Raw genomic sequence first — 56,306 nt, forward strand, 5'->3', positions numbered from 1 at the left:
AAATTTTCAATATTGTAAATTTAAATATTGTTAATACTCATGTCCTACTTTGGGGCGACAACGCAAACAGTGTCAGCGAAAACAAACATTTATTTTCTCTAGTTTATCGTTATATCAAAGGTACAAAAAGATTTATATATTTGTACACCATTGAAAATTTATATATAACTGTCATATGATCTGTTGACCTTACATGTAGTGCATACATTATTTTTACTGTATTATATACTTGTATTGGGAGAGGGCGGTCGAAGTTTTTGAACTTGTGCCCAATCCCTGTTGTAATTTTTGTACAATAAATATGTTCAAATCATAAGAACACTGTTGAAAATTACCAAAAACAACTTGATAAAATTTAAGCTTTGGTGAACTAAACATGTTTGAATGTTCTTCCTGTTATTCTTTGTTTTAAACTTGACAGAAAAGTAAACCCTAAATTGTTAATAATTGAAAAAAATGCTTGTTGTCCATGAATTTGTATGAACTGTTGCTTTATAGATTGTGAACACCGGCGTATTTTTAGAGGTAATAATATAGTTCCAAAACTTTATACTTGAAACATGTATTCTTATACCTAGTCTACCTAGTTCTGCTCTGCAAGCTAGGGGCATTAGTAGTTCTACTGTGTATACACCTAAAACCTTAATGATTTTCTTGTGAAATTGCTCTACAACAGAATTTTCATCAATTTTAGTAAATAAACCCCGTATCTCACTACAATATGCATGCCAAAATCTAGTTCAATGTCTTTTCCTTAATAGAGTTGGTCTCAGAGCTCCATATATTTTTGTCGTAGTCTAAATGTGGTTTAATTGAATTTTAACTGATTTTAATCAACAAAATGTGGAGAGATGACCCACTATACTTTAAAAATATCATTTAATAGCTCAACAGTTCAACGTTTTAGAAAAATAATACAAGTCCGTATATTCGTGGCCAACGTCTCATAAAGCATTTAAACAACGCACTTTGTTGTGAATGAAATGGCTCAGTGGTTAGAGCACCAGACATTAGGTAACAATTCATAGAACACAGGTTTTTAGGTTGTAGGTTCGATACCACCAAATCTTTAGAGGTTAATTATTGTTTCTTATCGTTTTTTAAAATATTTCAAACTTACGAAAGCCCATTGTGCTCATTTCCGTAGGTAAAAAAAATATTTTTTTCGCGAATAAACGCGTAACTTTCGCGAATAAACGCGAAACTTTCGCAAATAAACGCGTTAGTTTCGCAAATAAACGCGTTATTTTCGCGAATAAACGCGAAATTTTCGCGATATAACGCGAAACTTTTGCAAATAAACGCGTTAGTTTCGCAAATAAACGCGTTATTTTCGCGAATAAAAATAACGCGAAACTTTCGCGATTAAACGCGAAACTTTCGCGATTTAACGCGAAACTTTGGTGATTAAACGCGAAACTTAAATAAAAATTTGTTATTTCATAGAAGAACCCCTATGAAGAATAATTCCTGAAAACAAATATATCAACTTAAATAAAACAAAATAATATTAGATGAAGATGTAAATGAACCAGATTTAACCTTATACAAATTAACATAAATTCAAACGTAGGAAATCTTTAAAATCTTAGTACTGATTTTCGAAGTACATATTGCATCGCGCTTCTCACATTCTAATGGGCACTGTATTATTGAAAATGAGGCAGCAACATATTTTAATTATAACAATTTTATTCGAATTAAACGTTTTATTAAGTATCATTTTAGAATTTGAAGGATATCATTGTTTAAAACGTTATTATATATGTTATATCGCTGCGACATAACTTAACGTCTAGTTTAATAGCAGAAAGATAAGTCAAGCTGTGAATTGAAATTTTCAATTTTTTGTTCAAATCTAGATGACGTAAATTTGTCCTCCAAATTTATCACATATGTCATTTGAAAATAAATACTAAGATTTTAAAGGTTTCCGACGGTTGAATTTATATCAATTTTATAAGAAAAAGATCATCAATGAATGCCTCTTCGAACACAGGGTCGGTGAGCAACTGAAAATCGTAATATGATGCCCAAAATTATTATCTACGTTGGACATATAACATATAAAAATGTTATAAAGTTTAATCAGATTTATTAAAACCTATATGCAAAAAAATTAATTTTGTCTTCATAAACCAACCTAACACGGATATTATAATAATAATAAATAATAAGTATTTTATGATATAAAACTTTAAGCGTGTTTGTTTTCAATCGTTTTTCTTCATAAGGGTTCTGTATGAAATGACAATTTTTATATAATGGTGACGCGTTTAATCGCGAAACTTTCGCGTTTATTCGCGAAAAAAAATATTTTTTCTACCTACGAGAATGAGCACAATGGGCTTTCGTACAAACTGAATATACATGTAGTTAGAAATTACCCTTTTGTAAACTTGTATTATAACATATCAAATATATTTAATTGAAAAAAAAAATGTTAAATTTGAAATTGCATTTTACGACTAAACCTAATGGGCAGTTGCGCCATCTTATTCCCCCATCTTCTTTGAATAATTATAAAAAAAAAACCTTAATGCCAATTTCAATCAGAGTTTTAAGTCTTCCAAGATGACCACAAATGTTATTATATCTAAAAAAAACTTTTATTTTTTCGCATTAATATTATTAACAAGTTTTGCAAAAGCTTCGCGGTAAATTGCGAAACTGCTCCTTTTTTGCTAGAAGGGCAGGCGCTAAGGAGTGCGTTTACATTGCGTTCATTTGCGTACATGTATATCAGAAAAAAAATTCTCGTCTATTATAGCTACATGTATTCGCAAAATTTCTATTATTTTTTAGCTACAAAAATTGAACTGATTTTAAAGGCTGAAGATTGTATACAATATAAAATATGGGCAAGTTTGTGCTTCTGTGGTGTCTTGTTGTTAATACGTTTTTTTTTCCTTCTAAATGCATTTTATGATATTTGCCGGAATAAATATCGCTGACCTGGACCGGTTTTGATATTATCTTAAAAATGGCGACCCCGGATCGGAGGCCGCGGAATTTAAATAGATTAATGTTATCTTCTCCAAGAAAGTATCACCCATATTCCAAGGTAAATTAAACTAAAGTGAAAAGAAGGAAAAAATAATCGATCACTTATAATACTTTCTCGCTTATTTTCATTTGGGACTGCACGCGGTCATTTTTATTTAGAAATGTCAGACGTGGTCAAATGAAAACAAATGATTTTTTGCAGTCCTTGCAATTATGTGTCCATTTATTGTGTTGTTTAAGTTGTATACATATCAAAATCGATATTGTTCATCAATTTTGTATTATCATCAATTGTGCAAATACATACGAATACTGTCTGACTGAAGCAATTATAGCTACTGTAAACAACAAGCTGAACAAGTTCCATATGGTACATGATAATAAAATAATTAATGCAAGTTTTTCTGGTCCATCCAGCAAATTCGTAAAGGTGCTAACGAGGCGTTTGACAGAATATATGCCTGTGTATACGGACATTGTGCAGGGGATGCCATTGGACTGTTGACTGAGACATTGTCTAAGTCGGATGCCAGAAAGGTTTACTATAACATATTCATATTTCTATCTGTTGGTCAATATTCTGCTGTTTTGTCCATTTTTAGCTGCTAAAAAAAATTAACAGTTTGATGTATGTTCAGTTTCGTTAATATTGACCAAGTGTATGTGGTAGAATATATTTGTGAACAAACAAATGTTTTCATCGATTGGGAAAAAGCCTCCTCCTTCTTAATTTAATTGCCCTTGAGCTGTGCAGGCCTACATTAAACACTGTTAAAAATAACTTTATTTACTGCATATATTGGATATCATAAAATGATAGACTTGAAACATATGATATCAGATTTTAACAAGAATAGAACTTGTATTACAGCGATACAGGGAGGTGTATAAGAATCTTGAGTACATCCACAAAAAAATTGTCTCTGATATACACAGACGGAAATGGCTCATTGGGGAATGGACGGACGAGTCCGACATGATGATTCTCATTCTCCGGACCATCATCATGAACAAAGGAGAGGTAATTCAAAGAAAATTCACTCAAAATGAAATGTATCATTTTCCACTCTCTTCCTAGTTTTGAAGATGGAATTTAGGAATTGAACATTTTTGTCAATGACTGTAACTGCCTGTTTTGAAGTGAAATAGATGTAGAAAAAATTATTTGAATATAAAAATGATCCTACCATTAATGGATACGGAGTAGTCCCACTGTTAAATATACATTTTTGTTTGTGCAGGTGAAACCTCATTATTTTGCTCGTTGTCTCATGGAATGGTCAGAGAAGGGATTTCCTGAGTTGGATGATGTGTGTGGTAATGGAATCTGTCCACAGATTAAGGCTGTCATTTCTCACTCACAATTCTCAGAGGAACCAGAAAAGGTGAACTACTACAGAGCCAGTAAGACAGACAGTCAATATTATACCAGCTGCTACAATCCATAACTATTAATTGTATAATCAGATTAATATAAGCTTTTACTGGTAACCAATTTCAGAAGAAGAAGGGCACTTTGTTATTGTACATGTAATAACTATACATTTAAGAAAAATTGTTCTCTGTCCTCTGCATTTTTTTTCAGAGGGGGAGGGGGGTGAGGTAAAAACTATCAATGGTACAGCAATGACCTGTGGTCATTATAAAATCAATTAACTTAAGCACTCAATCTTCATAAATTTATGGATGTTGTGCATCCTTATTTACCTGGCTAGTTAATATCTTACATTAATGTCATTGTTAATGGATTTTAAGGCGGCTGAAATACTGTGGCGAGACTCTGGCAAACTGACGGCCACAAACAGTGCTCTGTCTAGGACGGCCATATTGGGAACTCTTCACTACAACGCCATAGGAACTGTGATAAAGAACACGCTGGATATCTGTAATATCACCCATCCAGATCCAAGGTGGGTTTGTTGGTTTGAAGACAGCAGAGTGAACAGACTATCATCATTTGAATGGATATGGATATACCTGTTGTATCCCATCACTTTAGTGTGGCATAGTCTAATGGCAAAGTCAGGCATACTTGCAAAAACTAGATAGGATGCATTATTTGCCAGAAAGAAGTAAACAGTTGTATGATATATTGACAATTTGACACTAAAAAACAAATATATTGTACTTTAATATAAGAGTTGAAGTCCAAACCTATTTGCTTGTATATCTAACATAATTTTTGCATTTTTAAAATGCAGACTGCTATACCTTGTTTCAAGTGCACTCATTCTTCCCAATGCGGCTGTTTTATGTTATACAAATACATGTAAATGTTTCTGAGTTAGATATGTTGTATTGTTTGTACCATATTTTATCAATCTAATGAAATTTGCAGATGCCAAGCCTCATGTGTTGCATTAACAACAACAATAGCTCTACTCGTTCAGAAGAATGAGCGACAGATCAAGAAGAGTGGGAGTTACGACGTAGAGGCTGTAGTGGACGAGTCATTTACTTACGCATCCAAAATCCTCGTCACCTACGCAGAGGTATGGTAATTTCCTAAGTAAGGATGAAGAATTTATATCCATTTAAACTCATAAGAAGCATCTCTTATGGATTTTAAAATTTCGCTTTTATTTTTACGACAGCTCTAATACATGAAATTACAACATAATTTCTGTGCTCACAATTTTATATTCTCACGTTTTGATAGAAAATATTGCAATTTCAGAATTAAGAATTCTAGTTGATAAGAAATCTATAGTATTGTCATAAAAAAAAATGACGACTAGCAAGGTTAGGTCTCAGCAAAGTCTATATGAAAACTATCAAAAATATATAGTATAATGTATCTTAAACACATATACATGCAATTAAGAAACAGATAAATGTGATAGATTTGCCTGGTAGCTGATTAAAAACCTAATTTTCCCTTGTTGGTGTTATTATCTGTATTTACATCTTTGAATACATGTATTTGTAACAACCCATTGATTCAGTTCTAATGTTGTCCCATTGGTGGTTATGTGTGTATTGTATAATGGATGACCTTATGCATATATTAAGTTCAATTGTTGTGTACAGGTGAAAGAATTGAAGCGAGCTATGCATCCATCCAGTCTAAAAGAACTGAAGTTAGATGAGCCAGGAAAAGCGAATTACACGTACAAAACCCTGGGAGCAGGCTTCTGGGCATTACGACAGAAAGACTTCCGTGAGGCGATTCAAGATGTTGTTTTAGAGGTAAATTTATATTTGATACTGGTGCTTTAAAAGAATTGTTTTGATGTTCCCAAATGAAAAAAGTTTTTCTTAAATTAATAGTTTAGTTTTTCCAATTACCGGTATCTCCTGATTAAAATGGAGAAGAAATATGAATGCATTTTCTACAATAATCAGTACCGCTATATATTTATAATTTTATTTTATTTTGTATTACATTGTTAAGCTCTATAAAATTTGATAATCTGCAGCTCCATTAAGTATCATGGAAAAGATAAAAAATTAATTGCTATGAAAACAAAACTATTACAAGAAAAGTTTCATGCCTGGTGTTTTATGACAGGGAGGAGACTCGGATGCCAATGCGGCTGTGGCGGGGGCTCTCCTGGGCTGTAAGCTAGGACTGGGGGCCATCCCCAGGTCATGGAGGGAAAACCTGGCCCACAAAGAGTGGCTTGATACTCTGATGGACAGGTGAGCCATGAAACTCAGAAAAATTTATACACAATAAGAGTTTTCATTGTTATACAGAATTTTAAATTTTAGAGTCTGTGAATCTGATACTAAAAGTTGTTCTTGTAATATTTGCCTTCAAGTTTCTATGCCGCACCAGGTCTTGGCAGTGGCATATTGTGTTTGTCTTCTGTCCTTCAATCCTTTTTCCATTTCCCTAGCATGCACACATTGTGTTTAGCTGAGAGTAAAGTCAAGTTTTCATGACTAGTTTTGCAAATAAAAATGTTGGTAATACAGAATGATTTACCTCCATTGTTGCCCATTTGGTGATCAATCATGAAAAAGTGGAGATAAACAATATATTACTATTAAAGGATCAAACCAGTGAAAAGGTTTGTTTATAAACTGCCAATGTAAATCGTAAAACAATGCATTGATAAATGCCCTCTGGACAGAAAGTTAAAGTTTTGAGTTCTATAGAGCATAAATGATATCTATTTTACCCTGCAGTGTTGAACTGACCACCTGCTGATAATGTTTTGTAGGTATTTTGACATTCATGAAGGAAGACACCTGAAGAGAGAAACAACCCTGTGATGCAGATTATTCTATTCCAGTGTGATATTATTGTTATTATACATTGTACATGTATTTATGATATTGTGTAAAGTATATACATTTTATTGGTGCAATTGATTACTAGTACCTAAAATTTTATTTTATCTTTCCAATTTTAAAAATTCTGTATCTTCCATTTTTTTATTACTGTTTGAAACTGCATTTTATATTCAAGAAAAAAAATTATGCTTTTATTTGGGTTTCATTTTGTTAATTCAGAAAACAATATTGTCTTTGTATAATTCTTGATTTTAACATGACATCTTTTTGTTTTCTGATGTACAATTCATTCCTACTTTTTAGGAGTGATTTGTCTGATCAAAAGTTGTCACTTCTCCTTGTAAATTAACGGCTGAACATTTTACAAACTTTTTAACTTTTTTGACCTGTACAAACTTCAAAACGATGCTGCCTATCCATCAAGTTTTAAGCTTTCACACCTTTATAAGATAAGCCCTGCCATCACCTGAGATTTACCACCCGGTAAAAATGTTCGGCCTTTATGGTGATACAGAGAACCATATGATAGGAGGTGTCTGCTGGTTTTAAACAGACTGAGTTTTCATTTGTTTTTACAAAGTTTTGGTTGTGCAAGTCTTCAGGTCAGTGCTTTGACACAAGGCTTGCAAGCTTGTGGAGACTGCCTACCAATGTATTGTATGAACACCCAAAAAGGTTGTTGATGTTGATAGTTGTTGTTGACAGTTTATATGCTACTGGTACTTATGTACATTGTTGAATTGGAGAGAGAGAGAGAGAGAATGAATGAATGAGAGAAAACATTCCATTTAATGTGCTATACACATTAAACATGACAGTATTTTTATAAAGCTATTCTTATACATGCTAATTGGAAACCAAATTACTTTGATAGTATTGATATATTGAATACTATATTTTTGTACATATATTACCTGGTACATTAATGATAGAATAAACTGGATAGCTATACCAAATTTTCACAAACATAAACTCGACTGAACTGATTCAACTTAGGTTAAAATGTTTGCTAATATTAAATAAATAGCATTCATTACACTCCTACATGTAGGTCACAAATTCACATCTGATCAGTGCTGCATATTAGATTTTGCTGTACATTCACTGTGTTTTTGATTTAATTCATGTATATTCATCAATATAAAGCATTCCTGTGAATTGTACTTATTGTTAAATGCTTATATTTGGCACTCAAAAATTATTATTGCCTGTGTTAAAGCCTGCATTAAAAATCTTAACTGATTATTGAGTAACAAGCAATTGATTGATTTTTAACATTAAAAATTAAAAGAAGCACTATGCAAGCATGGATTCAGGATTTCTTCCTGGTGCCAGGGGTAAACCCACCCCCATCCCTGTCAATTTTTATTTCTCAACTTCAACTCCCTATAGATTTATGCATGACTAGGAATGCATTAAAAATTATACTGTGATGTGAATTGTCAGGTTAAATTTTACTAGTAGCATTTTCAAATGGTACTGATATATTTCCCCTGACTTGGCCCAAAGTCAATTTTTTCAAGCTGAAAAAAAATATATCATTGGCCAGGCCTAGTTTTGTTTTACATTATTCAGGGTCTGGTTCTATCCATCAGTCATTTAAAGCATGCTAAATTCAGTGCATTAGGAAATGATGTGTACGGTACCTTTGTTGAAATATTTCAATAATGTACAAATCAAGAGTGGAGTCCATGCATTATTACGTCATGTACTAACTCTAGGAGTGGGGGTTAGGTTTAGGTGGAGATAGTTCTGAACCTGTAACATGAGTCCATCATTCAGTCGTGTTTATTGTTACTGTGTTAGTAGTTGAAGATACTCCCTTTGGTTTCATGATGTTTTTAAAAAATAGTTGATGCTCTTACCGGAATTATTAATTCCGTATTTAGATAAGTGACCAGTTTTAAAATTACACTACTATTCTGAATTTCCTCATCTATCCCCGGCTCCGACCTTGTTTCAGTTACTGAAGTGAAGAAAATTCCCCAACAATGGGGGGTTCTGGCAGTACACGACGGATCGAATTTGAGCAGGATCCAAACAACCAAATTATGGTTTGCATTTTAATTCATTTAATTACAATGTTAACGCGATAGTTGTGGATGCAGACACGTCTCGAATTTTCTCAGTGAACGTTAGCCTAATAATTATAAAAGATGATTGTATAACCTGTATATTACTTTATTTGTAAAAACGACATAGAACCAGTTTTTTTATCCTAGTATGGTTAAAGTTAAACTTGAGGGTTTAGGAAGATTATCCTAAAGTATCGGTATGTCCTTGGCAAACAAAAAATGGCCATCACAATAATATTTCGTCTTGCAAACAAATAGTAATGACATCAGATCGAGAAAAAATGTAAACAATAACACATTATGATACCAAAATCTTGATTAGCAACCTCAAGTATGTGTAGAATGATAGCTCTCTGGTCTAATGTTTAATGTCCACTGCCAAAGAGTAATTATTCTCTTTTGAGAAGTTGACAGGCATAGCCTACATCCACATGGATTTTGTCACATCCAGTATACGAATGTATCAGTAGTAGGCAGTTTGAGTCATAGCAAACTGATTAAGCTTTGCATTGATACCTTCCCTCAATTTACACATAATTTATCAAAAAGGTTACTGAGGATTTTGCCAAAAGAATTGGAAGCCAGGGAAATAGAACAGGAAGACCTTGTAAGTATAGAAATGTTTTTTAATTTTGTTTTGAATTATTTAATCTTATTTGTACTTATTTACTCTGCAAATTCTAGAATATTTAATTTGTACAATTACAATGACTTTTAATTAATTATATAGGTGCTGCATGCATGTAGTAGGAAATTATATTTACTCATGTAATGTAAAAGGGGAAAAGAGAGTTTACAATAAAAAAAAGTGCATCTATAAATTCTGATTATTTTATTTTCAGCAAGAAGAAAAATGGTCAGTAGCTGTCAATACCACAGATCTCTCTTGAATCACATTGTGATGTTGTGGTGTTTCCTTTTCATATTCAAACAGTTTGATTATTTTATATTTTAAAAGTGTACCGTACTTTGATATGCAGAGATCTGTATGATGAATTATAAATGTAAACAACCCCCCCCCCCCCCAAAAAAAAAAATAACATTCAATCTCTGAAAAAGATTTCATCTGTAATATTGTGTTTGACATTTTATCACAATCTGTCATCTGTCATCAAACGTAATCAATAAAACCATTCATATTTATTTTGAATTTCAAATCAACAGGAGAGTGAAGAGGAATTTACAGATTCTTACAACCAGAAACTTAAAGAACTTGAAGAGAAGGTTGGTAAATTTTGCTACATCATTCATCCATAAATGTATTGCAGGGAACTGGCTATTCTTTGAAAATACAAATATGTAATGATTATAACTTTATGGTACTATGCCATACAAGAGAAAGAATCTTGTTAGTGAAACAATGTTCTTAGTACTAGCATTCTTAAATACCGGAAAAACAATCAACTCTAGGTACATGCATTCTGTTGAACCAATATGCAATAGAACTCATAGTTTTGTTGGGTTTTTTTTCAGAATGCACAGTTGCTAAATGCCAGAGTGGATGAGTTTGCACAAGCTGTTCAGGAGGTTGAAAAGAAATTCATGTAAGTGCACAAGAATGCATTACTTTACAGCAGATTTAAAGTGGCTATTCAGTAATTGGAAGGTATATTTTGGTATAGTGTACAGTCCGATTCAATATATTCAGTTGATATAATTCTTCTGACAAATGGACTATTTGTATTTAATTTACCTTAATTCAAAAATATCACTTTTGTATAAGCATGCATATCTTTGCCATGACAGTATCAATTTATTGTGTCTATCTTTATTATAACGTGTCTCTGTGACTTGGCAGTATCAGTTTGTGCGTGTGTCTATTGTTGACAGGAACACCACAGGATCCCCGGTCTGTCAAGACCTCCAGGACAAAGTATTCCGCTGCTACACAGATAACCACAAGAAGACGCTGCTGTGTTCGGCAGACGTCCGAGCGTTCTTCGAGTGTGTGGAGAGGGCCAGAGCTGTAAGAGTTGTCCTTCTTTAATGCAACAAGCATTTACCACTAATAAGTTATTTATGAACTTAAAGACTGATAAATTGAATGAATTTTATTCATGAATAAGAAAAGGATTAGAACTTAGAAGCAAGCTTTTTAACAACTTTAAAATTCTTCTTCTTCACAGATGGCAACCACATCACATTGTGAACAGTATTTTTGGAATTTGTGTCATGCCCTATATTATGTTTAATAAGATATCCTATATTTTGACAGCTGTGGTCTCGGCTGTTTATATAAGCCAATACCTACCCTTTTATCAATGACTCATGTGTAAGCCTGCAGATAAAAATATCCAAAGTTAATGAGTAACATTTTTAAAGCCGATATTGCTTTTTCCATTTCAGAATGCGTTGATGAGGAAAGGATGAGGAGACATTTTGTAGATATTTCCAAGATACATTCAGCAAAGTGACATTACAGAATCACTATTTGATAGTGGGACATTTTTTGTGATTATTCAGCAATGCAAAAATAAAATGTGTTGCATATTAGGTGATCTTATATTTTTATCTTTACAAATGTTCGAGGGGATATAGAGTAAATTCAGTCTACATGTATGTTTTGTTCTGAATACATTGTGTATTGTGTAAACAAAACTGATGTAGAGGCGGCTAATGGATCAAGGCATATGGTAAGATTCAACTGTATTGAAGAGTCTCAAAAGTTTTTATTCAGATTGAGTAAACTAAAACTTAAAATAAAATCAACTCCCTAAAATGATATAAATTCTTTACAAATATCAGAATTTCAAAATAAGGACCATTTTACTGAATTTTTTTTACGAACCAAATGATATAAAAATGCTTATCCAATTTATATCGAATTAGAGCAAATTGTTTCATAAACAAAATCAATGTATCCATGTACAGTTATTAAAAAGTGATCATTTATATGCTAATGAAATTACATGTAATAATAAGGCCAGTTAAACTTTTTTGTATCAATTTGTTTCACAACATCATTTCTTTATATGGGTAAAATCTCAAGACATTAAAAAAAAAAAAAAAAAAAAACAACTTAAAACTCCAAGATGTATCATGAGCACCATATATTTATTTCAATTAATTAGAACAGCCATTATGCTTTTGCAACAGAAGAAAACAAACAAATCAGTAAATAAATTATGTAGAATAAGGAATGGATTTCTTTATCTGATCTCCATGGTAACATGAACAAGAGGCCCATGGGCCACATCGCTCACCTGAGGAACAATAGGTATGATAAAATCAGCTTAATGGAGTCATAATACAAACTATCTGGACAATGTACAATAATACATGTAGATCCTGTATAAATAAAATCCATTTTCCCCTGGATATTCTTATGTTTATAATCATTAGTCCCTTTTCTAACAAGATGATTTTATAGTCTTATCATATGTTGAGTATTGCAGTTCTCAAAATGATCCTTAACAATAGTTTATATATTAGATATAAACGTACATCAAACTATGAACCTTCTCGGGAGGCCAAAGAATTGTCCTGGGGCCAAAGTCTTAACAATTATAAAGAAACATCTGGCTGATTAGTTTCTGAGAAGATTTTTAAAGATTTACCCTATATATTCCTTTGTTAAATTTTGACCCCCCCCCCCCCCCATTGTGGCCCCACCCTACCCCTGGGGATCATGATTTTCACAACCATGAATCTACACTACCTGAGGATGCTTTCACACACGTTTCAGCTTTCCTGGCTGATTAGTTTCTGAGAAGAAGATTTTTAAAGATTTACTCTGTTTATTCCTATCTAAAACATCGACCTCCCATTGTGGCCCAAACCTACCCCCAGGGTTATGATTTTCACAACTTTGAATCTACACTACCTGAGGATGCTTCCACACAAGTTTCAGCTTTCCTGGCTAATTAGTTTCTGAGAAGAAGATTTTTAAAGATTTACTCTATTTAATCATATGTTAAACTTCGACCCCCCATTGTGGCCCCATTCTACCCCCAGGGGTTATTATTTTCACAACTTTGAATCAACACTACCTGAGGATGCTTCCAAAGAAGTTTCAGCATTGCCGGCTGATTAGTTTCTGAGAAGAAGATTTTTAAAGATTTACTCTATATATTCCTATGTTTAACTTCGATCCCCCATTGTGGCCCCACCCTTCCCCCGGGGGTCATGATTTTCACAACTATGAATTTACACTACCTGAGGATGCATCCACAAAAGTGTCAGCTTTCCTGGCTGATTAGTTTCTAAGAAGAAGATTTTTAAAGATTTATTCTATATATTCCTATTTTTAACTTCGATCCCCCATTGTGGCCCCACCCTACCCCCGGGGGCCATGATTTTCACAACTATGAATCTACACTACCTGAGGATGCTTTCACACAAGTTTCAGCTTTCCTGGCTGATTAGTTTCTGAGAAAAAGATTTTTAAAGATTTACTCTATATATTCCTATGTTAAACTTCGATCCCCCATTGTGGCCTCACCGTACCCCGGGGGTCATGATTTTCACAACTTTGAATCTACACTACCTGAGGATCCTTCCACACAAGTGTCAGCTTTCCTGGCCGATTAGTTTCTGAGAAGAAGATTTTTAAAGATTTATTCTATATATTCCTATGTAAAACTTCGATCCTTCATTGTGGCCCAACCCTACCTCCGGGGATCATGATTTTCACAAATGTGTATCTACAATACCTGATGATGCTTTCACACAAGTTTCAGCTTTCCTGGCTGATTAGTTTCTGAGGAGAAGATTTTTAAAGATTTACTCTATATATTCATTTGTTAAACTTCGACCCCCCATTGTGGCCCCACCCTCAGGTGAGCTAAAAAGGTTAAGTTTACAATACAATAAGTTGTTAAAGTTGGTTTCTGGAAGAACAGACTTTGAAAATTTTCTTAATAAATATTGACAAATATTTTACTTTTTTAAGCTTTAGTTTTTAAGATCTGTGTACAAACATAGAATTGTGAGCAAATCGCTGTATCTTGCTTATAATTCGAAGCTTAACACTCAAATATGGTTAGTAAATAGAAATTGTAAACAATTAAACACAAGAAACATGCACTACATGTATAACAAATAAAGAACACAATTTATTTTTTCGAAATGAATCATATATATATACATGTATATACCTACATATTTCCGTCAGCGATATCAAACTCTATTTAAACTGAATAAACTCGAAAAAATGCCGAGCATCTCAACAAAACCTATTGCATTAATCTACATGTACCATTACGCAAAATATAATGCCGAATTACCGATAGAATGAATTGTATTTCAGTACCCGTCCCCTACATCCGATTTTGCTTAATTTGCGCAGGTAAACAGTTAATTGTTTGATTTACCGAAGTCTCTGTTTGATTTGATACGTAAAAATCACGAAATACAGACGATAGTTTCCAGGTTACAAAGCATAATGAGAACGAAACGAAAATCAGAACAAGCTAACACCAACGTCATGTGTGAAAACTGTCAACGCATTGAAATATTTAGCCTCAATTTACTTCACAAAATCGGCACCAATATATTTTGTATGTTTCAAAATTTCCCTTCATACGCGAACTGTTGCACAACAAGCAAATTCATCATAGTCAGATCGACCCTTTTTCGTATAATGTCATGGCTGCTTTAAACAAAGAACCTCGTTTTAGAAGTATGGAATCATTTTACCGGATGCCGAACCCGAAGCTATTAAACTGATTGAAACACGCATTTCCTTTATTATTATTTTCGTAATAACTCAGATTTGAAACAAAATTTCCACTTAATTTTTGCAATTTATATTTTCCTTCCCATAAGGATAATTTATGCTAAACTATGTTGAATTTGCCTCGGTAGTTCTTGAGAAGAAGATTTTTAAAAATGCACCCCCCTTTTTCTACAGTTTCAAGGTTTTCTCCGCTTTGAATACAGATCAAACTTTTATTTCTGCAATTTATATTCGCCCTCCCATAAGGATGATTTGTGCCAAATTTGGTTGAAATTGGATAAGCGGTTTTAGAGAAGAAGTTCAAAATGTAAAAAGTTTACAGACGGACAGACGGACAGACGGACGGACAGACGGACGACGGACAAAATGTGATCAGAATAGCTCACTTGAGCTTTCAGCTCAGGTGAGCTAAAAATGTCTCAAACATTTTCCAGACCTAAAACCCAGGGATAAAATAACAACAAAATTATGCAAAATATTTCTACAAAAAAACAAGAATTTTATAACAAAGGAATGTATTTCACAACCACCCACTCATTTGTAAATATACAAGTATATATTTTATATTTGTAAATCAACTTTGACATATTAGTACATTTATTATATGGAACTGAATCATAAGATTATTCACAACCACCTCTCATTTCAAAACTTATAATATACAACCATTTTCTACAAATGTCAAATAAATTATAACTTAAACAATTACTGATACACAACCATTGGTATGAATGAGCTTTCAGCTGTCAAAGTGAATATAAATGTAGGTTTGAGAATTTAATGTCATGAAATTCAGTAATAAAACGGGAGATTCTTAATAATTGCATAAAAACTAATACTAGAATTAAAAACAAATATATATTACTTGTATGTGTAATAATTTCCAACAAAACTCCATAAATAAATATAGCTAATGAAAGAAAAAGAAATATCTGATTTATGAACATCGAAAAATCAGAGATCATCTGATAGAATCTTCATAATTTCTTTAAATAGATTCTCTGCCATTGGCAGTTATCTCCCTTGCAGTAGAATACATTTTTTTTTCAGTGCTATTAAATACAGTGAAAACTGTTGAATACATGTGGAAAAAATGATTATGGGAGGAAATTTGACAGATTGTGGATTCATGATTTAAACATTGTAAATAGTGGATACTTGACTGGAGAGATCAGCAGTATGGTAGTGGCAGTGGTACATGTAGGAGCTCTGTGGTTGGTGGATATATTAACCTAAATTGTACCAGTTGAGACAACCAGCCTTTACTTTATATGACGATCTCTATTCTTGTATAAAATGGAGATGAATTTTTCTGTTAAAAATATTGGCAAACGGGATTGAGTTTTATATCAAATATACATGACTTGTATATAATTACAGGCAACAAATCAATAACAAAATAATCCCCCTCTCACTCTGTATTTAGAAATCTACAAATATGTAATGCAGGCAATGCACTGATCACAGGTTATAAGACCTTATCCAATCATTTTAATTTTCAAAAGAGATAGAGAAAAATAAAAACCAAACACCTGTGTATCAGAGATGAGCAATTTCTGAATACATGAACCCTTAATAATGTTGCTTTTTAACAACAACTTGATAAACTTCATCTCAATACATTCCTGATCAAAATTTACAAAAAAAAAAAAAAAAGAAAATAGAAAAAAAAAAGAAGAAAGGAACAAAGGAAATAAAACAAGAACATCAACAAATAATTACAATAACTAATAAACAACCAAACACCATAAAACGAACAAGGATTTCTTTAGTAAATGGACAAACTATCTTTGGATAAGAGCAATAGTGATAAATGTAAACCATCATCAAAAGAAATAAATGAAAATTCTCATAATAATATTAATTGCACGTAAAAGACATATTGATGTCTCAAAAATACCAACTGAACAAAATTACCCAACTGTATGTTAAATACACAGTCTCTTCACAAAAAAATAAAACAAACTGATTCTACATCCTGAAACATAATACGCTATAAAATGGCTATTTGCTCCATAAGGTACGTCTTTTGGATTGCTTCTCTAGCTGGTTGAATGTTGATGTCTTGTACATCCCCAGTTTGATTCCAGTTTTGGCTCTGTTCTCATTGAAATGTCTTACAGGAAAAGGATTGAAGGGTTTCTTTATCGCGAAGGATGTTGACTTAGAATGACTAGGAGATTGCACGTCACTGGACCACGACACAGATTTTCCAGCCGTGGGACTCGTTTTCTCGCCTGGAAAGAACCGAGGAGATTCCGACTCCTCAGGGCTGAACACCGATCCTGAATCTGAGTCAGTTAAATGTTTAGAAGTATTGGACTCCACACTACAACTAGACATTTTCCGCTTGGACTGAGCATACTGAGCTAAGCTTAGGCTCTGGGACATGGTGATCATTCTTGGACTGGCCCCACAATTAATCTTTCTAGACTGCTTTTCCACATTTTGTCCTTGCTGAACACACTTTTCGTCCTCCCCTGTGGAGTCCTGAGAAATGCTTCTAAGAGGAAGGTCTATCCTCATATCTCGCTGCGGGTGTTTGTGAGAATTTTCATTGAGATCCTCCCCCTGTGAATTTTCTGATTCTTCCTCCTCCTCTTCTTCTTCCATACTCCGAGCCAGTTGACTGGAACAGACCTGAATCATATCATCAATCTCCCTGATCAAGTCCTCCTCATCAGAATCAGGCTCCACTGCCTCCTCTCTCCTCATCCCGCCATTCTCAAAGACATCCTCCACACTACAGTCACTGGATTCCACTGATTCCTGTCTGTCTAATCTCTCCACCTTGGTGTCCTCTCCACTTCTACATTCCATAGATCCATCAACCTTTCCCTCTTCAAATTTGTCTTTTTCCTCAATGGCACAATGTCTCTTCTGTTCTTCCATTAACTTGCATCCATCATTATTTTCTGACACAGCTTCATGCCTGACATTTTCACTTTGATTGGTTTCCTCCACTCCATTTTTCCGCTCCACATTTTCACTTTTGTCATCTTCCTGTGACTTGTCCGACTGATCATCTCTTGGTTCATCACAGACAGAATTATCAATCTTCACAGGAGACTCTGCACTCTCTGTTGTAGCTTCAGTCTCTGGAACAGTTTGTTTATTCAAGGATGTTTTCTGTCCTTTTTGGAGGAAATGAGGAACCATCATGGCTTTTCCACCCCTAGAATAAACCAGTTAAGAAAACTTAAAACTATCCATGCAAGATGTTGATTGAAATACTTTGCAATAAGACGCGTCATTATATTTGTAAAGAACCTTTACAACCAATACATACAACTGGAATAAATAAAATAGTAGAAAGACTTGACTTAGTTGTGACTGGCATACATCATACCTGTGTTTGGAACCTCTGACATTAGGAAGCATGGCCTTGCTGATGAACAGATGATTGATGGCCTTCGGTGGATCTATGTGGGGTGTCAGGGCCTTTACTTTAGCCCGCTGTTTGGCCGAGGCAGCTAAAATGAGAAAACATTAATGACTCATCTGTTAACAAGACACCTAGATATAAAGTCCATCAACTTAAAATCGAACTGTTGGCTATTTGTGACATAAATTATTAGGGCCCCGCAAGGATTTGCGGGTGCCCTATAGTAATCACTCTGTCCGTCCGTCCTTCTGTCCGTCCGTCTGTCACTCTTCCGTCCACAAATTTCCTGTTTTTTTTCTAATAACTTTTTTTATGGTTGCCCAATCAAGTTCAAATTTGGTATGGTAGTTCAGTAGGCAGAAATACATATTTTGATGCTAAGTTTGGTTCTCTATGTCTTCTGGTTTGGAGCTGGGGTGGTGGGGTAGATTCCTAACTATGCATAAGAAGAATGGGCAAAGAGAGATAACTGCTGAGAATGAATGGGCAAAGAGAGATAACTTCTCAGAATGTTACCATTGTATACATGGAAGGCTGTGCAATATTTGTCCTTTGGGATTAATTAACCTTCCACAGGAAGAAAATCCTAAGCTTTATCTTTATCTGTCACATTGAGATTAATTACTGCACTGCCTGTGTCTGCAAATGAACTTCGTTTTGAAGTTAAGGTCAATTTTGAATGATGTGTAGTATTGTGTACATTCTTTGAAATATGGATTTAAAATATAATATTCATATTTTATTTTGGTTAAAATACCATACTAAATGATTTATTATAATTTATTGAATAGAGGCAAAGCCTAGGTATCATTGCATTGGTATCAATTCTTTGTTTTTTTAACAAATTTTATTTCATCCCATGTTAACCCACTTTATCCCGTGGCTATGACTCATTGGATATTTGTTTGATATCCCACAGTTGTGACTTTACAATGGGATTTGCCTAGGCATAATGAAGTAAAATAATGTAGAGTTTTATAAACAGTGTAAACATTGATTGCGGTGTATAAAACATGGGATAAATAGAATCTCATATGATTTGTAGTATAATATGATTTTTATCCAACTTGTGTGCTGTATCCCCTCACTAAGGCTCAAGAAAAAAACACTTTAATTGTTGGATGAAAATCATATCAAACTACAAATCACGAGATCCTATATATTCCAGTTCTTTACATCTTATGCCCGGCATTTATTTTTCATCATTGTTAATATAAAGAGGATGGAATTCAAAGTTTTTTTCACTTCTCTATATTAATTGTCATAGCGGGGCCCTTCCTGACTGGTCAGTTTTCTAGTTCAATCTGTGATTCAATCATTAAATGATCTACACTGAAATTATTACAATTTTTTTTAACAAACTGAGTATTGTCATGTCTATTTTCATTGTAGATCTAGATATGGGGCAACACAAAATAAACCTATTGTAAGATATGCTAGGAATAAGAAACTGACCCAATGCACAATAATGACCTACTGTGCTATCATTACAAAATAATTCTTTAAGCCTCTGTTGCAAAAAGGACATGGTTTGCTTTGATTACTTTGCTGATGTGCTATGTTACTTGTATGATTGCTACACAAACCTACTATTGTATGATTTCTATACACATCTGCTTTTGTACATACTGACATGCTATGCTATGACAACTTAACTGACATGCTATGCCATGACGGCTATACTAACCTGCATTGTGTACATGACTGATGTACTAACCTGTTATTCTCATACTTTTGCACTATGCTAATTGCTTAGACTGTTATACTGACCTGCTATGCTAAGACTGCAATATTATCCTGCTTTGCTATGATTGCTACACTGAACTGCTATGCTATGATTGCTATAATGAACCTGCTATGCCATGATTGCTACACTGACCTGCTATGCCACGACTGCTATACTGAAGTGCTATGCTATGGTTGCTATACTGACCTGCTATGATAACATGAGCCTGTGTCTGCCTCTGTTTGAGCTTGCTGTACTGCTTTTTCAGGGATCCTATGTCAGTACACATCCTTTCCAGGTACACAGAGGAACCTACAGCCTGATTGGAGTCCCCACCCATACCATAGGCACCAGGCCCCACCATTGATATGTCTGCAGTGCTGGGGTCAAGGTCAGAGCCTGTAATATCAAGGTCACTCCATACAGCTTATCATTCACTTTATCATAGAGCTATAAAAACTTGGCTTTGTTTTTTCTATCTTATTATTAAAAATGAATTATTCTTTATTATTTTCTGGACTTTTTATGGATAAGATAAGGATGCTAAAAATGAGTGAAATATTCTGTCCAATTTTTAGATGATTTTTAATAAGGAGAAAGACTTTGTCACCTTTCCCTCTGTTGGCCCCGTTAGCTGTTGGAATGATGCCAGTAAAGCAGCTGATGGCCTCAAGGTCCTCTTCATCAAGGTCATCCTCATCGCTAGGCAACATACTGCCTGCCTTCCTGTTGGAGTTTCCAGCACTGGTAAAGGGCCTGATGTTATAGGTATACTTCTCTCGCAGTTCTGGGAGTTGTTGCATGGGGATAGGGGCACAGGCATAGATAAACTGTGCAAGTGAAGAAAATGTTTTTTCAATACATGTATTATGAATTGCCTTACATAATTTTCTGTAAAATACCTTTAGTTTGCAGTCAATAAGTTTAATCCATTGTGACACATATACCAGGTAGATACATCATAGTATTTGTTAAAAAAATCTATAAAGCATGATGTGTTTGCGGAAGTACAGTCATGGGTGTGGTCACAATAATTGTTTGCACTGAAATGTTACAATCTATTTGACCTCTGTACTGATGTATTACCATGTACTTAAACGGTCATTTACAATACTTTAAAGGTATGAAGTTTAAAATTTTATTGACCCCTTTTGCTGATATCTCTTGATTGTTCTTACTTTGACTAGGAGGTCAGCATTGAAGATCCTCCCGTCCATGGTTTCCTGGGTGAGTACCCCCATCAGAGAGTAGAACTCATCAGCACTGCTGGCCGTCAGGATCCTCCTACAACACCCAGAAAATACAGTAATTTATACCCCTAACTCTAAATAGTACATTGATCATACAGTAACAATGATACATATGGTATATAACTCTTGACAGCATGCAATTTTAATATATAGAAAAAACTGTTATAGATTGACTCAGAAGTGCTACTTCGTGAGCCTTTCCCAGATGATAAGCACTGTTTGCTGTAAGATTTGGGATTACTTACTTTGTGAGCTTTCCCCAGATTGCTAGTGCTGTCCTCAGTAAGATCTCGGACCCTTCTAGAAGGATGGAGTCCCAGACCCTCAGGACGATGTGTTTGGGCAGACAGGTGGCAAACAGGGTCAGGAACCACTGCATGGTGAACACGTTGGTCAGGGGCGGCTCGTAGCTAGCTCCTGTAATGTTAACAAGATCATAGCAACTACCAATCAATGTACACATGTAGAGCACCACAACCTGATCCTGGAAACATTTGAATATTTAAGACACTATGTATGACTGTTAGAAAAATTAATGCTTTTTTAAAAACTAAAACTTTTAAGAGTTTTGTTAACAATATTTTATCAGTTATCACTAACGTCATCAAATGGTCCAAACTAATGCATAGCCAAACTTACTATTTTTACAAATTCTACAAAGGACTATATATGATAAGGGCCTAAAATGGCCCCCTAAAATGAACATCATCATTTTACTATCATTCTTTGTTTTGTTAATGCAGATATGTATGTGATGTGTTTACATAATATTCATTTTGTTTCAAGTGCCCACACTTTAGAAATATTACATTGTAAAGACAACCTTTTCCCGCCATTTTTGCCTTTTTAGTGTAAAACAGCTTGTTTTCAAGCAGTTTTTCCTTCCGAAAACATAGAGTGCATTCTTGAACAAATAAAATATCTTAATCAGAGATGTATCTAGCCAAGACTAATAAGTTACAAAAAAATTTTCCTTGTTCAAGCATGCGCTCTATATTTCCCATTCGTAATATATACGAAATATATCATTTTTTTGGCCGATATTGATTGAATTATAGAAATGGCGTCACTTCTGACGTCATATACTGCCAGTGAGTGCAAATAAATCAAATAAATAGATGAAAAATATATTTTATATCAACTCTTCTAAAAAATTAGTTAACATTGTATTGTACCCTAAACACTTAAAAACTGGCGAATTATGGGGGCCAAATTTAACTCTTATCATATATAGTTCTTTCCCCAAACTTTTCTTTTAATTGAAATTCATAGCAAATATACTCGTTCAGTGTCTGTTCAATATACCCATCTAATATTTGTGTGTTCTCTTTCTTGTATAATTATAGAGCCCCAAAATACATCACCCAATTACTGTGTAATTTTTTCTAAAAATCTAGATATTGCCCAAAACTTATCTTTAAACACTAAAATCAAACATATGTACACAGTCTTTTTATGGGGGTTTCTTTTTTTTCTAATTTTAGCCCCACCTGTGGTGTTGTCCTGGGCTGCACTCTGTAGATGGTCCAGGTGTTTGGAGAGCTTGGGAAAGGTCACCCTCAGAAGGTCGCGGAACACGGCCATGTCCACGGACAGGGCCCGCAGATTGTGGGCGTAGTAACCATCAGGTAACACGTGGTCAATCAGGTATATCATCACCTGGAAGGTGAAAGGAGATAGGTACGTCAGGTAGGTCATCTTGTTAAAGCCAGTGTTGTTACAATACATGCTTGACTTGATGGTTACAAAATTATATCATTTTATACAAATGGGCAACAAACAAAATCTTACTTTCTCTTCTGTATTTGCATATAGGATTCTGGGGTTTTTTTTAACTTGTAATAAAACTAGTTTTTAATCATAATATCTTATTTTGCAAAAAACCAGTCCAAACTGGTTAGAATTAACTTAGTACCCCTGTTTTTGCAACCACAGCTTTTACTGTTTCCATTTAAAAGATAAAACCCCAAATCAATACAGTTACATGTATGACATTTAAGGAATACTAGTATTCACCAAAACAATGTTCTCACAAACTTCACAAAATGTTCTCCTAAACGAGTATAATTTGGTTTACAGTACAGTAAATGGTTTGTAATTCCTTTTAATTATCAGTGAACTATTTAATATTTCATTATGAACCAAAAACTACATGTCTATAGGGAAATAAATTTAACATTTCAGCTGATTATTTTCATCTTAAAGAGCAGATTCAAGATTTTTCACAAAATTATATCGATAATCAACTTAACATTTAAAAGATAATTTGAGTAGTAGAGTGATAATATTACAATTCATAGTCCTTTAGTGATTATACATGGAATGTAGACAGGGGATGAATTCCAGCATATATAACAAAGCAAATATAAATGGAGAGAGAGAGAGCAAGAGAGAGAGAGAGAGATAATAGACTTGACACTTTACTTCCATCATTGACCATGAGAATTCCTCTGAGTCAGAAGTCAAATGCAACCATAACATGCAAGCCTCAGTACAAATTGATTTCCTGGCAGACCTATTGGTCATGCAACTAGTGTCATAATGATATCATTATTGATGCTAACAAGACATTAAAGGTGGAGTGGTGGTGGAGGATAAATTGTTTAGCAGAGTCATCTCAGATAATTTATCTCCCTAAGAGCTGTTGTATCTCTAACCAAGTAGAGTTATCTCCCTGTCATGAGTATCTCCCCAAAACCCTGGTAGAATTATCTTTCGCAAGAACAGAGCCTTTTTCACCCTGTTTTATCTCTTACCAAGCATAGTAATCTTCCCTAGAGACAAGTTATTTGTCAGAAGAGAGTTATCTCCCTTGAGCAGAGTTATCTTTCTCAGTGTAGAAATATCTCTTAAATTTCTAATAGGCAACAGATTGAGCGAGGTGATCTGAATGAGAGATAATTCTACTTGAGAGGGAAAATTCTAATATGACATCTACCGATATATATTTAATTTTTTTTTACAAAAATGGCTAAGAGTGGTCCTCATGAATTTTCTCTTAAAGTTATCTCCCTCTGGAAAGAGTTGTCTTTCCCGAAAAGTTCAGAGCTCCAACTGTAACTGCATGTTTCATTAAAATTCTGAGAATGCTTCACATAGAAGCCCATGCAAAGAATTTTTTCTTTCAAATCTGCCTGATGTGTTTATGAGGATGAGAGCAGAAAATGCAATAAGAGGCATTAATGAGCAAAGAATATGGACCATATATCTCTCTATAGTCTCTTATTAAGTTAACTTTGTGATGGAATTTATAATGTAACTTAAGATCTCTACAAGATCTTTTTTTTATGAATTTACCATGCAGCTTAGAAGTAATGAATAAAAGTAATGAATAAAATCAAAAAGCTTTTTCTTGTATACGATGTTCCTCCTATGGTATTGAAATTTCTTTGACATGCAGAATATCAATAAATTACAGCTAGAAATGGGTTATTAACAGAAAACTAAGGACTACTACTCAGATTATTGAAATATTAAACCAACCAACTTACAAGATTGTCAAAGAATGAAAAGGAATTACTGTAAAAGTGGTTATTTACGAGTGGGAGAATAAACACTAGTTACGCAGTAAAATACCTTTGCGGGTATGATAAAAAAAGCAAAACTTTTGTGTGGTAAATGACACATCTGCGTTAATACCCACCTCGCGCGTATTGTTTGACAAAAAACATGTACTTCACCACCCGCATAAATAAGCACTTGTACAGTAGTTTATCCTAAACTAACAAATCCTAAATTATAAAACATTGTTGAGAAGTTCAGAGAACAAGTACTGTAGATTCCTAATTAAATGCAAGGAACTAATATCCACATAAAATCATAAAGATCACATCTTACTAAATCTTGTTTTTAGTTAATAGATGTAAACTAAATGAAACTATAACAATATTTAGCATTTGTGATTTCATATTCTCGCAGTTTGAAGCAAAATGGTTGAATTGCGGAATAAAGTACTTGCGTAAAATACAAAATCTACAGTACATGTAAAGTACGATTCCTCCATTTATTTTACAAAAGTCAAAATCTTTAACAGAAACAGAACTGAAATCTTATAAAAGAATCAAGTATATCTATTTCTAGCTTTAAAATCAGCCCCTGCAGCTACATTAGAATTTAGTGAACATGCCGTCTCTGATATTGACATGTTTCTAGTGATGAGGATACGAACGTCACACACATTCTGAGGGTTTCAGAAAAATCCAATTTCCTGTCAACCTCCTAGAGAGCCTTTAGTCAATGGAGGAAAGATGAACTGGATTGTCTAAAAGCTTGATGAAACTGAACAGATGTAAAAATGTCATACTAACAAGGCTTTACACTAAATTTGCTGATCAGGCAATTCATTCATTAAAAGAAATCAGATTGAAGCAGAACTTCTCAGAAATGTAGTTTTTATGAGGTGGAACAGAGATTAGTGTAATCAATGAATTAAAAGATTGAAGTTCCCACTAGCGGAGATTTTTTTTCACAGAATTGTTTTCAAACCATAAAGGTCTTTTTTAAATCTTTGACTCCAAAAAAAATTGTGAAAAAAGCAAATGATACTGCGGATGCTCTATTCAAATGAACAGGAAAGATGAATCCAAGGGTGTGCAGATACATTAAACTGGTTATAATACCATTCAGACCGACAGATAGAATGTATACTAGCTGTTAAAAACTCTAAATAAATTTTTAAAAATCCCTGCATTGGCATCATGACCACGCCTTGATTCTTTGACTAATGAAATATTATGGTAACCATGGAGACCTGCGTGAAACGGGTCTCAGATGACAGAGAGGTGATAAAGCCACTTGCCCAGAACTAATAATTCCTTATATTTTATCTACATTCAATCTTTCTAATTATCAGGTTTTACACTGAAATGTTGAGTGAAATCAATGGCTTGCTACAGAGGTATCCATCAGAACTTGTGAGCTGCCGTTTGATTAAATGAGTTTCCATCCACAAAAAAGCTAGGTTTATTGGAACAACATTTATTAATTGAAGCATATTTTAATGGAATGGTAGCCTACCCTTGAAAAGGATGAAAAAAATTATTAATCTACATTTTTTACCTATTTTTTGCTACAAAATTGCTTCATTAAAAGTTGCCTCAATTTAGGCCTCAGCAATATTTATTGCTACATCTCACAAAAGCAACTAATACACAAAAACAAATGCTAAAGCATATTAGAAACAAAATGAAAATTCACGTCTTTTTAAACTCACTAAAAATTGGTTGTAAAACATTGCATTGTCTTTATCTTATGTACTCACAAATGAACAATTATTCCAAGGAGGCAAAGTTTTTGAAAATAATCTACTTGCAACCGAATGGTAAAATTCATTGTTCGCTTGTAGTTATGAAATTGGCAACTGTTATGGTAATCTCGTCTAATATGATATGTCACCTGTGATTAATTGGGGGATATGAATTCATTGGAACAGACATGCCATAAAATCAATGTTAATTAACTCAATGTGAACATTTTTACTTCACACAGTATGTAATTTCTGCTAAAGACAATATTCTGATTAGAGTTATGCTAAAGGCACATAATTATCTAAATAAATGGTAACCCTGACCTTTAAACTTCTGACCTTGAAATTATTAAGGGGTCTTTTTCCTGCCATAATCAACCCTGCTGATGCCAAGAATGATCATCTGACATAAATGGTATATAGCTTGCTACAGGCGGCTTGCCTCTAATATGCTGGTAGGCAGAGAGATGGACAAAAGCACAGACAGAAAGACAGACAGACAGGCCCAATGCCATATACCATAATACATCCATCTAAGGATGCATGGGCATATACATGTATAACAATTCTTCATCATAACAAAATCTATCAAGGACCAACCTACAAATGACCAACACTTATCCAAAAATTTAAAGATTCTATGCAGACTAATCTTCATAAAGCCATGGGGCTCCCATTTAATCAATCTTCTAAGATGGTTCAAGAACCTTGCTGCATATTGAATGCAAATCATAGTCCATAAAATTGAACTATTGCTTAGGGGTGCTTTACACAGCATAGCCTTGGTTTTTAATTGTCGCATTAATGCTGTCTGCATATTCAATTTTTATTGTTTGCTATCTGTGGAAACACTCTCCAAAATTTCATAACTATGCACAATGGGTTTTGCCATATAGTCCAATTGTCTACTGTGCTCATCAAATGGTTTACATGTATCTTTAACTCTTACACTTGCAATGGCAGCTAATCTGCATCTCTGATCTGTATTATCCTAAATTTCCTACGAAACAAGCTTTTCATGACTGGTTAACCATTAAAACAGAGACAGTGATAGATGCCTGTGTTTTATGCACAAATTAGCCAGGCCTAGATATGATACATAGCCCCATTAACCTCTTTGATGATGGATAAAGGTATCACTGCCTTGCTATGATGTCATTATGGTTGGGAAATGTTTCTCACTTTCTTGCAAATTATGTAAGACTGGATAAGCGAACTCTGTCTCGTAATAACAGAAGATAAATTCTGTTTTCTAAAGCTTAGAATCTGTCTTTTTTTGCCATCTAATAATGTAAAAGCTTCACTATTACCAATACCCAATAGACTCACAGAATCCCCATTTTTGGACTGGTAAAACACAAACAACAAAGACCTATATTTTTTGGTAATGTGGAATCAAGAATTCTGTAGATAGCAGTAAATACCTACCAAAGTGCTCCCTCTATAGTACAGACTTAATTCTTATTGATTAAAGATGTAATAAATTGTCTTTATCATTACACCAAAATAGACTTTTTCAATTATCTATAAAAAATTTGCCTTATTAATCTAATCATCATTGACTCCACAGTTTTCCCCTACTTTTTATTTGCAATTTCACTTTCATCCTCCACTGTTTTATTTGCCGAGTTACCTTTTATACCCCCTACTGTTTTACGAGCCATTTACTTTGATATATCATGATATTTCATGGAACCACTACTTTTAAAAGCTGTAGTATCCATTTAGCTGTACATTTGAACTTAGATAATTCAAACACTGGTATCTCAAATACAATAAAGATGTCAGAGTGATTTACAAGTCCAAACCCCTTTTTTTAAGTATGCTACCTCAGATATCTCAGATAATTCAAATTCTCAGATTTCTCAAATTCTCAGATATCTTGAAGTTTTTGAACAGTCCCGTCTAGTTCGAGATAAAGAATTTGACTGTATTACCTTCAATGCATCATCTTCCTTTCTGTCCATCACCTCTAGAAGCAGGGCCGCGATCACGTTAAACCCCTGGCAGTAACCAATGCTCTTATTCCAGCGCGCATATCCCAGAAGTACCCTCTTCAAGACAGCACGATCCTCGTCGTTTTCCTGTCCGCTAAATCCACTACACCCTGTTCTATGCAAATCCTGGCAAACAAAAAGATACCTGTATTATATATCATTCAGAAGACTGAGTAGACAGATTTTATTTAATTCTGTTTAAGGCAGCTCACTACACCTTAAAATTGTTTCTCAAATCAACAGAAAATTACTTGATTATGATAGACATCGGTATAAGAAGTATACAAGTCAAACAGGCAAAAAATCAGCAATTTTGGATGAAAAATTGATTTTCAAACATTTAATTCAGGAAATATGAACAAAAGCCTCTAGGCAGATGCAAACTCATGATCTGCAGTTCCCAAACCCAATACATTAATCAGTAAACTGTGATGATATTCAACCAATTCAATTGATACAAACAACTTTGCAAAACATTTGAATTACCTTATTGTGATTAAGTGTCTTAAAAATACAAGCCTTCATATAGTGAGGTACCTTAAAAAATATATATTTCTCTCTGTTTCTGTTTAAATCAGTTAACAATCAATTTAGTCTCTTCTTTGCTTGTCAATGTCCGTTCCTATTTTTAATTAATTTTAAGGAAGATACAGAAACGGTATGTTCTTCTGTTTATGATGGAGACCACATATCTGAATAGTTTTGAAACATGACATAAATAAAATCAATTTTTCTCTTCATTATAGAAGCCTTCTTGGGAAAATTGAAACAAATGAATGCCTCAAGCTAACTGGTCAAATGGGATTAAATTTTGTCCTTCACAAGCAAATTTCCCTACAAAATGAGCAATGGAAATGCAGGAATATCAGGATCAATGTCATAAAAATGTGGATAACAAACTTGTCAAATTCATAAAATAAAAGACAATCAAGAATTGAGCCTTCAGTGGCTGTAGATTATAACAGGAATCGGCAGCTGTCGAGATTTTACCTTGACGATCTGAATTCCAAGGGAGTCATCGTCTGGGTTGCTCCGGTCATTGAATGCAAATCGCACCGTCTTTGTCCAATCAATGCATTGTTCTCTAATATAGTTATCGGCCAGACTGAGCCAGACCTAGAATGCATACATACATACTGATCACCATTAAATCTACTTACCGATAAAATGACACCAGATATACAATAAATGTTGCAGTTTCAGATTTATATTGTCAACACAAGAGACACCATTCCAATGTCAGTGTCTGACATGAATGCCTGGGTTCCTGCAATTCAACTTAATTTCAACAGAGATGGAAAAACTCAATAATTTTGCATTTGGACTTTAAACATGCATAGCCCAGTACCAGGTGAAGAAATGTGTTGTTGTGGTTTCTTTCTAATTGGGTATCATATGTTTGAGTTTTTACAAAACCTACATTTTTCAAATGCATTAAAAAATTAATGTTATATATAATTCTACAGATACACACGGTGACACCACTTACATGTATTGTGAAAATACCTTCAAATACCGGTATGCATATTCCATATAGACATAAATAAATTGTTAACTGAAAGATAAACATGTATAAAAGTGCTGCTTTTAACAATTGTCTCCTGATTAATTTTTAAGTAGCTGAATGTAAGTGCAGTATAAACACAATAACAACATTGTAAGAGTTTTGAATGTAGATAGAAGATAAAGGCTCAATGAATTCTTCAATAACAATCTCCGACAAAAGGAATGAATATTTCATGAGAAAGCCATCTTCTATGTCGGTTATCTAATATTGACACAATAATGCCGCTGATAATTAAGCACTCCTAAATCACATCATGCAAAAAATTCATATTGATTTTTATCCTTGTACTCAACACCCAAAAATAACTCTCAAAACCCACTATTAACCCACAAATACTAATCAATGTTAGTCAATTACGGTAATTATTTGAACTTTACTGATTTTTGCTATATACTGGCACATGTGTACCTTTAATCCCTAGAATTATGACTAAGATTTGAAATCTCTAGAACTATCATATGCTACGTTCATTACAAGAGTGTTTTCAATTCCATAAATTTTTTTATTTGATAGAGTAATGAATCCCCCCTCCCCCCTTTCAAAAACATTTTAAATAAAAACGCTGCATCATCACGCTGTAAATGTGTAGGATTGCAGAAGTTGGATGATAAATTATCAATTAGACTTTTCTGCTACCCACTGAAACATATCTCAAGGGTGAAGCAATTCACTGACAATAATTTCTTAATTCAGAAACGCATTACTATTTATTACCATGATGCAATTCAATAACTTTTTTTTGTCGTTTTACTACAAATCTTTTTAATATAAACTAAAAATTCAATACCCTTTGGCTTTTTCAATAGATAAAATCTACACACGGTAGATACTTTGTTTTCACATTATTATGTTTATCGGTAAAATCTGCACTAAAGTTTAATATAGGTAAACTTGCATTTGTGTAAATGTACACCACCTAACTCTGAATGCTAATCAGTTATTTTGATCTGCTATTTATACATTCAAAAAAGTTGTTCCAAATTTAAACATTTATTTATAAATTTCAATGACATTGTAGATGTACAAACCTTTTTACGGAAGCTGTCGGGTAACCCATGAGGCAGTCTGGCCACTGCTTTCATTGCATCTCTCCATTGGTCGAAAGCACTATCTCCAGGTAAGGGCTCCAAACTGAACCGAATTCTGGTGTCAATTCCTATAAGAACATGAGAAAAAAAATCTTTATATTACAGAAACTAACGGTAATATTTTAACTGTTATAACTGGTTGGACACCATTCATTCATTACAAGAAACAACTTAGTCCAATTGGACAGACTTTTCTCATTTATTAAATACTTTCTGAAAGCATCTCAAAATCAAATTATTCTTAAAATCAAGTCAATGTCAAGGATATGTGGTATAGTATATAACAGAGTCAGTATTGAAAAATATTGGGCTACATATTGTAACATCAATTTAAGGGTAATACCTGAAAATATCAGTTTCAAAGGTACCAATATCTTCTTTATCCCTCTAACACAGAATGAAATATCTTGCCACAAAAGACAGAATTTGCAGAACTACACACACATCACCAAAAGCCATGTGCTACATATTTATGGATAATGAAAACAACAAGAAATGAATGCCTTGCTTTTGTATCATTAGTTTGCAATCTTAAATTAGCATGTATTTCCACATAGGTCTGAGTTAAAAAAAAATAAAAAAATAAAAAAAATCTCCGTAATTTCATTCAAGTTCTTTTTAGTATGTGGTGCCACGAAAAAACGAATTTGGTGTTTAATTTGTTAGCATTGAGAAGAAGTAAACAAGCTTTAATGCAGTACTTAAAAGAATGTACAAACAAGGAACATTCCAAAAAAAAAAAAAATATATATATATATATATATATATATATATATATATATATATATATATATATATATATATATATATATATATATATACACACAAAAATAAGTCCAATGCTCAAACAGCTTTTATCTATAGCGCTTTCGCGAAATAACCAGGGCGAAAGCGCTATAGATAAAAGTTGTTTGAGCATTGGACTTATTTTTGTGTTTATTCATCCCCGGTACCAAGAAAAAAGGATTTATTGAATATATATATATATATATATATATATATATATATATATATATATATATATATATATATATATATATGTGTGTGTAGTTACTCTGAAATATATCTTAGAAAAAACTGTCATTAAATATAACCAGTACAGTTTCTTTAAAACTAAGCTAAATGCAAAATGATAATATTAGGTCAAGGTCATTGGGATGGTCAATGTCAGAAAATCAACACACAAGTTCATTGCAGACAAATATTCCTATCTTTGTTTGAAGTTAAATTGAAGTTAAATAAAAATATCTTGAACTGTGAGTTTTTAAATTAAACCTAAGCTAAATCCAAAATAATATAGGTATGAATGTATAAGTATAAATAATTGTGAAATCAATGTCAAAGAAAAGGGTAAAATCAACTAACAAGAGTACAGTTGAATTGGTCCAACTAATATCAATATGTATGTGTCTTTGCATAAAATATATGAAAATGTAGGTCAAGGTCACAAGGAAGGTCATGTAGGAAAGTTTTCACAATTCATTCACTCTTCCTATATATATTTCCCGCTTCAAAATGCAATAAAAATATTTCAAACGGTGTCTTTGAAAATAAGCTGTAAACAAAAAATAATAATGAAGTCAATGAAGTCAATGTCACAAAAAGGTCAAGGTCAATAGATTATGATTTAATTGAATAGCTTTGTTGATTTCCTAAATGGATCATTGAAGTTTGATTTTAAAAATTATATACTTAACAATTAACTTCTTTCAAGAATACGCAGTTTTGCGGATGGACGATAGTAGGTCGCATAAAAAAAAAACTATATATGATTATCAAAACCAAAATAAACAAGAAAAAAGAGCAAAAAACACTAGCTTCGTGCTGAAATATCAAAATATAAAAACACTGATACGGTATTGATTTATTTCTATTTCAAACGATTACCGGAATGATGACAGGAATAAATGGGAATTATAAATAGTCCCGGTACGTCAATACTCTGGCCACGATCTGATGACCCCACCCACGTGTACCGATAGAACCAGCGTCATCAGTTTAAATCCATTGATAAAATTGCGGGATCTCTCAGGAAGCTATAAACCCCAGCATTATTTCGAGTGGAATTCTTAAAATAACCTCCTTCGGCACCAGCGGCACAATAAAACGCCATTATCCAATCGGAAATTCTCCGTAATTTTTTTTTTTGTATGTGGTGCCACGAAAAAACGAATTTGGTGTTTAATTCGTTAACAATGAGAGGAAGTAAACAAGCCTTAATGCAGTACTTAAAAGGATGTACAAACAAGGAACATTCCAAAAAATTCTTTCTTCGAAACGAAAATGTTTAATACTCTACGTGTATAAATTTAAAGTAGTGATATGCGGTCCTATTGTAACAAGGTATGGGTTTCTAACCAACAAGTAAAATCGGTTCAATCCATTCGTTACGTGATAAAGTTCATTTGCTTTTCTTTGAACAGTTCTTTTTGTATAGATCTAGGCTTTCGCATCATCAAATATAAAATGCTAATAGACTATAATAGATATAAAATAATATCTGTCAAACATGGGGGTTAAACTCTCACATTTTCATCTGTACATGTGAAGTCAACATTAGACCGTAGATGCATTGCATATTACGAAACATCAACATCTGAAAATGCACCATATACAACATTCAGTAGCGTGTCCCACCGATAGGCGATTGGCATAGAAGATCATATTTTGCATGTTTAAATAATTGACCGCATGTCACACGATATCTTAATTATCCACACAATTCAACGCTATTGGAATATTTCATGACATTCTTAGCAGTTTCCTATAGATGCATTCCGACCACTACTCTCTAAAACAACCTACCTTCTCCATTTTTAGTCCGTTTTGGCGAGAACGAAAACTGCCCAATGCTATTTAAAAATCCAAACATAATTTTGCTTTCAATGTAAATGTTCACAGTAAAGACACGATATCATTGTTGTTGTTGTCGTCCAAAGCATCGTATTACGAGCAGGTGTACAGTGAAGGCGATATTTAGGTTCAGATACGTAATCAGTTTTGGTCCCCAAGGGTCGGCGTGGATTTAATTCACCCGATGTCCATAAAAATCGATCGTTATGTCGTGTATATACGTCAGTAATGAGACGTTCGGAACTTGGGAACTTAAACAAAGGTGCAGTCCTAGAAATGATAAACTGTGTCATAAAACTCTCTCTCACAACAATCTATACGTCGCCGAATTTTAATTTGGCGATATCTCAGCAACGTGCGTAACACTGCTTCTCAAAACGAACATCTTCACCGATATCAATAAGTAATCTTCAAATGTCAAACATTATTTCACATTACTGCTAAATGTCGTACGTACTGCTACTCGAGGGAACGAATTTTTATCGTGTTTGATATATATGTTTTATCTACTACATCTATCCATAGTTAAACAAGCGACTGCTCAATTCAAAGCGCTTTCGCTTCGCAAATTTGCGCGCCAAAAAAGTATTCCATTGTCAAAGAGAATAAAAAATCACACAGCCACGATGAGAATCTTTCTTGGGAACAGTTCTTCAATTTGTATGCTAATGTCACTATCTCCCGCGAGGGAAGTGTTGTCGACCCACACAGGAAAACTCAGAAGGTCATCGATTCCCGGGTTTTCCTCGGTTTCATCTAAGACATTTTTACGCTGTAACATTGGCAGAGAGAGTCCGTTAAGAACCCCCTGTTGTCAGTCACCGACCGTATCAATAGCCGTTTCTTCAAATCAATTCTTTTAAATCCCTCAAACAATAATTGTTACATTAATCAATGCTCTTTGAAAGCAATTTTTACTTTTTCGTCGAAGACTCTCCAAGACGATCCATATCTCTTGCTGTTTTCTCTCACGTAAAATTATCGCCGCCACTTCCAACCCAAAGAAAACAAAACAGATGAATTAATACAAAAATTGTGATCAATACTTGGTATCTAAAGGTCAGGAACCCATGTTTCAGTATTGATATTTTCTTTCCCAAGATCGGCTTACGGTACGTGTATATACCGCGAATTCGTGCACTTTGTACGCGTACAGAATACTAATATCATGAACGCACCCAAGACCGATCAAGTCCTGCTTCGGAAGGTGGAATATCGCCCAGTGTTATTAACACCTCTGTTGCTCCGAGAATTTCCAATAGTAGCGTAGGCGAACGAGAGAAGAACTATTGTTTGACTTTTTTCGATAACAGTTTGCGATGAGAGGCATTAATGGTTTTCTTTTCTCTGATAAACACCCACTTTTATCGTCCGTGTGGAGTTGATGGCTTGTTGTCTTTGAGATGAAAGTTTATTTCAACAAACATGCGACACGTACAGACAACAGTTAAATCAAATCTGGAGCACCTGTTAAAATTCTCACTACACCGTCAACATTTTATGTTACCCGACTTTTTAAATATATGTACGCTTCATTAGTACATTACAGCGATGGATGGAAAACTTAGCAACGAGGAATGCCCATGTTGCCCGCATTTGGAATGTACTGGAGACATCTGTGAGTATTGTTTTTACAAACGATATCAGAAATACCTGTCATTGAATAAGGACAATTTAATTTTAAACTTTTGATCTATTTTTACTGCAGCTATTGCTGGAATACAGTGAAATAATTCAATACCTTCAAAAACAAAAGGTTATTGAAACTGGAGCTTTTAAAACTATATATTAAGGCATCTAAATCAGTCCCAAAAAACTATTCATTGTTGTATTAACTTCCATTTCAAATATTTCATTGTCTACATCTAAAAGAGAGAAAAAACAAAATAACGGCAATGAATTAATGGCGAACAATTAGGTATCAAACTTCAAAGGATGTATTTTTTTGTCCCATTACTATAATTCATAATTCGATGCCACTGGATCATGTTCACTATAGTTAAAGGTAAGATGTGTAAATATCAATTTTCTTTCAAGTTTATGGCGGTGTAAATGTTTTGTTTTAGGTATCTAAAAAGCACCAAAGGCACTAGCGATATTAATAACACTGTAAATATTGGACGAAGTAGAACACACAAGGTTTCGTTTTTCATTATATCGTTACACAATTTAATTATCTTTTTTAATGTTGGTGTATACATATTCGCTTAGTCATGACACAACCTACGCAGATTAATGATGTAGAATTTGTTTTATATATTGACATTTAGACTTATTTTTCAAAACGTAAACGTTTGACATTAAATAAAACAAGCACATTTCAAAAAAAGAATGATACTAAAACATTTTTGCGAAACCGATACGTGTACAGACTTCGACCAACAACCGTGACGTTATTGCGTGTTTAAAAAATCAAATCACGTTCAACCGTTTCGTTTTTATTTTCCCCATAAGTCTATTCTTTAGTTTTCAATATACTATAATTCAATAAAAATATTGTTGCATCAAAATTTATTGTGAGATATTGCGGGTTTTTCTTTTTTTTTTCGGGGGGGGGGGGAGGGGGTAGTGGGGGGGGGGGGGGGGGGGGGGGGCTGGATAGCTAAAATTGAAAAGTTCTCTAGATCGGTTCTATAATATTCTTTTAGATCAATTGATAAATAGTGCCTGTTTGGGAGGGTAACAGTTGAAATTGACACCCCGAGGAAACCATTGTCAACTGACGCGAAGCGAAAGTTGACAACGGTTTTCGAGGGGTGTCAATTTCAACTGTTATCCTCCAAAACAGGCACTATTTATTTTTTATTATACTGAATGTCTTAATTTTAGAGAATTTTTATTTGCTTTTATATAGAAATGACGTGAATTCTACGGCGAACAGTACGCGCATCATTTACGCGCATGTAACAATTCGTTGTGTTACCCGTTGCTAAGTGTGTTGCTAACGCTGACGGTAATAGAACGGATTATCAACTGCGTCTAAACCAATCAGATTTCAGTGTTTAACATGAAAGTATAATAAAACGAATTGTTGCACGAGCGTAAATTACGCGTACGGTTCGCCGTGGAATTCAGTTCATTTCTATATAAAAGCGGCAAAATTTTCTTTAAAAATAAGACATCCAGTATAATAAAATACATAGTGCCTGTTTGGGAGGGTAACTGTTGAAATTGACACTCCCCGAAAACCACTGTCAACCTCCGCTTTGCGTCGGTTGACAATGGTTCTCTCGGGGTGTCAATTTCAACAGTTACCATCCCAAACAGGCACTATTTAAATAATAGTGATTCTGGATATTGCATCAATAAAGACAGCGTGTAGTTCAGATTATTCCCATGAATCCTTTAAATTTGTTCTGTTGTCATATCGTAAATTCTGCATTCACACCAACCCAGTTTACTTGGGGTCTTCAATACTTGTATTCTAAAAATACACGGGTCTGTTTCTGCATCCATCAGTACTTGTATTCTTTCATACTTGCATTCTTTAATACTTAGGGGCTTAATTGTGTTCCTAAATACTTGTAATATTCAATAATTGTGTTCCTCAATACTTGTAATATTCAATAATGGTGTTCCATATTCAATAATTGTGTTCCTCAATACTTGTAATATTCTATAATTGGGTTCCTAAATACTTGAAATACTTGAAGAACAAACTGACGTTCCTCTAAATCTATACTGAATTCTTTGGGATCTTTATTGTGTTCCTCAATAATTACTTGCATTTTTTTATCACCTTTATTCAAACATGGGGTCTTCCATACAGTCTGTTTCTGAATTCATCAATACTTGTACACTTTAATACTTGCATTCCTTAATACTCAGGGTCTTAATGGTATTCCTCATAACTTGTATTCTTCAATACTTAGGGTCTAAATTGTTTGTCTTTAATAATTAATGTATTCATCATTACTTGGATTTCTCAATACTTTAAACCAACTTTTATTCGCGTGCGAGAAATATTCGCGAGGTTTGCGAGAGCCTTGTCATTACAAATATTTCTCGCTGCGAATCAATCCTTTGTCTATAGTTTTTATAACAATACAGGTCTGGATAAGGCTTGGTCGCGAACATTAGTCATTGCGAACCAGTTTATCGGCAGTTAATCACGAAGTAAAGTCGCCGAGACTAAAAATTGGTTTACAGTATAAGGGGTCTATTATTGTATTCCTCAGTACTTGTGTTTCTCCATACATGTACATGTACTTGCTTTCCTTGATCTTCATCCTTGTATTTCTTAATTCTTGGTGTATCATTCTTTTCTTCTATACTTGTTTCAATTTTCAGGGTCAATATTGTGTTCCTCAATATTGGTAACCCTCACTACATGCTTTCCTCAAAACTGTATATCTCTTAAAATACTTGGGGTCTATATCATACAGGTCTTTTTTTGAATGAGTCTTTCCAGTTATGGTTATATTGTTCCTATATGTATAAATATATATATATGACTTTTGCAGATTTTCTACTAGATAATCTCATATTGGATTTTATTTGTCTGTGCTTTCTTTCCTTTATTGTCCTACTACAGTTATCCCTTGTAAAACATGGAACATGTTTTGATAGAAACAAAAAGAGAGCAAAATCAATGAAAAGAGATTGAAAATAATACTTTCATTAATGGTAAAACCATTAAAGTGGCTTGAAAAAAGCAGTTGTGATTTCATCTGACACAGTGCAGTCTATCGCCTTGATGGTAACAAGTACACTTGCAGATTTTGTTGGAACAAAACAGCATAAAAAATTGTTACATCTTAAATCATGCAATAAGAACATACTGTTTTCCACCAACTGAGCCCCCTGTCTAGAAAAAGTCCCCTCATCTCCCCCCCCCCCCCCCAAAAAAAAATACAATCTTGGAGTTGCATATCATATGATTAAAGCAATTGAATTAAAACCAAAGGCTCAAATAAAGTTGAGACACTACTTTAGTATGTAAAGCAACCTGCAGATTACTAAGTATGTCTGTTAAGACAATTTCATTGATGGGGTACTTTTGGGCTTTTGTTGTTGGAAGGTCCATGTAGTTAATGTTCTAGGTCATATTTTGACACCTTTTTTTAAATTATGGGTAATAGAAGTTCCGTTTCTGAGGATACTTGGTATCTCAATTCTACCAACAGAAAATAAGGGATCTGCATTGCTTGTACTGTAATATATTTCTCATTTAGCAAAAGGCATAAAATGGATTACTCTGTGACTACATTAGACACCTATTAATGCTTTCTCCATAAATCAATATCTAGATGTAGGAATGTTGGTTTTGTATGGACTATAGAACTGTGTATCTTGATCAGATATACATGTATTACTATTGATGGTACAATCTGAAACATCACTAGCCTGTAGAGTAAAATGGATTACTGCTTTTGAATAAGTACTGTATACAGGGAAATATAACATAAAAATAATAATATTATATAAAATGCCCCCGTTTTATTTTCTTCCCTTTCACCCTCGTTGTCAGCGGGCGAATTGAAGACTGGGCGAAACTATTTGAAAGTGTAGAAGGGCAAAAATAACCCGGTATACAGAATTTAAATGTTTCATTTTTACTTCTAATGATTACAATTTTGTGTTGAATCATTACTTAACATCGAAGTAATCTCAACTTAAATTTTCTTCCCTGGAAAACCTTACTGCGGCACGTTTTATACTTCTTACAAATTATCGTACTTGACAATCAACTCTGTCTCTCCATGAAATGGATTGACAAAAATACAACTTTTAATTTACACAGACATTTTTTTTCTGATTTAATTGATCCCAGAGTTGTAAAAATGCTAACATACTGCAAAAAAAAAATTTAAAAAAAAATGATGAAAAACAGCAAATTTTGCTCTTTTCATGTTATTGACCTTCAGTTTATCTGATTCATTATAGATGAAGCAGCAGATCCTACTTTTTCACAGATCTGATCAGACTTGTGTTGACAGTCTATAATTGTATGGAGAAAATGTCAATTTCTCCACAGACCCCATCAATCACATGAACCCAAGGAGGTTGGGTGGTCAATAAATTAACCAGTCTAATTTTTTTTTTTTAATATATCAAAAATCTGATTTCTTTAATTAGCTTTAAACTATTTGTGTGTATAGTTTTTATAGAAAAAAAATCCATACATTTTAGCCTAAAAATCTGAATATTTTCTTTTATCTTACAGAAGTCTTCTTTCCGTAAATACAATAAAATTAGACGTTCTGAATCCGCTACCGCTTGTTTGAGAAGCGGTAGCGGATTCTGAATGTCTTATTTTAATTAGATTGACATATATAGTTACATTTTAAAAAAATATAAAACATAACTTATTCATTCACAAACCTTCTACTTTTGCCAAATTATCATGCATATTCCTGCCTGCATGGTGAGAAAACTTTTAAATTAGATTGCCAGAAAACTTCTTATTCTCATGGGAAATACTACCTCTAAAAAGAGATTATTTTTGCATGCCCTTGGGGATTATAATTATCACTAAATACTCTGTTCCAAAATATTTTTTCATTGTTTTATCTCTTTTTTCAATGCCTTTACTTCATCAAATTTAGAGGTACAAAAAGAAATGCTCACATTGAAAAGTAAAGTAAAGTGAAGTTTACCCAATAATTATTGAAATATGAGGAAACAATCAGGAAATGACTATTTCATCTTCCCATTTCTTTCCCTTTTTAATCGATCTGTATTTGAGACTGTCTATAAAATTTTGATTTAAAAAAATCACTTTATTTTTCTATGAAAGAAAATTGTCTGATAATACTGCACATGAAAAATGCCACTTCTGCAGATGAGTAGGTGGACAATGAAAAACTCAAACTATTACTGCAAGCACTCACTGCTCATCTCCCTGATGAACAATCAATATATACTCACTGATAAAAAAACCCACCATTAGGCTGAAAATTTGTCACTAAAAGCTTATAGAATGGTAATTCAATGCTAGCTGTTTTATTATCCATATTCTCACACAAGTGAATCTGCACACTGTTTCCAAGTCTTTCAGGATTTGTTTCATTGTTTTCTCACCTGTACTTTCTCAAGCTTTGTTTTGTCTTTTATGAATCATTAATCTCACAGGTGCTTGAGGACAGGATCGCCCCCCCCCCCCAAGCATATAGACCCACGGGACTTTATTCATTTTTTTAAATTAAATTATCCTTTTAGGACATATTTCTAATCTAATTTATACATTCATTGCATATTTTTACCTAAAATAAACATTTTTTTAAAAAATCAGACCCTCTTCATACATAATACCGGTACAAGAAGGTTGCTAACTTTGTCTGCCAGTGGAGAGGCACTGCCGATGAATATTTGTTGAAATGTACTATCAAACTACATCTACCAGTAAAAACGGTGACTTTATGTCGTAGCCCGATAATTCCCTTCACTGAATATCTGCATGCCATGCCCATGTAAATACATTTATTGGGTAAGTTAGGACAATTTTTACCGACAAGTTGCAAGTTTTGAACCATCCATCTAGAATCAACGGAGGTGAGGGTTTATCGCAAGGAAGATAACTCCGCTCTTAAAGAGAGCAATTGCATGGCAAACTCGAAAAAAGTACAATTCATTAGAAGTATGAATTCTAATCAAGACATAAAAGAGAAAATAAAAAAATTAATGTTACGAGTTATCTTCCTTGCGATAAACCCTTACCGTTGATTCTAGATGGACGAAGTTAGCAACCTTCTTGTATTATATGTACAGAGGGTCTGATTTTTTAAAAATGTTTGTTTTAGGTAATTTTGGGCAATGAATGAATAAATTAAATTAGAAATATGTCCTAAAAGGATGATTTAATTTAATTTAAAAAAATGAATAAAGTCCCGGGGTCTATATACTTGAAGGGGGGGGGGGGATCCTGTCCTCAAGCACCTGTGATTAATCTCAATAGATGCATGTTCATTCTCTCTCCTTTCTCTCTCTCCTATATCTCTCTCTCTTTCTCTCTCTCTCATTTGTTGTTAAAATAACTGTATAACTAGTGATTTTTCTATTTCCTGGTAGCAAAGTTGTGTGATTATTTATTTATTTTCGATGTTAATTTCCGGAATTTCTGGATAATATATATAAAAAAAAAATTGCAATCAAACTTATGTGATTTTAAATGATATCACAAAAAATTGGTAAAAATAACACCTTACATCATAAACCTCATCGTTGGTGATAATTCTTCAACATAAAAATTAGTATGAATCGCCCAGCCTCTCTCTGCATTCTGATACCTACTTCTCTTTTGCGAGGCAGCCTGCAGTATGGCGGTCACCAGATCCGAGTTGTGCTGGAGCTTGGCCACTCTCCGGTCTCGTCTCTTCAGTTGGCGCACCAGGCGAGACGATACAAAGTTAATGCGATGCTGCAGCTCATCTACAGTCTTCCTCAGCTCAGTCACACCTACGAAAGGTATGAAATCTTTTATCAAAAATACACAATATAACTTAACTTCATATAGCATATAAAGTCATAGAATAAATATTTTGGCTCAAAGTAATATTTGTCAATGTAATGATACTTTCTGGCTTCAATTAGATTAAAGTGATTTCAATTTTGCAGGTATCGAGCAATTATTTTGAATGTGGATTCCATGCATTAGACCTTTGCCACGGATCTATAACAATGATGAATCCCGGGCCTTTCAGTTCATAAGTGGTACTGAAGTTTTATTATTAAGATCTACAGAATGATTTTGAAGATAATAATTTATATTGTATTAATATATTAGAAAATGAAAAGAAAGATTATGGTAAAAGAAAAATGTTTTTGAACTGAAGTATAAATATATGACATTATGAGATTAAGAATTAGACAATTTTAAAAATATATATATATTTGAAAAACACCATGTCTCAAATAATGAAAAATTATCATAAAAGCTAAATAAACCAGGATTTGCATTTTTATCCATATTCTGTCCTTAAGTCAAAGTAAAATTAATACATGTATCATACATTACATACTGTAATATATGCTGAGATAGTTAGGGAGTTGAAACCAAACTGGTACAGTACTGGTAGAATGTCAGCATACAAAGTTAATGTACGCTAGCAAAGTCAATTTACAGATCAGTCACATTGTTAAGATTTTTTTTTCCTTTTAACGACTTTTGTTGCAAGAGGGATAACTCCTGAACATATAATTTTTATATGATTATGATATTCATTTCGTGATTGATTTCTATACTTTGTGATCTCTCAAACCATTAAGCAATAATTGGACAAGGTCATGTACACATGAATTTTGTTCATTCTATGAAATAGTTTTAATCTACCTCTCACCTTGCTACCTCAACTCCATTTTTTTAAAGCTCTTTTTATCCTTCTATAGATTTTCTTATTACATGTATTACATATAGCAAAGAGAGTTGCAAAGATCAAAACAATTAGTAAAATGGAATTATTACAAAAATTGTTTAAACAAACTGAAATTTTTTTTTAATGTATTTCAAATATCAGAAATCCCACAGACATAAATTGTCCTCGAGTTTCATTATTACGAACAAAATTTTAACACATTTTAAATGCTATGATGAAAATGTGTGGTGTACTCCAGAATATTTTGTATGAAACTGACTTGGCATGATTATTATTAACTGATATTTACATTTTCCAGTGTCTTTGCCTGTGATAACACTACGTATCGATTTTGTACTATATAACCCATAATACAAATTACGTCAAATTGAGGCGCCAGCGGGGTTTGCTAATTTATATTTATATATTTAATCGTACGATGGCTTAAAATTATATAAATATAAGTAATAAGGAATCATTCTTTGAATATTATGCGGTGATAATTTCGGTCGGGGCGTGATCAAATCTATCATAAAGCCCTCCGGGCTTTATTGGATTTGATCACGCCCCGACTGAAATTATCACCTCATAATACTCAAAGAATGATTCCTTATTCCTTATATATTAACATTTTCCAGTGTCTTTGCCTGTGATAACACTACGTATCGATTTTTGTACTATATAACCCATAATACAAATGACGCCAAATTGAGGCGCCAGCGGGGTCTGCTAATTTATATTTATATATTTAATCGTACGATGGCTTAAAATTATATAAATATAAGTAATAAGGAATCATTCTTTGAATATTATGCGGTGATAATTTCGGTCGGGGCGTGATCAAATTTATCATAAAGCCCTTCGGGCTCTATTGGATTTGATCACGCCCCGACTGAAATTATCACCTCATAATACTCAAAGAATGATTCCTTATTCCTTATTTAACGGCATATAAAAAGAGCAAAGGTCGCAAACTTGTACTTATGTGAAGGATGCATTACATTGATTTCCTATATGCATGATGTATATGCATAGTTTCAGAGATATTTATAAAAACTCAAATGTCAATACTGCCTATTACACTCATAAATGTCTCCAAACAGGCGCATAAAATTCACTAAAATGAGCAGGTGCATGATGGGAGTGGCTGCAAAGCTTCGTCAAAAATCAATGAATCTCATACAGTGAAGTATTTTAATAACTTCTTTTTATCTAAAAAAAAAATGGATGTTTATGTTAATGTTACACTAATACTCCATGACCAAATTCAGATGAATAAAAAAACCTTGTTTCATGGGGAAAAGGTCCAAGGCCTATTTTTGCCAATGTTACAATGTAATTTTGTAAATTAAAATATTGAAATTCAAATTTTACAATGGGGGGGGGTGGACTTGACCCCAAGATCTTTTATTGCAAGTGATCAATATTACTCTCATTTTATTCCATCCCCCCCCCCCCCCTTTCTCATTCTCTTTATTTAGCAATTGGTAACTTATTATGGATGTTTGCCTGGGGACTCAATAAGGATGTTTACAGCATCAGCCGATCCCTTCAGTCAATTTGTACAATACTACCATATGTTACATGGCACCTGTCAAATGTAGAGCTCATATTTACATTGGTGGTGTAAACTGTGTTTCATACTACAATACCGCCACTTATCGTGTTATATTAACACAGAACATATGTTGGTTACCAGCTTTTTACCTTTAATGGATTTTTTAAAAAAAGTTTCCTATCCTATTCATAAAATGGTTTGTTTTTTGGTTTTGAAGTAATGATATCTCCTTAGCTTGATTGTTCACAAAAATAAGGAGGATAGGCACATATATTTAGACAGAGAGAAAAAAAAAATATCATGCATTCAAAGATTATATATACATCTACAAAGTATTTCCTCTGTCATTTTTAAAGAAAACTTATTGTAATTCATAACTCAATAGAAACTGACAGGACTGAAATCTACACGATCCCATGCTAACAAGTTTATCAATTTGTTGAAACCTTCAGCAACCTAGCTATTAAGGAAATCACAAACTGCACGAAATAAATGTGATTATTTCAGATTCAAATTCCCTATAGAGGAATTGGCTTTTTTCTATAAATGAACTAACTAAATACATTAACAATGATTTAGTTACCTTTACCTTATACTCATTAATTTGTTAAAAGAAATTTAAAGATGTAAACATAAACAATAAAATGCTTTCTTTGTAAATATTTACTGGTTCAGGATCGACAAACATGGCTGAGTTGACATACTCTTTCTAATGGACATAAGATGGTGGGGGTTAATGGAGCATAGTGTAGATACAAATAGGAAAAGTAAGTTAATGAAACAACTCAGATACAATCAAACAGGTTATCAAACCAACCCATCTAATGAATTAACCACTTAACCTGGACTAGGAGTTTGATTTTAAGATTCAGATTCAGCCATATGCCTGTATCAAGTCACTACTATAATAGCATATTTTATAGCGGATAAAAAAATAAAATAGAAAATGACCTAAGAACTTATAAAATAATTTTAAATAAATTCTTGATTTCATACTTGAAAATTATCTTAATTTTATACTATCTGTGCTTTCTAGTCCCATTCAATGGAGTTTTTGAAATAAATTTTGTGTACCAGTAAATAATATAAAAAAAAAATCTTTGCTTCAGAATTAAGTTGACTGCTATACTACATCAATAGGGTACATGAACTATTTGATTTTTACTCACTAATTAAATTTAACGCCCAAATCATGCATCAAAAATTGAATCACATCTTCCATTGCTGATCTATACATCATGTGGTTTTGAATCATGCATGATGTATTTAGACATTAAAAACTATTTGCAATTTAATATTTTATGTTCAACTGACATAAAATTGTGTATACAGGAAATTCAATGATTTGTTTGCCTCCTGATGGTATATGTTGAGAATACATGACTATATGTTGAGCAATGAAATAATATCGAATACATATAAATCTCTACTACCAGTATTCTAAAGCTTCTTGAATCTCAAAGGAAATAAGCCAGAAACATTTGATAATAAAAATCTAATATATCAACAGTATCTTATGTCTTCATAAAAAACAAATGCAATCAATGAAAGTTTGAGTTCACAATTAAGCAGATCAATAGTTGCAGGAATTTAGGAGCTAGGAACTAGAAAAATATTATGTGATTACATACACACTAGCCTTAAACCCAAGCAAACCAACACCTTCTGGTACATGTTTTTCTGTTTTTCCTGAGGTTCATACCCTAAATATAAAGCTACCTCTGACAAAGTTAATTTTTTAATACAGGAGAGGGGGATTGTTAGGCTGAAATGAAGTGCTATGATTTTAGTTAGCATGTAATTATCATAACAAGATATTAAGAATTATGTTATCCTTTTAAAATAACTTGTACAAATTAAAAGTTTGTAATCAACATCTACTACTGAATTTAATATCTTAGAATGGTGCTAAAAATATTTAATTTAATGATAAATTACCCCTGCATTTGCCATCCAGACATTCACAGTAAATTCACCCAAAAAATGATCTGGTTTTCTGGTAAAATTACACTGCCTAAACTTATAATGAGAGGTCAGGGGCCATTTTCTCCAAAGATACAAGGTAATGCTTCACTTATTGTTCCTCACATAACCACGTACTTGACATTTGTTTATAACCAAATATTTAAAGAAAATATTCCCCTGGATGTAATCTATCAAAATAACAAAAACAGTTTTTCATCTATGTAGAATACATCAACAAACTTAGCTTGCTTGATTAATCACAAAAACATGGAACTAAACATTTCATATCTGTTCAGTGTTTCAAGTGTATGTACAAATCAAACTACGTATCAATGCCATAGGATAACAAACTGTTTCCAAAGAATAAAAACAAATTGAAAAATAATAATTATCTTTGGTTCATTATAAGCATGTTTGAATTGACGCATCTAAAAAGCATTGAAAACTGAGAACATGATTCATAATGCTTAGTGCAAGCAAAAAAATACTGCATGCATATTTCATGCAAACAGACATTAAGGTCAATTTGTGAACTTATTGCTGCAGTAAATTCATGATTGTAAAAACTGTTACCAAGAGAGAGAGAGAGAGAGAGAGAGAGAGATGAGTATGTATATAAACTGATGGACAAGGAAAGGGAGAGTGAGAGAAAGGAGAAAGAAAGAGAGAATATGATTTTTGATATAAGCTGTTTACTTTGTGTTTGTAGGACAGAGGGGAGGATTCGAGTGGAGTGTTTATTGTCGTTCTCCAGTTGGAATGAATTGCGGTGCCAGTGGTACACCTCTGACGTACTGGAACATTCCGTGAAGGTGTCACTCTCAAAACTATCATGGCGACCATCGTACCACCGGTCGTATATCTCACAGAGGAGGTCGTCCACGATGGATGTTTTGCGGTCATGATGCGAAAGATCTGTCAGCGAGCCAATGGAGGACATTTCACTGTGCTGCATAGGAAATTTCCTACATTCTACAACAAGATTTGAATATAATTATATAATATTATCATGCTATGAATTACCAATATTCCTAATTTCTTAAAATTGCCATAAACATGATAAAGACATGGTCAGGAGCAGATTGAATTTGACAAAACATCGTATCTGATCAAGACAGAACCATTAATATATGAAATTTTTACTTTTAAACAAATGTATAATTTACTCTGTATCAAAACCCATTTATCATAATTTTGAGGGAAAAAACCAATTCTGTGAAATAATTTAAGTATGCAAGGTAAAGTAATCTTCTCTCTTAAAAATATATTGTTACTTTTATCATGTTTATTCTCTGTAATCCATACCAATCACCATCATGTATATGTAAACCCTCAAAATCATTAAGATTTATCAATTTCTCCTACTTACATGTTCTAAAAAAATCCTGAGATTTGCATATATGATTAGTTACCTGACTCCAAATTAATCACAGAAATGTATGGTGATACATGCTACTCCACAATTCAAACAAATGTTATAGGATTTTTTTCTCTCCCAATAACAATGTAATCCTGTGCTGCAAATAAATAATATTATGCGTATTTTGGAGATAACAAAAATATTGCTCCAAAGGCATTTTCATTGCCGTATTGCTCACTACAGCTGTGACAGATCATGCGTCATGCATCCACTGGCCTGCTTGTTTGGTGGTCAATTATCTAGTAAGCGGATTTATCAGTTAAATTGCCGATGGGTACACTCAAAATTGAAAATGTATTGAAGTTTTGCATCAGTTAACACCAGTTTTATCGATATATAAAACAATTTTATGACTGTCGTATTTTACCGATTAAAAGATGGATAAATCATACAAACCTTCTTGTTTTAATGTTTCATCATTTTGTCAGCAATCTTGGTGTTACTACGATAAAGCTTGATACAATATTGCACAATCCATTCCCAAACTCCGTATTTCATGCTACTTGCAGACCTGTTGGCAAAACATTGAAGAGCTGAGGAGTTTTCTCCCTCCAATTATAGAGAGTTTTGTTTCAGTTTCAATGGCGGGACGTTTAAATTTAGACAGCTCAGTATTTAAAACTCGATGAGAAGATTAGAAACAATTATGTCCCAGCATGCAAGAAAATTACAAATCAAATGTTCCTATTCTCGAAATGTAGATTTAGGAAATTGAAGCTGAAATTTAGAAACCTCTCAATATCACTTTTTCTATTTCATTATGCCCCCCCCCCCCCGCCCCACACCGCAAACACAATTATTCCCCGGACCCTTCCATCCGTATGGATCCCTGCATAGTTAAATACACGTAAATTTTTGGTTTGTGAATCTAATTTTGATTTGATTTGTTGATCTCGAATATTTTATCGACCTAGATATAAGATTCATCACAATCCTACTCACAGTGGCGTCGGAATCAAATATTGTGTGTGTGTGTGGGGGGGGGGGGGGGGGGGGGGGGGGGGGGCTAGACTAATCATCAGAGATCTTGACAAGCAAAAAAAAAACAAAACAAAACCTATTTCCCAAGATCATGAAAATCATAATCAAAAAAAAAAATTCCCCAAATAATCAGTGAAATTCCTAATCTGTATAATTTTTCATTTTCAATATTACTATTATATTCTTATTATGGTAAATCTAGAAACAATTATGTTTGCTGTGAGAAAAAGTGTGTGTGTGGGGGGGGGGGGGGGGCTAGCCCCTCCCGGATGCCATGTGTCTAATGTTAGGTCTAACTTTGCAAAAAAAGTTGGGGGTATAGCCCCCCCCCCCCCCCAGCTCCCCCGGTTCCGATGCCTATGCATCATTGCCACGGTTTTGATGACCATATTCTCCTCGGTGTAAGATGCAGTTCCAGCTGCATGGTCTAGGACATCCATCCGAATTTATTGAGTCCGGGAGCTACAGACCTGCAGCTACCTCGGTGTCAGGGATGGGGTCAATTACAAAGGAAAGTAATTAATTAAATTACAATTACTTGCTTAAATTCTTCAATTAAATTACCATTACCATTACAATAGTTTTCAAATGTAATTAATTAAATTACAATTACTTTGCAGATGTAATTAATTAAATTACAAATTACATTTTCATCAAAATTTACTAAAACCATGATTTATCTACAACACATGAACATTTAAGGAGGTATGTCTATAATGTGAATAAAATTTCGTCATAATCAAAATACTTTCACTGTTTGATAATTTGCTAACTACTTTTATAATTAACAATTTTTGGAAAGAAAAAATATAAAGTTGGTTTTATTGTTATTTCAAAATGCAGGTACCGGTAGTCACAATATGAAGGTGTCCTATATCACTTTGATATTCAATAAACATTTGAAAGTCATATCCCCTAACCTATCATGTCAACTAAAGTATTTCCTGCATGCAAAACTATTATATGAAAACTTTCTCCTTTGCATTTTTATCCACTATTTTTTCTTTATAAATACAATGCCAAATACAGGTTAATCTCAGATAGAGGGCAGACTTTAATTGTTATCAAAACACAATTCACACCTGTTGTTCTGTACCTACATGTAATTATCAAATGTTTGCAATCAGGGAACACACCCTGTGGACATGTAAGGTATCAAACACTAAAACCCATTTGAGGCCATGCATTTTAGCTCTATGTATTTTAGGCTATCAATTACAAAGCATGACTTAATTAATAGTTTATATAATCTAAGTAACACTGATTTTGTTTATAAATTAAACAGTGATTTTTTAAAACTAATTCAATGATAATTGACACTCTAATTATCCTAATAAGAATGGAAATGAGTATTTTAAGAAAAAAGATATCAAGTAAATCATCAAATACATGTACTTATAATTAAATTTGGGAAACTTATGATTAAATATTGAATCACTGAAAAAATTCATTTTGAAAAATATCTAGTATGATATATATAACAATAGTTCAATACTTTTTAACTACTCTTCGTAACTTGACCTTGTACCATTGTTGGTGTGGGGAACAATGGGTAGTGGACAGCTTTATATTTAGGCTATATGTACATCAGTGTGTAATTGAAAGTAATTGAAAAGTAGTTGGAATTACATGCCTTTTTGAAGGTAATTAATTAAATTACCATTACATGTAATTGAAAATTCGACCAATTACACATTACTTTCAATTACCTCAAAATTTGTAATTAATTACACTCAATTACCATTACCCTATCCCTGCTCGGTGTATATCTTTAAGTTGCTTTGCAGAAGGTCAGGTGGATTTAATGAGGTTTAATCGAACTGTCAAAAATGCTTCGAGAAATGCAAGAGAATTTATTTATAATGAATGCAATGTATTAATTATCGATGCATATTAAACATGCATATGGTACAAAATCAATCCACATCAAAATGAAAGGAAGCAGCACTGCTTTTTAGAGCACAGTTTTGGTAAGCATCTCCAAAAATGACGCGTACGGTTGCTTTGATCCAATATAGGGGAGGGGGGGGGGGGGTAGTAAATTGCCTTAATACTATAAGGAATTTCAAAACATGCAATACATCGGCGTGCTATGGTAACCGTAAATTACATTTTAACTTTTACTCTCCTAACCTACAAGACAAATATACCAGGTATAAAATTGCTTGGAAAATGATGAAACTGCAATTTGTACTCAAAAAAATCTGGTAAAAAATCTCGCTTTCACCGTTTTGTCAGTCATGGTTGCATGCTTCGATCATTTCAAAACTATGATTTTTTTTTCTTTTAGATGTATTTTCTTGATTCTTTGTATCTGTTGGTGTTTCTTTTGTTGTTTTTGTTGTTGTTGTTTCAGTATATTTGATTTTTATGTAAACAAAAGAAAAAAGAACAAAACTAATAGAAATGTATTCGTTACTGTAACCATAAACATTATGCTCAGCTTCAGGTGGGGGGTGGGGAGGGACTGCCGTTCCCCAGACCCCTTTCTTACAAAACGTTTGTCTCTTGTCTAATTCACGTATTTTATCTTAGATTTAACTATACATGTGTAAAGTTTTAAACAGCGTAATAAGGCAAGATATTGGAGCCAAAATGAAGCATATCGATGCAGTCCTTTTCTTTTTTTTATTAAAACCAAATATTATAAACGTAGGTGTTTTTCGCCAAGAAATGGGGAGAGGAATAAATTGTACCATGCAGATGGCAAATGAACTTTAATTGACACTGCTGTGCAGTAATGAGTCAACCAAATATAAAGAAAGTTAATTAAGCATGACGTTGATAGTAAAAATGTCAGTTATTCATTTTCTTAGCTTTCTCTCCTTAGAACTGAGTAAAAAGCAACAAGAGCTTAAGTTACTTTTGCGAACATAATTAACATACAAACCTACGAAACCCTGCAAGTATCATTAATGTTTAAGGCATAAAATGCAAAGTTAGGTGTAAAAGTGGGAACGCGAAGGAGAGAGCAATAACGCGAAAAACTCGATCCTTTCAAAATTATTAAGTTTTGAAATGCAACAGGTATAATAACGCCTTTCAAAAAGCCACAATAATGCAAACTCAAAAGGCTCATGGGTTGCAATACTGTTATATATCATTACTGTCAGATGTAGGGTTGCTGTAACTTTATACTGTAATAATCACACGAGTAAAAGGCTGTAATAATTTTATTTCATTGCCCAGGCAACACAATTTTGTTACAATTATCATTAGTTCATGATTTCAAGACTGTAACAATCACAATAAGAAGTAATGATATTGTATATTAAGAGTCATGCACTGTCACGGATACGGTTTACTGTCAGTAGGACGGTTACACAGAACAGTAACTGTCCGTGGAAAGATTACAGTACTGTTGCAGTTACTGTCAGTGATTACTAGGGTTATAGTACAGTTACATTATCTGTCAATGGTAATGATAAAGTAATGGTACGGTCAACGTAAGTAGTAAAGTTACAGTACTGTTACAGTCGTCATCGTCAGTTATAAAGTTACAGTACTGTTACAGTTAGTGTAACCGGTAGGTTTACAGTACTATTACAGTCACCATCAGTGGTGGTTTAAAAATATTGTAACAGTCATCACCAACAGTGAAAATAATTTTCAGCCACCATCAGTGGTAAGGTTACAATACTGTTACAGTCATTACCAACAGTGATAACGTGTTTCAGTCACCATCAGTGGTAAGGTTACAATACTGTTACAGTCATCACCAATGATAACGTGTTTCAGTCACCATCAGTGGTAAGGTTACAGTACTGCTACAGTCTTTACTGACAGTGATGATTCTACAATACTGTTACAGTCGTTAAAGTCAATAATATGGTAACAATACTATAACAGACACCTTTTTGGTAAGGTACTTGCAATACAGTTACAACCACTGTCAGTGATAAAGTACATGTAACAGTACTATTTCTGTCACTATCAGTAATAGGTTTACAGTAATGTTACTCTCAGTGGTATTGGTACATACCTTAAGCTGTCACCTCAGTGGTAGGTTTACAGTACTGTTACATTAACTGTCAGTGGTAAGGTTGCAGTCATTGTCAGTCTCATGTTACAGAACTGTTACAGTTACTGTCAGTGAGGTTACTGTATTGTTACTGTCAGTGGTATGTAACAGTAATAGTACAGCCACCATCAATAGTAATTAAGGTTACAGTACTAAAACATTCACTGTAAATGATAAGTTAACAGTACTGTTACAGCTACTATCAGTAATACTGTTACATTACCATTGGTGGAAAGGTTACATAACTGTTATATTCACCATGATTGATAAGGTTACAGTATTGTTACAGTCACCATCAGTGGTAATGTTTGAATCCTGTTTCACTTTTAGTGATAATGTTACAATAGAGATACAGCACTGTTCTATCAGTGGTATGCATATGAAAAAAATATGGTCACAATAACTTTATGGATAGGACTACATAGCTGGTATAGTTACTGTTTGTGGCATGGTTACTCTTTTGTTACCATTAACGTAAACGTAACGTAACATTGAACGTGGTAAGGTTACAAGCCTGTTATAATATATCACCATCACTGGTAGGGTTACAGTACTCTTATACTTAATATTTAGTCATTAAAATTATTATAGGTTCAGTGTGGTAACAATACTCTTTTTCAATGTCTGAGGTATCCCTAGAGTGCTGTTTAAAGATTTGAATAATTCCTACTTTAACTACATTTGTGCAGTGGTAAATTTACAGTTCTGTATTTGATCAGTTTTAGTGGTTTGTTTACAGCACTGTTTCAGAGAATGTCAAGTGTGGATATACCTGTATATTTAAAATAACACTTACTGTGTAATATAAGCCCAAATGTATCAAAAAAAGTGATAAAAATAGAACTGTTCAGTCTATGTAATTATACCCCCGCAAACAAAGTTTAGGGGGGTATATTGGTTTCACCCTGTCCGTCTGTCCGTCTGTCTGTAGACGCAACTTTGTCCCCCCTATAGAATTTTTTATTACTGCATGGAACAGTTTGAAAATTTGTACATATGTTGAACACTATCTGAAGATGTGCACCTGCAATTTTTTTTGAGATCAGACAAGATTTAATGATTTTATGACAGTTTTCATTTTCCTTATTCTATATATTGTACACTAATGTTGAAAAGTAAGGGAGGTAATCCTTACAGATTTTATTAATTAATTAATAGAAAACACTCTAAAATATATTTATATAAATACATCCAGATGGAGATTTTTTGTCTTTATGTCTTAATTAATAAAAAAAAATATTTTTTTATAAGTATTCTATCAACTGACAATGCAAAGTTGTTGTTTGTCATTGATAAATTCTTAGGAGCTAATAAGAACATCAGAGACAAGTGTGGCTGAATTCATTTGTCCCAAGGGAGCCATTATCTGAGCCATGGTTCAGATGGAGCATGTGTTTAGGGGAAATTGATAATCTGTAAAGTGGGTGATGGTTTTGGGGCTATTATAAAACTGTTTCATGTAAACAAAAAGTTCTATCATTATAAGGAAATAAATAATTATTTCATTTTTAATAAAGAAGTTAAACTATTTTTAGAGGTTGTTTAAATTTATTTGTCAAGTAAGTTGATGAAGTGACCCTATTGGGCATTAATTTAAATGAAATTCAAAATTACTGATATGATTATAGTGTTTTGGTAATTTTAAAATTGTTTGTAATATTTAAATTTTCTTTTTTACATATTTTTACATAGTATGGTAATTATGGTAATGTTTTGGGAGTTTATTAAATTTAACAAGCTCATCAAAGAAAATCATAGGGATCATTTTTCTGATATGGAGTTCCATTGTGCCATAGGAGAAAGTGGGGAAAATTTGAAACAACTAATTGCATGTGTCAAGACTCTTATTAGAAAGATATTGAAAGTTTTATCAACAGATGAGCATTGCTTGGCTACCGGTATTTCCATTTACTGCAAAGGGAGGGGTTATTGTCATTTTGTTGGTTTTTCTTTAAATCAATTAAATTTTAAAAAAAAATATATCATCAGATACATACATTTGTAAATGTATTACTGTTATAGATATGTATTTACAGTGAAATTCTGACAATTTTGATTTTAATTTTTCTTTGTTAACTAATTTTTTTTTTTACAATTCTATAATTTTTTTTTGTATGTGTTCCAAACCTTTATTTTTGTCCCATTTGAAATTAGCCTTGCGGGGGTGTTAGTCCCATTAGGACAGTTCTAGTTACATGTAATTTTTATGTTCATTGAATTGTTACCCCACTTCAAATAAACAGCTTACCTGTAATTAAAAGAATAGGAAATTCATATGCCAAGAGTGTTGTTTATGATAACCTGAGTGAGTGAGTTTTAATCAATACAAAATTATCACCATAAATGCAAACTAGAGGTACTGTTCACGAGCAATTCAGTAATGTACGTTGTATATCCGAACCAACTGAAAGGATATTAATTACATCTAATTCACATCAGACCCCTACCAAAAAAAGAATGCAAAGCAAATGTAACATCACATTTTAAAATAACTTTAATCCAAATTTAAAGCAATCACCGATATTCTATGAATATTCTGATCAACAATACAGTTTCATATTCAAAGGAGTGCATGGGTATGAAATCATTGCACTATTTCTGTGAACACTGTGTAGTTAATGATTTAAGAGAAATTATGACAGACAAGACATATAAAGAAAGAAAAATCAAATAAAGAAAAGAACAAGACAACAAATGATATCAATATACATTCTGTATACATGCACAATACCAAGTGTCTGGTTTAAAAATCCATTATTTTTCAAAGATAAATTGAATTTGATAAAAATATTAAGTACATGTATTTAAAAAAAAATAGCTTTTTCACATTGTCATATTCTACTGAATAATCTTATAATATGACTGATAATGAATTTTTGGTACTCTTAATTTACAATCTCTGAAACATAATACCAGTAATATATATATACCAAAGACTGCTGTTATTCAGTTCTGCA

The 56,306-nt window shown here is 33.3% G+C and overlaps 3 protein-coding genes and 1 long non-coding RNA gene across 6 annotated transcripts; 3 read left to right on the forward strand and 1 right to left on the reverse strand.

Annotated features, from left to right (window-relative positions):
* The first annotated feature begins 2,983 nt into the window (after positions 1-2,983).
* LOC128159673 (uncharacterized) lies at positions 2,984-8,445 on the forward strand. The gene is made up of 9 exons (XM_052822843.1): positions 2,984-3,064; positions 3,424-3,543; positions 3,878-4,027; positions 4,248-4,391; positions 4,762-4,916; positions 5,345-5,498; positions 6,037-6,195; positions 6,518-6,648; positions 7,176-8,445. The coding sequence occupies exons 1-9, from the start codon at positions 2,984-2,986 to the stop codon at positions 7,225-7,227; spliced, it is 1,146 nt and encodes a 381-aa protein (XP_052678803.1). The 3' UTR covers positions 7,228-8,445.
* A 700-nt stretch (positions 8,446-9,145) lies between these two features.
* On the forward strand, positions 9,146-11,816 carry LOC128160233 (MICOS complex subunit Mic19-like). Its single transcript, XM_052823530.1, has 7 exons — positions 9,146-9,302; positions 9,873-9,930; positions 10,166-10,179; positions 10,488-10,547; positions 10,797-10,867; positions 11,154-11,289; positions 11,670-11,816. The coding sequence occupies exons 1-7, from the start codon at positions 9,240-9,242 to the stop codon at positions 11,691-11,693; spliced, it is 426 nt and encodes a 141-aa protein (XP_052679490.1). The 5' UTR covers positions 9,146-9,239; the 3' UTR covers positions 11,694-11,816.
* A 3,600-nt stretch (positions 11,817-15,416) lies between these two features.
* LOC128158883 (TBC1 domain family member 30-like) lies at positions 15,417-48,901 on the reverse strand. Of its 3 annotated transcripts, XM_052821853.1 has the most exons (13): positions 48,744-48,901; positions 47,624-47,899; positions 42,344-42,508; positions 31,199-31,326; positions 29,594-29,719; positions 28,544-28,729; positions 22,852-23,020; positions 21,607-21,778; positions 21,290-21,395; positions 20,722-20,941; positions 20,319-20,510; positions 18,350-18,473; positions 15,417-18,175 (listed from the first exon to the last, which is right to left on the reverse strand). In XM_052821853.1, exons 2-13 carry the CDS (start codon positions 47,880-47,882, stop codon positions 17,005-17,007), a joined length of 3,018 nt encoding a protein of 1,005 aa, XP_052677813.1. In that variant the 5' UTR covers positions 47,883-47,899; positions 48,744-48,901; the 3' UTR covers positions 15,417-17,004. The 3 variants fall into 3 exon arrangements, with proteins under 3 accessions (XP_052677813.1, XP_052677814.1, XP_052677815.1); XM_052821854.1 differs by lacking the exon at positions 48,744-48,901 and having other exon boundaries at positions 47,624-48,736; XM_052821855.1 differs by lacking the exons at positions 42,344-42,508; positions 47,624-47,899; positions 48,744-48,901 and adding an exon at positions 34,064-34,200.
* LOC128158884 (uncharacterized) lies at positions 35,592-47,775 on the forward strand. The gene is made up of 4 exons (XR_008240056.1): positions 35,592-35,729; positions 42,362-42,517; positions 42,668-42,763; positions 47,637-47,775. It is a non-coding gene; the product is annotated as an uncharacterized LOC128158884 (long non-coding RNA).
* Positions 48,902-56,306: the final 7,405 nt, after the last annotated feature.

Source organism: Crassostrea angulata, chromosome 8 (genome assembly GCF_025612915.1).
Source record: "Crassostrea angulata isolate pt1a10 chromosome 8, ASM2561291v2, whole genome shotgun sequence".
In the NCBI taxonomy this organism is placed as follows: Eukaryota; Metazoa; Mollusca; class Bivalvia; order Ostreida; family Ostreidae; genus Magallana; species Magallana angulata.

What these genes read in the sequence shown, in the direction of transcription:
- LOC128159673 (XM_052822843.1), top strand. Translation starts at nt 2,984, where the DNA reads ATGGCGACCCCGGATCGGAGGCCGCGGAATTTAAATAGATTAATGTTA. An exon ending in TCTCAGAGGAACCAGAAAAG is followed by an intron (nt 4,392 to 4,761) that starts GTGAACTACTAC and finishes ATGGATTTTAAG; the next exon opens with GCGGCTGAAATACTGTGGCG. An exon ending in CTTGATACTCTGATGGACAG is followed by an intron (nt 6,649 to 7,175) that starts GTGAGCCATGAA and finishes AATGTTTTGTAG; the next exon opens with GTATTTTGACATTCATGAAG.
- LOC128160233 (XM_052823530.1), top strand. Translation starts at nt 9,240, where the DNA reads ATGGGGGGTTCTGGCAGTACACGACGGATCGAATTTGAGCAGGATCCA. An exon ending in TTAAAGAACTTGAAGAGAAG is followed by an intron (nt 10,548 to 10,796) that starts GTTGGTAAATTT and finishes GTTTTTTTTCAG; the next exon opens with AATGCACAGTTGCTAAATGC. An exon ending in GAGGTTGAAAAGAAATTCAT is followed by an intron (nt 10,868 to 11,153) that starts GTAAGTGCACAA and finishes TATTGTTGACAG; the next exon opens with GAACACCACAGGATCCCCGG.
- LOC128158883 (XM_052821853.1), bottom strand. Translation starts at nt 47,882, where the DNA reads ATGCAGCACAGTGAAATGTCCTCCATTGGCTCGCTGACAGATCTTTCG. An exon ending in AGGAAGATGATGCATTGAAG is followed by an intron (nt 23,021 to 28,543) that starts GTAATACAGTCA and finishes TTCACCTTCCAG; the next exon opens with GTGATGATATACCTGATTGA. An exon ending in CGGGGCCAACAGAGGGAAAG is followed by an intron (nt 20,511 to 20,721) that starts GTGACAAAGTCT and finishes TTGATATTACAG; the next exon opens with GCTCTGACCTTGACCCCAGC.